This window comes from Cygnus olor, chromosome 1, assembly GCF_009769625.2.
Source record: "Cygnus olor isolate bCygOlo1 chromosome 1, bCygOlo1.pri.v2, whole genome shotgun sequence".
Lineage (NCBI taxonomy): Eukaryota > Metazoa > Chordata > Aves > Anseriformes > Anatidae > Cygnus > Cygnus olor.
This window is the reverse complement of record NC_049169.1, coordinates 165,451,082-165,523,170: the sequence shown is the minus strand read 5'-3', so window position 1 is coordinate 165,523,170 and position 72,089 is coordinate 165,451,082. Positions and strand designations below refer to the sequence as shown.

Genomic DNA, 72,089 nt, shown 5'->3' with positions numbered 1-72,089 from the left:
AGAACAAGGAAGATTAAGATCTTCAGCTGACTTGCATGGATACTGCCTCATGGATATTGCTTAAACAGAAACTGACTACAACTGAAATTTTGTCTTAATTTTGTTGTGAAATATAATGTGATAAGATTATATGTGATGGACACATAAAATCAAAGCTTTGCATGTAACAAGCTTAAAAGCACAAAAAGAGTCATTGGTTATAATTTTCTTTCTGTGCTGGTATATCTTCTCAAAACGTCTGATTGTTATACTCTCAAGGAATTGTCCTAGCTGCCTCTGACAAATCTGATGAACCTGAAAGGTCATATGTAACTGGTCGGATTGAAATCCCCAGCACTTACTAGAAGGAAATTTCTAAACCATAAAATGCTTCAGTCAATAATATAAAAATTCAGTGCACTAAAATATCTTTCAATACTGACTTTTTTGTGACTACCTTTGGTCTTTATTTATCTGGACTAAAATTTGTTCAAGTTCTAAACTGTAAGAGAGCTTTCTGATGCTGAATTCAGTCAGCATATATATTCAGTGTATATAACAGCGCATTTATATTTGTGTGTATACAAACTCAGAATTCCGTATTATTAATACCAAATGTATGGATAACATACATACATAGACAAAAAATATATATTGAATATATTGCTTATTTTTCAGTGCAGATATTAATATTCTTCTGTCAACAGTGTCAATATCTTTCAATTGCATCAATATTTTTTCTATTAGTGTTTCTGGTATTGTGTCATTCTCTATTACATGAGCCTTTTTTTTTTTTTTTTAGTTTCTGACTCAATGGTCATAATATTTTGTGCCTGTCCTCTTGTTAAACATTTTGGGAAGAACTGTGAAAGGAAGAAAGTTTAAAGGTGGCTAGAATGATAAATCTGGAAAAATAATTCCACCATTGTTACCATCACCGCTCTCTCTTACCTAATATCATCTCGTGTCCTTATGATCCCACACATTATAGGAATCGTTAGCATTACAATCTTCAGTGGAAAGCAAAAAATGTGGACTGTGCAACAGCAATGCTTTAATGCTACCAAATGACTTAAAAGGGTGAATCTTGAAGGGCATTTGAAGTAGAAGGAACAAAATCAGTCTTTGTGCAGTATTCACCTGAACTGGATAGTGGCTAATCATCCAGTGACACAGATGGGCTACAAGGTCAGCAAGCAAAAGCTACAGATTAAGGTGCAGTGGGGATTTACAGTGGGCGTCAGTTGCCTTGTAATAACATCCATTGAACATATTGCTACTTTTTGATTATTTTATTTTTCAGAGGAATTACTGACAGTTTTAACCAAAAGCATTGGTTAAAGCAGAAAGTGTAAAGACAGTACCATACCACAGGTTCACAGCCTCACCTTCAGTGTCTTGTGTGTGTCTGCTGCTTTACATTTCATTAACTAAATGGCACAGAGATCCCAACACCGCGTTTCCTGTTAACCCAGAAGACGGTTGTTCTTCCAATGACTTGTACCTCTTGCAACAAATATTTTCCATGGTGCTTTCTCCAGGTATGGTTGAAATACAAGCTAATTAAACTTTTATCACAGTGTTGATCTTCTGCATCCACATCCCTGAAGCCAAGCCAGCCTGCACCCACCCTCTCCAATGCCCTCCAACTCACATGATCTGCCCCTTCTTAAGATAGCCAGCAAGACCCCTTATTTATCTGCCCAGCCAAGAGTGACCTTGGCTGTGGAAAACACTAATTCTTGCACTGAGCTGCTTCTTATGACATTGCAAAGCCAAAGTTAGTATATGAGTAGCTTTAAATATTTGTGACATCTAAATATCCCATAAATGTGGATAGGAAAATAAATAGTATGTAAATATAGGAATTACCTGAGTTTTATTGGCTACCTACTCAGGCCAGTGATAGAAACCCTAAGGGCTGGGGTGTGGTGTTGCAGCAGGGGTGTGCAGGAGGGGCATGCTGGGGCTGCTCTTCTTGCTGCCAGGGCTGGTCACGTTCTGCATCCACACGAGGGCTGCTGGATGATCTTTTTGCTGCTCTGGGTGCTTTTACCTGGTGTAAACATCAGAGCCAAGATGAGGTCACTACTGCTACCTCCACAGCATGTTATTATCCCATTACTGTTGTGACAGTAATTATTGTTAATTTCATGGTTAATAAATTATTGTTACTATATAACATATTAGTATGTTATACATTAATATACAATTTATATAAATATAAGTTTTTGTCCAAAATAACCCCATATCATTTATAAATTGGGGGGAATGAGTAACCTCCAATTTTTCCATTAAAAAAAAAAAAAGGATTTACGGGTTAAGATAAAATTTCAAAACTGTATAAGGGTTTGGCTATTAAATTTTTTGTGGCAGGCTGCAAACCCTCCTTATTTCATTTTAATTTAGCCTATTTTATGATGGGATAAAATAATCTCAAGACAATAAATAAAAAAGACTGCGTTAATACCTGCATCCCTCCATGCTAAAAGAAATTTAACTTGAAGCTAGCCAGCCAGATATTCAACTATTTCAGAATCTCCCTGTAAAGTCATACTGAAGGCTTACATTTATGAACTCAGGAGATTTTTTTTTTTTAAAAGAATACTTTTAGGTTAGCATGGATCTGCTGCACCCATGCTCCATTATACCATTTGCAATATCTGAATGGCATGTCCTAACCGATGGACTTTACTGTATAGAAATCCTTCAACAGAGGATACTGAGCTCTCACAAAGTTTGTTTAAATATTTATCCTGTGACCTACACTGTGCTCTAGGTCACTAGCTGTAGTGTATCTCCTGCTGTAGTCTTTCCATCTTTCCCCTGAGAATGTCCTTTCCTGAATTGATTGATTGCATATATTACTTTATTGGAAGTAATTCATTCTTATGGATGTTGGGAAACTAATTTCTTCAATTATTTCTTTATCAGTGTCATTCTTTTCTTGTATAACCATCACTAACCAAAATAAAACCTCCTAATATTACTTATTATTAATGCCAAGTGGGGTGTACTTGATTGTCTCTCCAATTTAATGAAAATTATATTGGGTTCTGTTTGAATTAATTTTTTTCAGGTTTCTGTGAAACATTGTTTTGGATAATTCACTTGGGATTAATTTCTTCTTTTTTTTTTTTTTTGTTAGCCATCTTTTCTTTATTAGTTTGTTGCACTTAGATTTTTCATCACAAGTAAGTGTGCAATGAGTTGTACAATACCTACTAATTTAAATTAGGTAGTTTAAATTATATTTCTTAGTTTCCTTCTCTGTTCAAACAAGGGGTTTTCTTTCTTCAATTACCTGGGATGATCGTGTTTTTTCTTAGTGCAAAATTTCATCTGTACCCTTTCGGGAAAATAATTCTTTAGTTATGTCTTCAGAAACACATATAGACTCCTCTTGGAAACAATCTAGGTGTACGTAAAAACAGTAATTTGCTGTAGATGCAATGCTTTTCACTAACAGATAGATTTTTGCTCACAAATTATTTTATTTTCTAGACTCTGAAGATGACGAACATAGCTCTTATTTTCCCAAGAAAACATGCAGGTTTTTCCAAATTCCCTCCTGACAAAAACTGCACATTTTCTTCATTGAGAAAGGAAAGCTAAAGTTTAGTGTTTCCTGTGTGACAACCTGGTTTACTTTAGTTGTTCACTCGGTTTTGCTGGAAATTGCTTTTACTGGCTTGCCTAGCTACCTGCTTTACAAACATTATTTAATAACTGGAGACCAAGTCAGTCAAAGATTCCAAACAGCATTTCCTCTTTAACTTTTTGTGTAGTCAGAAGGCCATCTACAATGAGTTCATTCTTGCAAGTACAAAGCTCATTCTGTGCCAGATAATGACAATCTTAAGAGCACTCACAGCAGTCTGGGTTGCAGTGACCATGCCCTGGTTGAGTTTTCGATCTCAAAGAATACGGGCCAGGGAAAAATCAAAGTCAAGACCCTGAACTTCTGAAGGGTAAAATTCCAGCTGATTAAAGACCTAGTGAATGAGATCCCCTGGAACACTGTCCTTAGGGATAAAGGAACTGAACAGAGCTGGCAACTCTTTAAGGACACTTTTCTTACAGCACAAGAACTCTCCAACCCCCGGTGTAAGTAATCAAGCAGGGAAGGCAGGAAACTGGCATGGCTGAGCAAGGACCTGCTGGTCAAACTGAGGCACAAGAAGGAAATGCGCAGACAGTGGAAGCAGGGACATGTGGCCTGGGAACATTACAAGGATGATGTCCGGATGTGCAGGGATGGGATCAGGAAAGCCAAGGTACAGATGGAACTGAGCTTGGCAAGGGATGTAAATAACAAGAAGGGATTATCATATAGGTGCATTGGTCAGAAAGGAAAGATGAAGAAGAGTGTAACCCCTCTGATAAATGAGAAAAGACCACTGGTATTGACAGGAATGGAGAAGGCTCAGGTACTCAACAACTTCCTCACCTCAGTCTTTGCTGCCAGTCATGCTTCCCATGTTTCTTGAGTCCATGAACCTCTAGGAGAGGTCTTGAGGAGCAAAGCCCCTCCCACTGTAAGAGAAGGGCAGGTTCAAGACCATCTGATGAAACTGAACTAGAACAAGTCTGTGGGGCCCTATGACATGCATCCCAGGGTCCTGAGGGAACTGGCGGATGAAGTTGCCAAGCCTCTCTCCATCGTATTTGAAAAGTACTGGCAGTCAGGCAAAGTTCCTCATCGCTGGAAAAAGGGAAACATAACTCCCGTTTTTAAAAAGGGTAGAAAGGAGGACCCAGGGAAATACAGACCAGTGAGCCTAACCTCTGTGCCTGGGAAGATCTCATGGAACAGATCCTCCTGGAAACAAAGTTAAGGCACATGCAGGACAAGGAGGTGATTTGAGACAGCCAGCATGGCTTCACCAAGGGCAAATTGTGCCTGACCAATCTGGTGGCCTTCTATGATGGAGTGACTGCATCAGTAGAAGAGAGGAGACCGACCGATGTCACCTACCTGGACTTCTGTAAGGCTTTGACACAGTCCCACATGACAACCTGTTCTCCAAATTGGAGAGAGATGGATTTGAAGTGAGGACCACTCAGTGGATAAGGAATTGGCATGTAGGTCACACCCAGAGAGTGGCTCTATGTCCAGTTGGAGGCCAGTCATGAATGGTGTCCCTCATGCGTCCATCTTGGGATGGATGCTGTTTAAGATCACTAACATAGACAATGGGATCAAGCACACCCTCAGCAAGTTTGCAGATGACACCAAGCTGAGTGGTGCAGTAGATAGAGCAGAAGAAAGGGATGCCATCCAAAGGGACCTGGACAAGCTTGAGAAGCGGGCCCATGTGAGCCTAATGAGGGTCAACAAGTCCAAGTGCAAGGTGCTGCACGAGGGTCAGGTCAATCCCAGACATGAGGACAGACTAGAAGAAGAACTTATTAAGAGCAGCCCTGCTGAGAAGGACTTGGGGATTCTGATGGACAAAAAGCTTGACATGAGATAGCAGTGTGGGCTTACAGCCCAGAAGTCCAACTGCATCCTGGGCTGCATCAACAAAGGAGTGGCCAGAAGTTGGAGGGAGGTGATTGTCCCTGTCTGCTCTGCCCTTGTGAGGCTCCACTTGGAGTACTGCGTCCAGGTCTGGGGCCCACAGCACAAGAAAGATGTGGGGCTGTTAAAGTAGATCCAGAGGAGGGCCATGAAGATGTTCAGAGGGCTGGAGCACCTCTACTAGGAAGACAGGCTGAGAGCTGGTGATGTTCAGCCTGGAGAAGAGAAGGGTCTGGGGAGACTTCACTGAAGCATTTCAATATTTAATGGGGGCTTATTAAAAGATGGAGAGCAACTTTTTGCTTGGGCAGATAATGATAGGACAAGGGGGAATGTCTTTAAACTAAAAGAGGAAGATTTGGATTAGATGTTAGGAGGAAATTACTCAGAGGGTGGTGAGGCACAGGAACAGGTTGCCCAGAGAAGCTGTGGATGCCCCATCCCTGGAAGTGTTTAAGGCCAGGCTGGATGGGGCTTTGAGCAACCTGATCTAGTGTGAGGTGTCCCTGCCCATTGCAGGGGGGTTGGAACTAGATGATCTTTAAGGTCACTTCCAACTGAAGCCATTGATTCATATGATTCCGTGATTCTATGATTCTATAAGAATAGCCACGCCAGACATAATCATACGTCCTTGTAACCTGGTACACTGTCCCCAGAAGTGACCAATGGCAGAAGCCAAATCAGGCAACCACATCATGATCCTTACCTGATACGTTCCCTCAGATTCTAGAAGTATACTGACATCAGTCCATAACTCACAAATATTGTCTCCATGACCAATTGCAAACTAAGTTGTTTTTTTTTTTTTCTTGACCTCACCTCCTTGCTTTTTCAGCTTGTGCAAAATACCCTAGCACCCTGAGGATATGAGCTCACCAGTTTAATTCAGTATTTAAAGGAGGTGCATGAGGGGTTTCTTCACAAAGACACATCAGTAGCAACTGAGGAGTCATTCCCTCTTGGCTCGTTTAATTTATTTTTGCTTTTTGTTGTTGTTGTTACTATTTAGTAAAACATGAAGTTAAATAAACAAAACAATTCATTTTTAAGTACCCCCATTTTCAATTGTTAAGCCTTTTCAATAGTGAGAGTGGCTTACCTTTCAGCTGTACTGCTACAGTTGACTTATCTTCTAATTTGGCCTAGGTAACAATGGAGCATAGATGCCACATTCTTTCAAGTCTGGAACTGTATTTTCTGTTTTTCTCCATTTCTGCAGAAAATGTGATTCTGTCATTCTTTGCCAAGCTCTTTTGGAGCTTTGCAGGAATAACAGACTGGAACCGTTTCAAATTCTGGCTCCTGTTTGACCTGTTTCATTCGATCTGGATGGGGTTATTTAATGTCTAATTCATCATAGAACTCTTAAAAGGTGCGGGATTATCAGATGAGATAATAATTCCTGCTTCCAAAATTCTGTAGCCTTTTCATGTATGAAGTGCTTTTCACAAGAAGGAATTGGTATCTTAGAGCTGTATTTTTAAATATTTGCTTGCTTGCTTTCTGACTGTCTTACTCTGACAGTGCATTGTATGTGAGAAGTAACATGTTATTGGTCAACTCTTACATTGTAATTGCTTGAAATTGAAACTAACATTTAAGCTGTTATCAAAACTGGCCAGGTCTTCTATTATAAATAGTATTCATTGTATAGCTGCTTCATTCTTTGTTTACCTAATAGTTCTCAAGTAACACTGTATTTTGAGGTTGGCTTCATTATATATAAACGCTCAACCAACAGTTGCCGAAAAGACATTTTAGGCAGTAATTTGTTTCTTCTCCTTCCTCGTATGTGAGTATTTTCCAGTCATGTAATATGCTCAACTACTCAAGATGATGACTGAATTTTTAAACTGGTCTATAAGGTAATCCATTTCTTTGGTGGCTTTCTGAGCAAATAATCACAATCTAATAAAGTGAATGAAACTTTGGGAATCTGCAAACAGACATACTGGTGGATACATGGATGTCTCATTGTGATCCCTGAAAGTACTAATAGTCTCATGCCTTTTATTCACAATTTCATTTGACGTTATTATTCATGTTTGTGTATTAAAAACAAAAATTGTCTTAAATATGTCATGCAGATTACACCCCCTTTTCTTTCAATAGCATGTTTTTATCTTTTCCGTATCTTGTTTTGTATGTTGTTTGTAGTCTTGAGAAAGTCTCTTACAGCATCTGCAGAGCTTTGTATTGAGACTCGGAGATCTAATTTTGTCATTCGTTGCTTATATGACATTTTGAAAAATCATGTGCTCACTGAGTTTTTTCTTCTCCTTTCCATCCATTCTTGTCTTTGCCATCTCATACAATAGATCCCTGCAACCAGAGTTGGGTTTCTGTCTGTACCAAAACTACTGATAGATAGATAGAGCTGTTTTCCCTGATTTTCCCATCTCCTGTCAATGCCTAGTGGAGGCTAAAAACTTGTAGATTACTTGCAGAATAAAGGAACTATACTCTGAACAACAACAACAACAAAATGTTTACGGTGAGGATAATACACCAGATAAGCCCAGAAATGAAAGACATGCATAAGCTAAGTTTGGTCTGCAAATAGGCATGTTCAACACATAAGATAGTGTTTTGAAAATGTTCAGTTTTCAGCAGAAGTGGCTGATGATCAAGATTTCATCTTCACTGTGCTAGGCATTGTACTTTTGTCACCGATTTAAGAGGGAGAAAAGTGAAGTCATCAGCCTAGCTAATCTTGAGCAGCATGAGAAGAGCTTCTCAAGATTATTTTTGCAAGATATGAAGACACAAAATACTGATAAATAGAAGAGAGTTTGTTTATTTACACATTCTTCCAGAGTGCGCTGGGTTGCAACTTACAATTTTCCATCACTGACACATATTTCAATTACCAAAAGTTAGCAAGAAACAACGAAGAAGAGAAAAAAAATAATCATCCTCTTTTCCAAGGAAACATAAATATCATCATTATTGGTTTTGCATTTAGTTTTAGTTGTCTTGAATTCCTAGTGATAAATAATTTAATCCTATAAAGCTATCATTAGAGTTACTGACACCATAAATCACTGTTTTTACAATGGACATCTAAGCAAGCTGTTTTTACTGCCTCAATATTTTGAATTAACTGAATAAAAGTTAAAAGCATTTCCCCTAGAGATTTACAATAGAATTGGGTTTGGCCTTTGTAAACAAAAACAGATATTGTCATTAAAAAAATGTACTTCCAGCTGCTTTACAGAAATTACCCCACACATGAATCTCAGAGGATTTCTCTTAAAATGTGAACTTGTGGCCTTCCTAGCAAAGAAAGAATGAAACAAAGAGAATCAGGGCAATGGTGCTTGTCTTTTCCCAGGCATCACAAAGAAAACCTTTGGCAGGGGAGCAATGGAAAGAGAGATGAGTGACTAGCAAAGCAAAGATGTATGTTGCTTTACTACCTGTACAACAGCTTCTCAACATTTCCGTGGTGAAGGGAACCATAATGACTTACGCATATTTTTAATGGCAACTTACAATTGTAAAATAGAAATCACAAAAATTCACTGTATGCAGTGCCAGAATCTTCAGGCCCAGAAATCTTTGATAAAGATCAAGTAAACAATTGCGCTCATTACGCATTCACAGCAGTGTACAAACATAAGCCAATTATTCCTTGTTACTCCTGAGAGGTTGCTGGGAGCTGGTATGTCATTTTATTCTCAGTTTAAGGAGGGAAAACCCGAGGCAGACAAGAAAGCACCCTTTTGCAAAAATGTACTTACTCCTCCAGACCACTGTGCCCTTTTGTGGGGGATAGTACCCCTTCAGCACAATGAAAGCAGGAAGAATCTGGATTCCAGGGGGTCAGGGCTGGGATTGTTTTCCACAACCAGAATGAAGACAGCTGAAGAGACTCCCTGTTCTACACTGAAGCCTGAGGCAGTTCTGTGGTGTGATCCACTGACTTCAAGTGGATCACACCAAACGTTGCAACGTAGTACAATATCTTAGGACATCTTCAAAGTTAAATATAATAGTATGCCATTTTCCTTCTCTATATATCTTTTGTCTCCCTTAAAAACATGAGTAATACCTCCTACTGATAGCAAGCATGCTGCAGCTGGAACAGACATTTCTCAGAAAAAATGAGCATAAGATAAAATCCCTGGGAATACTAGGTATACCCATTAGAGAAGAATTTCTCCTGTGTGGAGCAGATTCCTGGAAGATTTCTTTTGCTTCCTTTATCTATTATGAAATCATAATACAGAACTCCTCTGTGCAAAATGACACTGTATATGCAGAATTCCTAGGTTATAATTGCATCATCTTGTCAAGATTGTAATCAATATTCAATATATAATCAAGATATTTCATGAGGCTCCTGCTAAAAACACATCAACCATTCAAGTTGAGTCAAAACTTTACTTAAATTCCATTCGCACATGCAGAAAGTTAAAACTCTTCAGACCAGGAAATCAGTTATAATATTGTCTTTACTGATATTTTGGAAACACCTTAAGTTAAATGATATCTACCAGTTATTATTTGCATGGAAGAAACTTCTCCAAGATGTCAATATTATTGGATTTACTAATAATTTTCAAAAACTTTCAGGTTTTGTACTCAGAAATATGCTATTCTGTGAAAAGTTAAGCTTGAAAGCCTCCTCATGGGGACAGAATTTGGCAGCAGACTGGTACATCATGAAGTGCCCTTTGACTTCAGGAAAATCTAGGTGGGAAACTTGGCAAGAAAGTGTACTTATTTTGTATTTCCTAAGTGTTTTTTTTTTTTTTTTTCCTGTCAGAAGTGCTGAATTATTCACGCTATGCTAATAAAGTCCATTTGAGTCATCTGAGCAGTCTCCTGAGTTTATTAATAAATTATTTAATAAAGGGGTGAATTTGGTCAAGTTGTCTCTAAATTAAACTGGCCAGCAATATACTGATAATCAGATAAGCAACAAAGATGAATTACAAGACAGGGAATGCAAACAGAATTGTGCTGGGAAATGAGACTGCTAGTATTCCAGCCTGAAAGAGCTTGGAGACATTCAGCTGGCAAAACCTGGAGAAAGCCTGAGGTGATTAAAGTGTGCTCACCACACGTTGGAAAAAGTGGTTCTGTGCAGGGAGTCAGAATATGGCAGATACAGGACATTCTGACAGTGACCTCATTGACATTCTCAGACATAAATCTCCAGAGCATCTACAGGACATCCATGCCAGAGCATGCATGGCAGGGGGCACGGATCTGCAACAAAAATAGATGCAGCCTATTTTAAACTGACTTTCTACAAATACATCCATTATTTTCCCTCTGCAAAGTAGGTACTTGTTTCCCATTATTGCAATACTGAGAAAATTGCATCAATCTTCCCTTTGTTCAGCCCTTCTCCATCTGTATAATTCTATCCAATTCACATTTTTATTCAAGATTAAGAAATACAGATAGTTATCTGTTCAGCCCATTCAAATTTTCCATCATTCAATCCACACAATTCTCTATAATTTCCCAAATGAAGTTGTATTTTTTCCCTGATATTCAAGTGTGGAGGTATGCCCAAGGAATTTCTTAGTCATACCTAAGTACATATCTACCTGAAAGACTGAATCTCTTGGCAGATCATACTACTATAGAAGCAAAGCAGTGGAGTTCCTTGGCTTAAGAATGGGTTCAGACGGCATAAAGGCGTGGTGTATTAATTCGGGAATCCTTTGCATATTCCATCTACTAATTAATCTATAAAGAATTGGAAAACTGCCCAATTCATTGTCCCAAATTTGTGGGGAGTAGTGAAAGGTGGCACAGAAAACAGAGAAGGGAGATCTATTTTTTCTTTTTCTTCGTGCCTTTGATGGTAGGTGAAAGACTGAAGGATGAAATCCCAGAAGCAATTGCTACTTTATCTGAGAAGGAATTTCGTAGCCTTGTTTTTCTGTTCCTTGCTTTAGCAAGCTGACCCTTGCAGCTGACAATTTCATCATGCCTGCAGAACTTAGCCATGAGGGAATGTTATGATCTCTTGAGAAGCAATGAACTTTTAGAAATTTTGGTCATGTGCCAGAAGATTACTATGTTGGAGTGAATGCAATGTTCCCTAGGGAAGCAGCATAAGAAGTCTTGGACAGACAGCAGTTAATTTGCCTTTGAGTAAGAAAGGCATCAGTCTTTCTGCTGATGTTTTCTTCTGTACCAAAGGGAAGTGCAAGAAAATATTCTCAATGTTAAGAAGAATTCTCATAAAAAGGGAGTCCATGTCTTTGATAACTGTTGAGAAGACAGCCCTGACCTATTGGAAAATCATGCATTAATCCCACAGGATCTTCAAAAAGATTCTTTCTGAGTCATATTCATTGTTCTTGGGCTGAAGAATAGATATCAGGTATTCAAGCAGATGGAAGAAATATAGGATTGCTATGGAGACAGTACACCAAAAGTTTCTGAGTAAGACTGGGACATGCTCTAGCAAATATTTTCTTGACACATCTATAACCGTGGTGAGAAAAAAGACAAGTTATTCTTGATTTGCCTCTAATACTTAGGCAGATGAAGGGACCTGACACACTTATGAGAAGTATTTTTTGGCAATATTTGTGAAGCATTATCCCAAGCTGTTGATTCTGAAGTGTGGTATAGTGTGAAGACAGTGTCCAGTTCACTTTTTGTTTGTACATTTGCTTAGATATGTGCAATATAATTAATGACTTTAACACTCCTGTGTTTTTGCAAAGTGCTTTGAAAAACCAACGTAAAAGGCATTAATAAATTAATTCTGTTAGTATTTCAACATTAATACTACAGATCCTGTGAACTAATATCAAGATTTAGGCAACAACTTGTGATAATTTAGATTCTTATTATTGTACAGTTTCTGTGTTAAAATAATTGCCTAATGATGTTCATCATGTTGAACTTAATATTAAATTTAATGAACAGATTATCATCACCTGTTTATTTTAATACTTGGCAAATAATCAGAATTTGACTGACAGCCTTCCTTTCTCTTATTTTACTCTTCAGTGTTGACAATTGCCAGCATTCACTGCCACCTGAATATCAATATTTATGGTGTTGGGGTGAGACTTGTACAGTTTATCACTTTACAGCAACTTCCAATGAGGCATAAAGAATCTCTTTGAACCTCAAGAGGAAAATTCTCTAAGTGGGCTGAAAATAGTTATACCAAGTAGAAGTCAACAAGTACAGTAAAACCACAGTCCTCAAGCACAGCAGTGCTCCCTGTCACTTACATGAGGAAAATAACTCAAGAGGCAGGAGAAGTAGCATGTGGTGAATCACCACAGTCATATTCTGCAAAGCCTCAGTTCACAGGCTCAAAAGATGTGATTTACAAACATTTGGAAACATCAAATATTATCTCTCCAACAGCTTGCTTACCTTATGTGATCAAAGCCCTAACAACCGGCTGCAACCCTTTGGCTGCAGGTCTTTGAGACTTTACATTTTGTTCAACGTATCCCTCAGCATGAACGTTTAATGGGAGGCAACATACCCAAGGATTGGTTCTCTAATTTGACCACTTTTACAGTTTAGACACAAGAAGAAGTCTCTGCCATGAGTCCAGAACAAGGCATAAATTTATATCTGTGACATACTTTAACTGGGCTGCCACTCCATATTCGCCAGTTCCACAATCTAGTATTAAAATATACCTTTATTATATGCAGATACAACCTCCAAGCCTCTAGCCCGTGCTGAAATATATTTACTATACATGGAGAATTTCAAAGCTTCTGAATACTCTAAATCAAGTTGTATAGAAAACACAACTCAGGATATGTTAAAAATATACATAATATTTAATTGAAATATATTCATATAAAAGCTTTCTCTCTCTCTCTCTCTCTCTCTCTTTTTTTTTTTTTCCCCTAACCATCTCCCTGCTAATCTAGCAGACACATCCCTTGAACCATTCCTCTTAAGGGTTATTTTATTATTTGTAATGCTTCAGATTAAAAATATATTACATGCTTAGGTCTCTTAATTATAATGTGTTTTTTTTCTTTTTTTTTTCACACAAACCATGTTACTACTAGGATCACAGTATGAAAAGTACTTTCAAAGTAGTGTTTGTATGTGGAATTCATAAACTAAAATATGTTTATGAAGTATACTTATTTGCACAAAGTAATTTGTAAAGGGTTTTGAACATGATTATTTAAAATCTGTAAAGGCAAAACATACCACTTCTTTTTGATTTGGATTTTTCTTTGTGAAACTATATCATAGAATCACAGAACGGCTTGGGTTGGAAGGTACCTTAAAGCTCATCTAGTTCCAGCCCCCTGCCATAGGCAGGGACACCACCAACCAGACCAGGTTGCCCAGGCCTTGTCCAACCTGGCCTTGAACACTTCCAGGGATGGGGCATCCGCAGCTTCTTGGGCAACCCATTCCAGTGCTTTACCACCCTCTGAGTGAAGAATTTCCTCTTAACCTCTAATCTAAATCTCCCCTCTTTTAGTTCATACCACTCCCCCTGTCTTAGATATTATTATCTACCTAAGCAAAAAGTTGTTTTTGGTCTTTTCATAAGCCCCCTTTAAGTACTGAAATGCTGCAATGCAATGCTATTATACACTGTCATTCACTTGTACATCTGAAGTGTATGAAAAATGAGGTGTTCAACATCCTCTGCCTTCTCTCTAGCACAGCCAATGTCCCATCTATTACCCAGACCAAAGTGATTACACTTTATCATGATGGACAGTTGCCTCCTTGCAATGCTAGCACACCACCTTCCTAGCACTCAGGAACAAGATGATAAAAACTAGGTACCAGTGCTGTACAGAGTGAGGCTGTATTAACTTTTATCCACTCCCTGTGAAGAGAAGAGAACTATAAAATGCTCTCAGCAGCAGCTTAAACAGAATAACATCCTGAGAAACAGTTTTTCTCAGGAAGCATCTTCCAGAAAATTTTCCAAATGAGCTGTGTCCATGCCAACTACAGAACCTGGTGAAGTAACAAAAATCAATCAGCTTACTAAAATGAAATATATATATACATATATATGTATATATATATACAAATCTTTAAGCTATTTTTCTCACTAATCTCAAAGGCTTCCTTCTTCATTGGCTTCTTTCTCGATTATATTTAAATTGAAAAATGGGGGTTAAACTGATCTCAGATGTATTGGAAAAAGTAGTCATTTTGCATGAGGTGTTTACACAAAAGTAAAGATATTAAGACAACTCAAACCAGATGAAACACAAGACAGACAACAGGTCTTAGACAAAATAAGTGCACAGCAGTGAAGGACCTTGCCAAGGTATATAGCACTCAGCTGCAGAGCGGGGGCTAGAACCCTGCTCTCCTGATACACAGTATAATCATACATTTCTCTACAGCAAAATTTGCAAATAAGATACTGCACGTATAAAAATTCTGTTTACGTATAGTATTTCCTTCGTGAGCAGGGGCAAATAAAGATCAATTATTTAAGAACTGCTTAATAAGGAGAGCATGTGTCACCATTACTGAGGCCAACTAGTGGGTGAAGGTCTTATAAACTATATGATATTTACTCATTGTACTGTGGAAGATGTTCTTGATTAGCCCTCTTGTGGTTTGTGTGCTATGCCTCTCCTATAATGAGAACGGTGAATGCACATGGTACTGATTGACACATGGTTCTTACATATAGTTCTTTAAGGTGGAGTTTCATTTCATTTCCATCAGGAAAAAAAATATATATTTCTCTTATTTGGGCGAATTTTAGAGGATGTTGTTTTAGATTAAAATTTTATATTGAAGTAATGAATTTAAGCAAATGATGTTTACATTTGTGTGACAATAAAAGCATATATATAAGGGGCCTAATGATGTCTAGTGTTCTTGTAGTTTTCATTTTTGCTCAGTTTAGATTTCAGTATTTATAAGCATTATGTGTTCATTCAGCTATGATATGTTTCAAAAGGGCAGTTATATTTATACACAGTGAGTACAGTTTTCACTTGGAAATGAATTACTTCTCAAAAATAACTGAAGAAATGTTATGGTGTTATTAACAGAGAGTTAGGGATTTTATCTTTAATCTTTAATTAAAGATTTTTATCTTTAATCTTAATTTTATCTTTTATCTTTTTATATTTTTGGAAAACGTTTCCATGTTTTCCAACAAATGTCTTTGACAAAAAGTGTTTATGTCATATACCTAACACCAAAACCTGGAAACAAGTATTACCCAAAAGCACAAGTAAGGTTTAGAGAACATTATTTGCCTGGTAACATCTATCCATTAGACTCATGTTCATTTAAGGTCATCTCAGCCATCTGTACAACACAGCTAAATGCTAGTATCATACTCAGATGAGATGTGTAGATGAGATGTTAAAAATTCTGTCTTAAATACATCCTCAATGAAAAAGAATAAAGCCAAAGGCCTACACGTGGATCTCTGAATGATAGGGAGAGTTACAGGCTCAAAACCCCAAAATGGCATTGGAAAACATAGACCCATGTAAGAAAGAAAATTGACAGCAGTGTTACACTGCTGGACAGGAAACCCTAGCCACAGCTTAACATAATTTAAATAATGTATTGGTTGAGGGGTGTGAGGTGGGTGTGAATCCTAAAGAAAATTTTTGTCCTAAAGAAAATCTCCTTAGGGCTGAAAAGTAGAACTCTGCAATTCCTTTAAGAATAAACACCAGACTGAAGAAAACTGAAATTATACTAAAGGTTTAAGTTAACTATATCCTATAGTTAAGGATTAAGGCACCTAAGGAGGACAACAAAATGACACACTTTCAAAGATTCTACTATGTCTGGTTAAATTTACTCATAAAATTTGAGGATGAAAATATTATCCATCTAAATTTAGTGGACTAATCCAAGCCAGTCTCCTTAGCTCTGTTGTCCATACAGAATAGGCACTTGTGGGAAGGCAATTCATCCCTTTATAACTAAGTGGCTTGGAGCACCCTTTTGAAGCTCTTTCTACTGAGTATAGCAGACATGTCAGTCTATTTTATATATTTATATATTTAAAGTCAGAGAAGTCTCCTCCAAAGAAAAGACTGATGTAAACAGCAGAAGCTCTAAAGTCATCCGAACTTTCTATGCATGCCTTAAGCAGGAAAGAGCAGTAGAAAATCCTTTGGTTTGCACTACAGTACAGCAAATAGAATGCTTTCTTGAATGTATGTAGTAGTGGTTTCCAAGAGACCTCAGTAAAATAAAGTGGTCTTTTATTCCAGATAGAACTGACTTGCAGGTGGGAGGTTTATAACCATGTGAAGGTTGAAGTCTATTACTCAATGTTAAATTTGGGTCAACTGTTGTTCTCTGTCAAGGGGTCTGGAAAAAAGTCTTGGTGTGTTTATTTCCAGCGTATTAAATTACACCACTTTTTGCTGAGTTTCAATATCCCATACCACAAGACACCATATCACATAAGAAATGTCAACAAGAGAAATGACAGAAGGGCAGTGTAAGAGACCTGCAATAAATGGAAGCAGTTCATGTCACCTGAGTCTATTTCCTCTTTCTTTAAAATAGAAGCCAGCAAAACACAGGACATTTCCTGGGGATTAATGGTAACAAGTAAGTGTTGATGGGGTGAGCCATAGCCAAGTATCATTAGATAACACTGGTCACTCACTTTTCAGGAAGGGAACTTCATAAGCATTAGTGATTGAAAAGGAACATGTTTTACCCTTTTGTGAGGTATGGGCAGTAGCATCTCATTTTTTCATTCAGTTTTCAAAATTACATTGGAAGTTGCAGAGTTTTTGTTGTTTGTTTGTTTGTTTTCAGTATCAGATTCATATTTCTTGCTTCCTCTCTCATTTTGCTGTGCAAAACTTATGCATAACCTAGAATTGTCACACAACTCCACAGTTCTAGGAATCAAAGCATCTTAGTATTTTTCTTCTTACTGTAGTTTTTACTTCTGACAGCCTCTGCCAAAATAAACTTTTAGAAAATGTTAACATGCTATGGAGACCAAACTGTTGATTTTTTGCATGCTATGAGAGTGTCACACAATGCTAACAATCTGGATAGTTTTTTATTTCCCTATTCTCACAAAAAGTTTGTACCAGCAACAGCAAATATGCCACTAGCATTCACTGAAAGTGTGGTGAGGTGCTAAAGATTTTTAGGATAGCTTGATCTTTGCAATTTCTTTTTTATATTTCTTCCAGATATTAAGTCTGCCACTGCACAGAAAAGGAAAAGGGAAGGGGAAACAGGAAGGCAAGGGAAAAGAATAAAAAGGGTGCTGTTATCTCAAATAACTACCATGCTTACCTGTCTACAGTAAAACGTTAGTGGAGATATATTCTGCTTCTTTTGCCATGAGTCAGCTACATATTGATGTCTTGACCTGTACTTGCTATTTTTTCTCAAAAAAAGCAAAGTAGTTTGTCTTGCTGCAATGTGATTTAGTTGTATGAATGTAAAAAACTTTTTTTTCTTTCTTTTTTTTTTCTTCCAGTTCAGCTGATCCAGACTTCCTATTGTACATTCAAGGTAGGTTTGTCTTGCCTAACTAGATACTTACTATGAAATTATCTAGGTCTGTCCCGACTACCCTAAGTTCTCCTTACTGCCAGTAAAGAGGAAAAAAAGCTTTTTTAGGCCGTGATTTATTTTGTCTTGGGCAACAACTGTTTGCTGTTTTCAGTCTTGCCTTTGAAATGTCCATTTCTTTCCACTGATTATAAGCAACTTACAATGACAATTTCAGTTGACCAGACGACTATTCTGTAGAGGCCTACATTCAGTCACATGCATACATCTCCCTAGGTAAAGGATTAAATTTTGCCCAGAACTTGAGTAGATCAAGTATTTCTGAAGAAATGAATGAGCTCAGAATCCCAAAATTTTTAAATGATCCATGTCATAGGCTGGGTCTTACACTCGTTGGCTGAGCCTACTATAATACAAGCCATCAAGAAAGAAATAACTTTGGAACATATGGATTTTATCAACTAGATCTTCTGTTTTCCATAAGTATTAGATACCCTTGACTCTATACATTATATCAAGCTAAATTATGTTGTATTTCATACTCAGTTTCTCTAGGGAGACTCCATTCTCTTCCTCCGAGGTTAGTCCCACCTCCTTGCTGGGTTGGCTACCTTCCAACAAAAGCAGAGAAAATTGACTCAGTCATGTATTCACCCATCTCTGGAATTTCAGAATATATTCCTTAAGCATCTTAATTAGGTTCATGTTCTGAGGTTTGTCTCTCTTCAAAGACGGTGTAAAAGAAAGGAAGGGTAAACCTTTAACTTGGGTGCTTAAATTTATGTTGAAAGTGAGCAATGTGAGAAAATTCAGTAGTTTACCAAACATTGTTTCTGTTTTCTTGAACAGATTTTCCAAGGACTTCCTCAGCATGTATTAACAGTGTACTAGTGAAGACACTGATGGGTTATTTAGTCTACAGAAAAAAGGCTCAGAGGAGACCACATCGCTCTCTACAGCTACCTGAAAGGAGATTATAGTAGGGTGGAGGCTGGTCTCCTTTCCCAAGCAACAAGTGATAGGAAAAGAGGAAATGACCTCAAGTTGTACCATGGGAGGTTTAGCTTGGATATTAGGGAAAATTTCTTCACTGAAAGGCTTGTGGGGCATTGAACAGGCTGCCAAAGGAAGTGGTTGAATCACTATCCCTGAAGGTCTTCAAAAGGTGTGTAGATGTGATGCTTAGGGACATGGTCGTGATAGGCTAACAGTTGGACTGGATGATCTTAGAGGTCTTTTCCAACTTAAATGATTCCATGATCCTTTGATTCTGTATTTAAAAGGCAAGGATCTGTAGGAATAAGAATAATTTGGGTATATTTAGGAATTTCAGAGGAGAAAGATGCAGCTATGGAGCTATGGCCTGACACTGGCTCAGTCCTGCATCATGGGGGACTGTGAGGTACAGCAGGCACAGCAGCAGCAGAAACACATCACCCAGTGGCAATCTAAACTTCATTTACTAAGCAGGTTAGGTATGGTGGGTGGCTGAGTGGGTGGGTACCAACTTATGCTCTAAGATTTCCATCCCATGGCACACGTGTGCGACTCACATAGCCAAGGCCCCATCCCCGTGGAGCAGGACACTGTTTCTGACTCATTGCTGTGCCTGGGTCCTGGATAGCAGTCCAGCCATCTACACAGCGCCAGACACCCCCAGATATGCCCCCCTTCCTCCCAAAGGGCTGGAGTTTTTATTTAATACTTTCTGTATCAGATGGTTGCCAAAACCAACCTTGCTAATCACATAGGCCCAGATTCCTTTATTTCCTCTGTATCTCAGGCCACTTAACTGTTGGTAATAGGGTTTCTATCACCTTCTGCTATCCCACCTCAAATTACATAACAAGGTTCATCTATCATCTATTGCTTCTATTGCTTCTTTTTTTTTTCTTTTTTTCTTTTTTTTTTTCTTTTTCATTTTTTCCCCTCATATCAAATTAATCAGTTGGGAAGATGTAGTCAATGTCTTGATTATCTGAGAGGTGATTTTAGAGAGGCTCTGCCCCATGACATCCTGTGATCCTGGATGCCATCCAGTTATAAACAACCTCTTGATGATAAAGAATCAAAGATTCCCCCACACCTTTTTCTGGATGACAAGGAAGAGAGAAATTATGCACATCAATATTGTAATTCTGCAGTCTCCAGTACTCAAGGGGATATTTCAGCCATGAGTTGTTGCATGATTTACTGACAAAATAATACAGATGTTTATATAGGTGTTGATAGAGAGCAACAGTTTATACTGAAAACTGTTCTCCATTCCAAATTTTCAGACAAAACATATTTGCCTTTACAACACTGCCTTCAAGTTCAATTGATTCTTAGACTTCTTTATTTTTCCTTACAAATATTTTTGACACAAAGTTTTTTACACTTTTAAGTAGTGTACATTTGCTAGAGGTTAAGTTACAAATTCTGTAAATTATTACTATTATTAGTCACAAATCCGAGTCCCCAAAGTGTAGTGCATCTGACCATTGAAGAAGTTTAGATCTGATCTACCTTGAAACAATGTTGCTTTGGGCTCTCTATAGGTATGGTCAGCTGTTGCAAATATTTGCGTTAACATGCTATAAGAAATTTTCCACATAAGTAAAACATGGTGATGTACTGTGCAAAAAAATTACAGTCCACTGCATTGCATCATGAAGCAGATTGCGAACATGCCAACACAAGAGCAATGTAACCTGTTTCTTGAGCTCTATTACCCTCATCATTAAGCTTACTTGCCAGAACTAGATCCACACCAGGATGAAATGATGGAAGGGCTAAATAATTCATTTGTAGTGGGCTGTGAAGATTCATAGAAAATAACAGCCAAACACCTGCAAGCTTTGCTATACTGATCAAAATACTTTGAAGGACTTCTGGACATTGTACAGGTTAAAGAATCTGGGACTGATTAGACTTCTCGACCCTGAACTGATATAGGAAATGTTGAATGATGGACACAGGCTTTGGGTAGACTCTCCATGGCCATGAGCAGAACAAGACTAGAAGAGGCCATATGCAGCTGCAAAGCCTGGGACTGATCTTTTCCTTTCTACCCTTCCAAGGAGAATCTTGGACGAAACGTCATCAAAGGAACATATCTCCATGTTCCTTCCTTAAGACTTGATCCAACCCTGTGCAAACAGTTATTTAGCTAAATCTCACTGCATGAGGTTTTGCACAGCTCAGGAATAACTTCCTTTAAATGTTGTGAACACCTTTGTAGTTGTTGTTTATAAATCAAACAGTAGGCAAAGCTTTCAGAAACCTCTTATTCAGCACAGAAATGGAGAGTTTTGTAGAATATTGGATTTTAGGTCACTGCCTGGGTGTCTCACTTGATGTAATCTGCTTTCTAGTGTTTTCATTTTTTTCTTGACACCACCCTTATTATGCACAACCTTGATGCACAAGCTTGATGCACAAGCTCTCCAGTCTGTAGAAGCTTTCCTTGTTTACTGCTTCCTGCTTCATTTTGCTTTTTCTTTGCTCACTGGTGCTAGCAGTTATCTAATAGCAATTTTAGAACAATCAATCAGCAGTGTGTGCAAGCAAATAACTTACCAAACACTTGAACCCTATAATTGTGTTCTGACCTTGGTTTTACTGGAGGTTAGAGTGACAGATTCTTTGCAGCAATGCCATACTTTGATGGACTGAAAGTGCAGTTTGCCTGTATAAGGTGAACTCTACTGCAGAGAATCAAGCACAGCCAAAGAAAACCTAGAAGTACATGGAGGAGTAAGTACAGGTGTAGGGAATGCTGACCAACAAGGCAATATTACATAAACCAAAGAAAAATTAAGGAGAAAACTGTCTAAGACAACTTGACAGGAGACTTGACTGTCCTTCTGCTGACACTGAAAGACTGAGAAAGGTTTTAAACATCTCATTTTCCTAACTCAGATTTTTGGAATATGAATTTAAGGAGATTATAAGGATTTGCAGTGAGATGGTTTGGCAATCCAAGTCCCTCTTCCACTCTGAACCTATGAATAAATATTGTCTTCCCCTGTAATTACATAAACCTGTAGAGTTGTTCATAGACTGGTATGTGAATCAGGTATAATTTCTACTAGGCAAATTACATTCAAAATATACAGATTTCCTACTACAATGTTATTAATACCAGCATTTACTATATATGTAGCCCTGTTAAGAAATATGCACATTCCTTGCTTTCCAGAAGTATTTTGAGACTGAAGACCAATTGGCTGGATCATATGCATGTTATTTAGCTGTTTAAAATGACATATTTCCCCCTTGCTAGGAAACATGATGGGATGACAAGTTTGAGTATTTCCAAAAGCTGTTCTAACAGCCTGAGAAGGTTTTGAATATTGTTTCTGAGAGGAATATTGCAGGCACCATGTGCGTGTGTGTGTGTGAGACCTGACATGCTCAGAAGAGAAAGTTGGTATTGGGCAACTAACAACTAGATGCAACCACCAAGCAGATGAAAAGGCAAGTGCCAGGACCTCATGCTCCTGTCCATACCTCTTATGGTGAGGGACTGCCCATCTACACCCTGCCCAGACACAGAAAGAAAAACTTTTTGCAGTGTACATGTCAAAACAGGGATCACACGTAAGTACAGGCAAATATCCGGGGGGAGTATAAGGGAACCAAGAGGGTAATACTGGTCTCTGTGTCATTGACAGAAATACTGGTGTGACTATGACTGAATTGTTGCCAAGCCACACAACAAAAAAAGAGAGTGTGTTTTCTAGAAATTCTCAGCCTCAGAGAACATGACAGAAAGCATGAAGGTGCTTCTTTAAAAGTATCAGAAGGGAGCAATGAAGTTTGATAAGTGGCACAACCAATACAGCAGCAACTTTCTCAGGAGAAGGGCAGTGAGACAGAACAAAACTGCGAGCATTTTAAAACCATGGTGCTAAACAAAAGCAAATAACCACTTCCCTAAATCTGCTGCCTAGAATATTCCAGCCTACTGTGCAATAGCCTTCATCATGGCAGTGGTGCACTCCTCACTCAAATCAATGTGACCAACAGAGACCTTAATGGCTATTCTTCTGACTAAGAGGTGTCTACTTTAGGGTTCATAGTCTCTAGATTCAGGCTTGTTTAATTAACTGTCTCCCATGGGGCCAGTTTCATATCAGCACTGTAAGAATTTTTCAAACAGTCTAGGAGATCTCTTGCAGTCCCAGTCACCAATAGTTTGAGAGGGAAAGCAGACTTCAGCACTGTTGAGTTTGCCCTGAAGGCAGTCAGAGAGAGAGGAACACCACAGGGCAACAGTAAGAACAACATTCAGTAGGCTGTAAAGTGAAAAAGGAGGGAGACGGTCTTTGATGGGATGTGGGACAAATATATTAGTTAAATTTCAATCCAATATAAAATTATGTTCAACCTATGAAGCTGAATTATTGAAGGCAAAAAGTATGGAGAGAGGACAAGAAGAACATATTGTGATAAAACTTAAATTACTAGCATACCAGTCTTCTCAGAAAACATGGCTGTTAGCAAAAATGAAGGTCTCTCTCCAGAACCAACTTGAACATCTAGCTCTGAAGATGTAACTGGTATGAGAAGTGTGGAAAGTCAGAAACACATATGAGAACATAGAGAAATGACAAAATGGAGCCATTAGAAACTCAGTGGGATGTGCCACCAAAACTTGTTTAATTTTGATGATGTCTGTGTAGCTACAGACTTCTTAACGATCTAAGAAGCAACAAAGCATAACGTGAGATCTCCACAGCACAGGAGCCCCATGCATTTTCTAAGACTGTTTTTCAGGGGGTGAAGTGATGGTGGTTTTCATCTGAAATGCTTCTTACTTGAGTTGAGTGACATGGGCTACAAACTCTTATGCAAACATGTTTCTCTGACAAAGCCCCTTTTCAGACATTCTCAGTTCTAATTGCCAGTGGAGATTTTACTTAATAGGCTGCAGTACCAAGTGAGATGAAGCATCTCATTTCCAGTGCTGCATGCTAGCAAAAAACAGAAGCAGTGTACTAAGTTATATCAGATAATTAGTGTGCACTAATAAAAGTTAATCAAAATCAATAAGCACAACGTAGGCAGCACAATGATCAAATGCAAACAGTTGAATTGAATTTTCACAGTAATGTAGTTTAAAATTATTAAATTCAATTAGTAATTCAGCATGATCATATTCCCCTCTCAGTGTAACATGGCTGATATTTGAACAAGATTTCATTCACATCTGGGAGCCTTGTTGATGTGAAATATCGTACAGGCTTATGCCAGATGTGAAACTATCCTTATTAGGTGTTTTTCTTTAACAATTGTGTTTACCACAGTGATTAGACCAGATGGAGCATAAATCTTTTCTTCCCTTTTCTTTTTCTCTCTTTTTTTTTTTTTCAAACCTACATCCTTTCAAAATCCAGTTACCATAACAACTTGATTTCACTGTTTTTGTTAAATCATCTTCTTTTATATCACACCTAGAACTTTTGTCTGGCTGACAAATGAACAAAACTGTTTTTTTTAGTTAATTATTTGCTGTCAAAAATCTGTCAACATAACTTTTTTTTTTTGGGGGGGGGGGGAGAAAAGGGGTAATGTTTTTGTTTGGTATGTTTAGTATCAGCATAAGTAGACAGAGTGGTAATAAAACCTTCTACAAAACAATAAAACAGAAGGACTCCAGCAGAAAGCTTGAGAATCTCAAACCATACTTACACAGACCTCTAATGATATTTTTAAAGGACATTTCTTTCCATGAAAATTAAATACTCTTGGTAATTTCACAACGTCAGAGCTTTCTGTATATTCCCTCTTTGTTTGAATGGGCCAATTCAAATCTTCTTTTATGATAACACATAAACCATATTGCAGTAAAATACCTTCCATTCTGTCTCCTTTTTTCTCTTGTAATATCTATTTGACTTTGTCAGGGAGAAAAGAGAGACAGTGGGAGGTGTGATAAGTTAATATCTAGGAATAAAAAGGCGCTACCTAGCAACATTTCTCTGGAAACTAAATCTCATTTGTCAAGCAACTCTAAAACAGGGCTACATTGCCAGGGGATTGATAATGGCATACAGAGCTTTTTGCTGCAAGTCACTAAAATATAAAACCAGCCCAGGTCAGTAGCAACTGAACGCTGTTACCATCTGACAGCTGTTTAGTGGCCTGTAGGAAATGCCTTCTTTGGCTCACCCTATTCCTAGCGTAAAGGTGGCTGCATCCCAATTAGCACTAATTGGCTCCCTCATTGTTAGCTGCAGCAAGGAGACTAAGCACCGTGAAGAATCATGGAGTGGAGAGCTGGAAGGAGCATGCAGTGATCCACCAGGACAGCTATGCCTGGTTCAGCTGGCCACTTTAACTGTTGGGAATGTTGATTCCAACAGACAATGTATAGACCATGTTTAAAGCCTGGAGTGAAGGAGCCTCAACAGCATTCCTTCAGTGTTTCAGATCTACTGTCCTTACAGCTTCTTTTTTCCTTTTCAAATCTTACCAAAATCATTTCCTTTGAAAACTTCAGGGATTCTTTTTATCCTTTTACAAGGAATCAATCCATTAAAAAAAGTTACCAGATTTCATAGTCTTTATCATTCTATATGATTTCCTTTGGACTCTCTCCAGTTTGCCTACATAACTCATAAAGTATAATGACCAAAAGCAGACATGATGCTCCATTTGAGGCCTTACTAATACTAACTACAGGATAATAATTATTTCCCTTGCCATACATTAATGCTTGTCCAGAAAAACTCAGATCAAGATATGGTTTTCTGCTGCAGAATCTCATGCTGACTCATGCTTTCAGATCTGTACAACACAGTGCCCCTTGAACCTGTGTTTCAGGTTCATAGAACCATAGAGTGGTTTGGGTTGGAAGGGACCTTAAGACCATCTAATTCAATCCACCCCCCCCCCCCCCCCCCCCCCCCCCCCCCCCCCCCCCCCCCCCCCCCCCCCCCACCACCCCCCCCCCCCCCCCCCCCCCCCCCCCCCCCCCCCCCCCCCCCCCCCCCCCCCCCCCCACCCACCCCCCCCCCCCCGAGACACCTCCCACCAGACTAGGTTGCTCAAAGCCCCACCTAGCCTGGCCTTAAACATTCATAGCAATGGGGCATCCATAGCTTTCTGGGCAACCTGGGCAAGTTGTTCAGAGATGTTTTTCAGAGGACAAGTTTTCTGGTGTTTCTGAATGCAAATCATTGGACTGACCTAAACACTCTTTAAGCTCTTCTTTACTTGCTCTGCTGGGTTCTCCTACCTCTATTAAAACATATTTTATTCATTACTACATCACATTTTTGTTTTGGAGTATGACTAAGGCAAAAAAGGCACTGAATGTTTCTGCAGCTCCTGTATGCATTTATAGAAGTTTTCTTATCATGTTCCTACTTCATTGAAGCAATCTTGTTTTTTACTATTCTGTACACTGTTTTTCTGCCCACTTGCCTGTGCTATTCACTTTATTTTTTCATTCATTTTGAATGTCTTTGAAGAGCTTTCTATATAGCCAGGAATAGACTATTGTTAAACTTCTCATGTCTTTTTTTTTTTTTTTTTTTCCTCTTCAGGAAGATAGCTTGCTGTTGCACACCTGATAAACTTACTTAAATAGCTCCCACCTCTCCCATTCTTCTTAATCTCTTATATCAGGAATAATCAACTAAATGTCTACAAATTAGGTGAGCTAAATGAGTGTTAGGAACTGAAAAACAATTCATTCACCAGAATATCTAGTCTAGTACCATTGAAATGGTTTAAGTAACCTTCCTGGTCTCCAGTCACTATTCCAGAAGGGCATGAGACATCTATAGATTTTGTGCAATATCTGCCAGTCCTGTGTGGGTGATTCTCAAATCCTAGGGAGTCTTGTACAGTACTAGAAACCTATGTTTAAGTATCAGTCAAGTCCAATGGCATCTATGGAGCTATTAACTTTTTTTCTAAAGCACGCATCTGTAGTTATCATCATAGCACTCTACACGTCATTCACTATTTAGAGCACAAAAGACTTCTTCATTCAATTATCTGGATGCAGGTATCTCATGCTGCTTGGGATGCCATAGCCCTAGCTGTCTTTTCAGAGGGTCACAGACATTCTGCGGGTCTTGTGTTGTACCTATCAACCCTATGCAGATGTCCCAGATACCTGAAAAAAAAATTAATGACACTACCTACCTATGTATGAATCATAGTGGAAAGATGGACCATACAGGATCAGTTTGGGACCATCTAGTGCTTAGATTTGGTTCAGTGTGGTTCTACCAGATTTGAAGTCAAGCAGTAACTGACTGTCTGAAGATGACAGAAGTCTTGAAAGCTGCTTGAGCCTCTCTAAATTTAACACTAATGAGAATTAGCCACTTTAGTTAAAATAAAATAAATTCATACACATATAAACTTACTGTTTGTACTTCACTTCTTGTAACACCAGTACAGGTTCAATTAATGTGATTTCTTTATAATTAATCGTTCCTCAGTGCACATTCAGAAATAACTCTCTATTCTTACTGGTTTCTTAAGCTGAGGTGCACAATTAAGTTTTGAGTTGCTTATTGGCACAGCTGTGTTAGGTTACGTGATAAATCTCACCTGCACCACCCACATGTAAGTTCAGAAAAACCATGGCAGGAGGGATGCAGCACATTATGGGATGCAGGGGAAGAGCGGTCTGTGATTGTACAGAATTTATTAAGTGATATTTAAGGGAAGAACCAATGGTGGGAAATTTGAGGGTTTTAAGTAATTTTGGGAGGAACTTTTCTTATTAAATTCCTTTCTAAGTCCTCCCTGGGTGAAGACTCTCTATTCTGTGCGCAGATGCAAGCATGGAGGTGTGAGTGCAGCAAGTGGAGCCAAACTGTGAGTCGGAGGATATGTGTGTCCATGGTGCAGCAACTGAAGGAAGTGCAAGTGTGGGATTGCCAACAAAGTTAAAGCTGGACAAGCCAGAGATTAGGTGAGGTGGCCTGGAAATCAGGGCATGAGTGGGTCTCTATAGTCCAGCTCTGGTTGTGAGAGAACCCATGCATCTTTAGGGGTGAGAGCATGGCAGGAGGACTAGGGGGTTCCTGGCCAGTTCTGTGTGGAGAAGGGTAACAGTCTTGGCAGTTCATTTGTTCAGTTCTTAGAATCATAGAATCATTAAGACTGAAAAAGGCCTCCAAGATCATCTGGTCCAACCATCACCCTGCTACCAATGCTACCCACTAAACCATGTCCCTAAGTGCCATGTCCAACCTTTCCTTGAACACCCCCAGGGACGGTGATGCCACCACCTCCCTGGGCAACCCATTCCAATGCCTGATGCTCCTTCTGAGAAGAAATGTCTCCTCATTTCTAACCTGAACCTCCCTGGTGCAACTTGAGGCCATTGCCTCTAGTCCTATCACTAGTTACCTGTGAGAAAAGGCCGACCCCCAGCTCCCCACACCTTCCTTTCAGGTAGTGGTTGAGAGCACTAAGGTCTCCCCTGAGCCCCCTCTTCTCCAGACTAAACACCCCCACTTTCCTCAGCCACTCCCCATAGGACTTGTGTTCCAGGCCTTTCACCAGCTTCATAGCCCTTCTCTGGAAATGCTCCAGGGCCTCGATGTCCTTCTTGTACTGAGCGGCCCAAAGCTGAACACAGTACTCAAGATGTGGCCTCACCAGAGCAGAGTACAGGGGGACAATCACTCCCTAGTCCTGCTGGCTGTACTATTCCTGATACAAGCCAGGATGCCACTGGCCTTCTTGGCCACCTGGGCACAGTGCCGGCTCATGTTCAGGTGAGCATTCACCAGCACCCCAGATCCTTTTCCTCTGCACAGCTCTTCAGATGTCAACACCTAGGATCCAGAGGACAGCTTCTGGGCTGACTGAGTGTCTGAGCCCAGCTGCTGGAGAGATCTGTCTTGCACATGTGTCTACATATACGTAATCTCACTAGTGGACTTCCATCCTGTCCAGACAGAGAGGTAGTAGTATGAGGACATTGGTGCTGTCTCTGTTCATGTGGATGCTCTGAGTATCTGTCTGTGGTCTGTGTGGTCAGCTATGCATATGCATATATGTGGTGTACGTGTGCTTTCTGTGTGTGCCTGCTGGAAGTATATCTTTGGCCTTGTTACTGCTAGGACTCAGGGACATGGAGCAGCAGTAGCCTTGCTTCTCTCAGGCTGTTGGATCCAGCATGATATATTTTCTTTTGACAAGCTGGTTTCCATGTGCTGTAATTTTAAGGCACCGGGAAGAATACCAGCATGACAAACTGACATAACCCCTGTGTGCACTCTTAGGTGCTCTGTCTTCTCATCTGTCATTAAATGTCCTGTATGAGAGCTTCAGATTAGCACCAGGTTTTTCTTGTGCTCTCCTCCTGTCAGGTGTGTTAGAACTCACATCACTAATCATCTGATGTGAGGAGGGGCTCACAGGGTGACAGACACCAAAAACCTTTTAAAAACTGACTTGTTACCAGTAAATCTTGCCTGAAGATGAATGATAAATAACTCTAAAATGAGACAAAATTGGTATTTGGTAGTGTTAGTCTTATAACCTTAAAGCCTTATTACAGCATTGTGTCTCTCTCAGTGATAGTTGCAAGGAGCTGATGGAAAATCCAGGCTGTTAAGTGCATTTGTAGAAGTTGGGAAAAATACCATACAATTCAGTACCAGAGCTTTTAGGGCTTTTATCCCATCATCATTGGCTTCTGTAAGACTGGTTTCTTCTAGATTTGCTGCAAAGACCAGCACAGTTGTACACTGCAGCCAATCGTATATTTTATGGCCAGCATGGATATGATGAAATATTCTTCAATCACAGCACACAGCACATTTACTTGAAATGAGCTTTTAACTTGGAAGAATGATACTCTTATCTTCTCACTCTGTGAGGTTCTTAAAAGGTTCAGGAAGCTCAAGCAAAGTGGTTTCAAAATCATTAGTCTTCACCCAGCACATGAAGCAGAGATGCATGCTCTGCACTGGAAGCTATCTATTTACTGGGCATAGAAAAATTCAGGCATATCACCCCCAGTTCCTAAAAGATCCCTTATAAAGGTCACATCGTGTTGGTTTGACGACCAAGTTTGGACTACGTGTGAAGCAGCAGATCTTCAGAGCTGTTCTCTTCATACAGGCTTCTAGGCAATTCAAGTGACTACTCTGCAGTTCCATCAGAGCTGTCATTACATCTTACTTCTTTCCAGACGGCATGAGAGCTGCTGTACCTTCCCATGCTATGTCACACAAACTGCAAGAAGGACACTCAGGCAATGTGTTGATCACAGGGCAAGCAATGAGCAAAGACAAGTGCTGTAAGCTCATAGTCTCTGTAATTTTATGTGGGAACACAGAATAACAGCTGTGTGTGGTGTGTGTACTGATCTTCATGAAAGTCAAGATGATTGGGCCGTTCATACTCATGTTATTTGATTTTAGATATCAAACTATTTTCCTTTCTGCTTCTGCCATTTAACTTCAGCTTCTTCACTATTACATCAGTCTGGCACGTAAGCTGAGAACAGCATGGAGTTTGCTGTCACTTTTCTCTGGGCTATTACTGTGGTGCAGGCAGGAGTCTCTACATTCCCTGAGGACAAGCCTTGGCTGTGGAAAGGATAAATGATAACAGCTTTTTTTGACTGCATGACATTTATTTCACATCCCTAATGCATGAAAATTTCATGCTGCTTACTAGATATCACATTAGACAGGTTTCCCAAATCCTCTATGTTTGCTAGCAGCACTGTCATTTTTTCACAAGCAGCAAAGCTCTTGGCAGTATCTTTCCTATTGCCCAGTGCTAATGTGCGTAGCTATCCTAGAGGCTGAACACCATTGGAATTGGCAGGAAGAGTGCACAATATTTGCAAAACGCATCATCTTGAGTCTTGGAATAAGCCAGGTGCTTTGTCTGAAATCAAAGATTCCCAAATCTTTTGTTAGGAAAGCAGAAAAACTGGCCTCAAGGAGCCATAAATTCTCCAAAGTCTCTAATTTCTGGTCACTGCTTTGTCTTTCATCCAACATTGTTCCTGTGATTGAGAGCACAGTAGGATCTGTGAGCTGATGCAGTTAGCTCTGGGTGGTTACTGCAGTGCTGGCCAAAGTCAGAGCTTTCTGCTCATTTCATTAACACTAGGAGATGTTTCCATAGCTGCCATGCCATTGCCTTCCACTTCTTACGACTACATGATCTTTTCCTGACACAGCTGAAAGTGAAACATTTTGGCCTTGTCAGACATGTTGAAATCATGTATTAAAGGGTGAAGTGGAAACTATATTGCTAGTCAGTTTGTACCTAACAAATGCTCTCAGAGCCACAGTTATCAGTCACTCATGCGGACACACACCGTACAAAGTGGATTGCCTGCTGTGACTTGGGAGGTAGCCAGAGCACATCCGAGCTCTCTTTAGTACGCTGTATCCAGTGTCACCATAGCTGTGGATGAATAAATGATATGTTTCACATATATAATCCCAAGAAAACGCTACCGCAGGGGTGTGGAGAGCTTAAATATCTGCCAAGCCAATGACAAAAAGACATTTATCCTCCTCACCCCACTGAAATGACTACTTGTAAAATAACTCTGTTTGACAGTAATTGATGATTTCCACTTTATTTAACTGGAAAGGTAACAGGATAATTTTTTACATGATTCCAACCCCATTCTGTTCCTCAGAATTACTTTAATACGGATATCGTATCTCTACCAATTAAAGAGAAACTTCCATTTGTCAGACTGCTGCGAGGGGGAGAGCATCATAAATGGGATGACAGATGGTAAACTTGTGGAAGGGTTCTTTAAACTGAGGATGACAGCCTCTTCTCTCTCTGTGTTCTCGTAGGGTTTCCTCTGGGACACCCTTCACATTTTTCTTGTTATATGTACTTTGCCTCTTCCTATTACTGTTCTTCCATAAAACACCTAATTTCTTTGCTTCCTGAGACTCCACCAAGGGACATATTTTGAAGTGGACTATGGAAGATATTTCAAATGACACAATTGCACCTGTCTGACTTCTCCTGACTTAACTAGTACAAAACCAAAATTATTCAGACTAGTTTTCTTTATACTGAGGTACATTATCCAAAATTCAGAGGGAGTGATCTTTGTCCTTCAGTACCCACTACAGAGACTTCTTCAAGTCTTAGAGGTGCCATTTTCATTTCCCAGACAGTAACAAAAATAGCAGTTATTAGGAAGGTTCATTTTTTCTTCCCCTTCTATCTCCTCTGCTCCAGTTACACTATTCTGACCATTTCTTCTCAATATCAGATATAATCTAGTCATACTAAGACTGACCTGTCACAGATTTTTAATGCTTTATCTACCTGCTAGACACTTGAAAAAATTGCTCACAAGCAAGTCTAGTGACATTTGAAAGAAATGCCATTCAGTCATCAGCAGATTCAAATTAAGATATGATACTTAACACAGAGACAGTATTTATTGTTTTAGATTTATGCACATCTTCCTAAGCCCATAAACCACATCTTGCTTTTAGCGGAAAAGCCTTTTCAAGCACTTAATAAAAATCACATTTAGAGATGCAGACCTGAATTACTAATAGAATTAATTCCTAAAAAAGTAAATCCCCAACTCTTTTAGATGTAAATTTCAATTGGTAAGCTATCTCTAAAAACTGTAGAAGAAAAAAAGTGTATGTATGTATGTGACTACTTACATGTTTGTATAAATGATACAGATGCTGTCATGACTATATTTGAAAAAATGTATCATGCTTCGTTTATGCACACCTGTTTTTATTAGCTATTCATATATCCCTGTAGTATGTTGACATTGCAGTTTCCTGCTTCATGGTAGACTGATAGCCTTCTGCTTTACAAATAAGTAAATGAATGTTTTATACATAATTGGGAAATTGCTTGATTATCACAGAATCGGAGGAAAGAAAGCATTCTAGTTTAGCTCCTTTATTTTCTCCTAGGGCAATGTTCTAAAATCTACATGCTACAGCTTTCACTAGCTTGATGTCTTCTGAAATAGAACTACCTGGGTTTAAACTAAAACAGAAGCTGTCTCATTAAGACTGATTAAGGGATGACAATGTTTTAGGGAGGGTTCTCAAATTCTGGGTAATGTTGCAAGACAAGGCTGAAGTGGTTGAAATGGGTGAGACAGTTTAGGGACCCTGCCTCCATATACTTATGAATTCTTCTTAATTTTCTGAACTTTACCTTTGACCAAAACCTTCAGTGTAGATTAAATTTTCAGTTTTATGTTCAAAAGCAGTCAGTGGCAGAGACTGAATAAGACCATTAACATTTGAATAACCTTGTCCTGCTAAAACAGGAGAGACTTAGTAGCCCCATCAACTGTTAATAACCTGCCAAAACTCTGGCAGAGGTTAGAGAGAAAAAAAAATGGAGGTGCACAGAGTATTAGAAACTGTTTTTTATGAAGAGAGGGCCTCTTTACATTTTGTTTAATAGCAGGAAGATTAGCAGGAGGCAAAGCAGCAGGCAGCCTGAATGCCTCAAGGTCCTTCGTATTTCACTAAGATCTGAAAGGCTTTCAGGGACAGAATGGATTTAGTCTGCAGTTTCCATATTTCTGTAACTTTTGAGGTTTTGCAACCATTAAGCATTAAAAGACATTAATTCCCTGGGTTTCCCAGTGCTTTTCTTCCTCCTCAGTCCTCAGCTGTAAACCAGTAAGGCCCAAAGTTATGCGTGAGCTATCAGTGAAATTCACTGGTGGTTGGCCGTGGTCATGGAGCAAACATCTGGGGCTCTAGGGAGGGAGCCTAACTCCCACAGAACTAGTCTAAGGATTTGGACAAGGTGATGATGGCCACTCTTTTTGTATTAGCAATGTACCAAAATAGGTGCTTAGCTGCCCTTTGAGTGCCTAAATTCCATACTAAAGCGCAACGAAGATCTTTAATCCCAGCATTCAAATATTGTCTCACCTGTCAATATTTGCCCAAGTCCCTATCTTGTGCTGGTGGACATGGAGCCCAGGTTCACGCTTCAGCTTTAGCTGTATTCTCAAAAGCAGACTAGAGATCCCTGATTCCTCACTGAAGAAAAGAGAAGGAAGTCTGCACACAGCTTGTTAGGACCCTCACATAGACTTTCATGCTCAAATTATATAAATATTTATACAAAGCAAATCTTCAACAAAAGGAGCTAAAGATAGTCCCACCAAATAGAACCCATAGACCAAATGTATGAGTTCCACCTAAATGGACATAAGAAAGAAGTCTTTAAATCTGTGGTCCAAATGCAGAAAGGTAAAATAGGGATTTGAAGTCAAGTCTCCAGACTTCAAGGAGAATCTTCCCCTAAGCATGAGTTACTACATATGTGGAGATGGAACTTTCCTTTCAAAAAGACCACCTTGAATTACAAAGCAAGAAAATAATTAAAGACCTAGCACAGTAAGTGAAGACTGATAATTTTCATCAGCCCAGGGTTCCGAGCCTATTCCTCAAAATTTCTTTGTAGCTATTTTACGTAGGTCCCTTAAATGTTCCTAAAATGTTTGTTTTGTTTTGTTATTTTTTATTTTTTTTGGACCTGTTGGGGACATTCCACTGATGCATAACAGGAACCTAAAGAGCTTCATTAGCAAGAGAAACCATTTCCACTGGTATTCAGACTACTAGATTGTGGTTCATATATCATCAGTTTAACAGAAGGGGTGCAGTTTCAGAGCAAGAGGATGAAACGAAAGCAGTGTAATAGTGATTGAAAATATCCCAAGATGATATAGCACTCCCATCATGAAAATCTGGGTGGGAGATATCAGTGCTTTCTTCCACTGTTGTGTGAAGAGAACATTTGTATTTGGGAAGCTCATATCTCAGTGGCATCCCATTAGTGCAGACATTAGTGTAATGCAAATAAAAGAAACTCCCCATGAGAAGTACTGACATAGAGAAAAACGGAATTAGATTTGTTCATTACCTGTTTTCAGAAAGCAATGCAATAACCCAGTTTTAGCACCTGCTTTAAGGGCATACGATTGAGGGAGAATGAAACCAGAACAAAACAGCAGAGTGCCAAAATGCAAAACATTTATTACTCAATAGTAGTTTGTAGGAAGCATGGCCACTAATAAAGAGTCCTAGCCAGAGACTATGAAGGATGTTTTGTAACTGATGGAGGTAAGTTTGTTCAAGCTTAAAGACAACACTGGGAAAAATCTTGAGGAAGTTTACAAAGGGACTGGAGAGTGAAATTTAACAGATGCAACATGGATGAAATGGAATTAGATATCAGATCCTGTAGAGTTAGGAAGGGGTCTTGCTTACTTTCCTATGACTAGGATTAGAAATACTGGAAGGCCACTTCCAGGTCTACGCTGAGTACAAATAATGTTGCAATCTAGAACTTGGTTTTCTAATTAGATCAAGAAAGGCAGTAGCAGATGGACAAATTGAAGAAAGAAAATAGAGAAATTGAGAGCATTTGAGGAAGGCAGTCTGCTACAAAAATAAATGTGCTTTCACATTACAGTATATAGCCTAACTGGAGTATTTATAAACAATTTTTGCATTGCATTTTGATAAGAATTCCCATTGGCTCCATTTAGAATATTTTAAAAGTATTTTTACTTGTTCCTTGGACATGTATATGTGATATTTCACACAAGCAGCTTGGAGAACACTTTTCTGCTCCCTTTGAAAAACAAATGAGGTGCTCATAAACTATATTTTCAAGATGAAATATCACTCCATAGTAATACAGCTAAAGGTGAGTGAATGATTCATAGTGAAAGATTTGGTTGAAACATTTACCCTTTTTTCCTCCATGTTGGAGAATAGATTGCATAACATGCCTCTGGTTTATTGTCATTCAAATTTACTTATGAATTTGTTTTGGGCCTCAGGGCCTTTGAATACCAGATTTTTTATATTTTTGACTCAATAGACAGGGAGAAGAAAGATTTTGCATATGTTTCAGTGAGGTAGAGCGAGGCATATGAAGCTTGTTTTTAGTTGTAGAGAGTCTTAAGCAATATTGCGAACATATTTTATTTTCCAAATGGGGCTTGGGAAAGAAAAACTTATAATTAGACGTGAAACAACAGCTGATGACTGGCACAGTCAGCCTGTCTTTTTTTATGAATGAGAAAGTCTTCATGCAAACACACCAGTTAGAGGAAGACTCAAAACAAGCAGGTTAAAATTATAGCAACAGATCTTGCAGTATCGAATGGAATTAAGACAGGGTAGAGCAGAAAATAATGGTGTGTAGAAATCTGGGTTACTGGGAAGGCAGCCCTGACTGTATCTTTACCAATGAATACAAGAAGATCAGAGGCCAATACTTGGGCTCAAAGCCAATGGCATCAGCTGGTTTGCATCCACCTTCCTTAAGCACATTTGTCTTATTGAAAACTAAATTAAGCAAAAGAAAAGAGAACAAGGGAGCGAGCTGTCAGGCTCTATGGATGATCTAATGTCCATTGCTTGAAAAGACTGTCTTGCCCTCTTATTTAGTGATAGAAGCATCCACTTCAGATCATAACTGGAAGATATAGGGCATAAAAAAGTTCTGATAAGGAAGAGCCAAAATGAAAATGATCATTTTCTTGTGTCTGACAGAGTAAAAAATAACTATAAGTGAACATCTTAAATGAGAACTTTGCTTCATTTTTAAACAGGAAGAAATTATGTAAAAATTCATTCATTATGTTGGGAACGGAATTGTGGTAGTTCTGCATTTCTGTGGCAGCTTCCACTGAAAACCTATCGTAGGTATCTGTAAGCAACCAGTTTTGGAAACAAAATACTCAGGGCAAGTGAGAAAACTGAAGGTGACTCAGTATGAACAATCCTAGGTGACAGCTAGCTGTTCAGAGCACTTTCTCACCTCTAAAGCCTATCATTCCAAGGTTTTGACTCTGCGTCTGTAAGTTACACTGTCTATAAGACTATCAGCTCTTTCCATTTCTTTCCATCTCTTTGCCCCTTCTATGTATAACACCTCTTTTATCAAGCTCTCTATTGAACGGAAGAATGACCAAAAACAAGGAAGAACCTGGACATCTGTTTCCACCATGCATTCTACAGCGTTCCATGCAGAACACAACAGGGAAATGCAGTTCCTCAGACAACACAGATAAATGAGGACAATTATTGCAAAGGAAACTATGAATTTGAAAATTCTTTAGATTGCCTCTCTGTATGGATTCCATTAATGACCAGAATACATGGCATGGCTTCACCCACTTTAAAATTGACACAACATTAAAAAAAGAAAAAAAATAGACTAAAATAGGATAGAATAGAAATGTCTTGATTGAGCTTTGAAGTAGTGTAAATCAGCTGATATAAGGTGTCCACATGGAGACTGATTATGAAATAGCTAGCAAGCTGGAAACTTGTGTGCTAACTTATTTTGTGTTATTTTTCTATGTAGACCATACCTTAGGTGAATATAGTCTCTCTGACAGAGCAGATTTGAACTGTAGCTGTTTAGAGTATTTACAATTCATATTATGTAGGCCAGTGCAAATTGTGAAGTACATCTTGTACAATCAAGCTGTAATCAAAATTCACTTTCACAGACAATCCAAGCATTTCAGCTAAGAATACACTTTTTGCAGTGTTCTTGATGGTAAATTCTAAGCAGTAAATTACCAAGCAAGCTCCTATAAAATGGTGTTGATTCTGTTTGAATCCTAATTTAATTAATATTCATAGGGAGTGTTTTTCACTATTTGCTTAGCTATGACATCCAATCGATTCACAATTCACATTTTACCTTGTATCTTATAAATTCACAAGGCTAGAAAGATTAAGTAGTCTATCTAACAAGGAGATAGGTGTTATCCTCACTTCTTTGTTATAGAAGCATTAAAAAAGTATTAATATAAACTGGCAAAAAGGTAGACACATTTGATTGTAATGCAATGTAAGAAATATTCCTAAAATGATATGATATTGTACTGACCACGAGAATAAAATGTTCTAATGAAGTAAATGACAAGACTCAAGCATGTTGCAATGCAAGATATCACATTGAAATGATTGTGTAAATAGGTATATTATGATTATACATCGCTAAATTAATTCTTATATTAATTTCAAACATATTTTCTCAGACTGAAGGAAAAAAAAAAGAAAGAAAAAAAAAATTATTCCTTTAGTGGTGTAGACTCAGACACGTACTGAAAGCAACAATTTCATGCCTTTATCATAAATTCTCAGTGTAACATGTTCACCGGGTTCTAACCAGCTTTATTTTGTATTTTAATGTTCAACACCAGTCATAACAGTTTGATTTGGTATTCAAACAGCAGCCACACATTCCCATTGGGATTCCAATGTTAGTTAATATTAATGTTCTCTTAAAATGAAGTAATACCCAACTGTCTTCACATTTATTCAATGTGAAAGCCTAGCCTTCCAAAAGATAGGTCATGCTGACGTGATGCTATATCTTTTTGTCCTTAGGGTTTGGAGGCGGAACCTTAGAACTGCCAGATGAATTTGGGAAATTTGATCTCACTGCCTAAGCCTGTGAGCTACAAGATGCTCATCATCTGAGCAGACAGGAATTCACCTACACAGGTCAGATGGTAGGAGCCCATGTGAATGAGAAAGCTGATCATTAGTGTCATCCCAGAGATGAGAGGGTCTTCCTTGCTGACAGATATGGATTCTAGTATCAAGCAGCATACCTTATTGAAGGCAGCACCAAGATCATACATACCTTATTGAAGGGAAAACTCTGATTTGTAGCATGTTATGGGGGCAGCGGGACAGGTTTAAATCAAATCCAGTGGTGTCTGACTATTTGATAAAATAACTACTGAAACAAAACACAAAATTTTCCTGCACTCTGGATGCCAAAATAAATTTCAAGAAAATCAGACTGATTCATCAGCTGCACATATTTAAAAATAAAATAAAATAAAATAAAATAAAATAAAATAAAATAAAAATCAAGTGAATAGTTTTTACCTAAAACAGCAATTTGTAAAAGTGATGGATGAATATGGCAAGAGCAAAGGAGATTTTATATCAGCTGATCCATTGATTGCATTATGACTGAAGTTTAAAGAACATTTTTCACTGATTGGATCAGGTCAAAGATCTACTTCTATATCACAGAAACTGAAAGAAATTGGAATCAGGGGTGATACAAATATACAGAACCTTTCTTCTGAAATAATTGTATGTGTTTTTCAGGTATATATAAGTACACTAAAAAGAAAAAGAGATAACAGATTTTGTTTTCTCTTCTGACATGCACAGTGCAAAGGAATTGTCCCATTGGCTAGTAATAAATAACTTCAGGGTGACCCAGAGGACACACTAGAACACACAGATGTCAGCATCCTCTCAGCCAACACTGGTTTAGCTGAGGAATCATTGCATAAATCCACTGAGGATTCAGTGGTATGCATTCACAGCATACTCCTCACAATCCAGCACTGTCCCCAGGAGTGTGACATATCCAAGGAAGAGAAACAATAAAGGTGGTTCATTAACAAACAGAGCATACCATCTTAGGTGTCTTCTGGCTAAGGTCACATGCACAATACCATTTTTAACACAAATTTTATGCCATTATTACTCCATGTATTTGTCTAATATAAAAGTAATGACTACAACAAAATTTAATTTCAGTTGCCCTACAGCTATAAACACAGAGGAATGCCAGCTGATTGCTTCTTAGTGTCATTTTTAAGTTCAGAAGAACTTAGATTAAAACTAAGATCACATATATGCAGATATTATAAATACTATATATTCCAGTGAAGTACATCTTAACAATAAAGGCCATGCCAAAAGATTCTGTGAGGCCTGAAGAAGGCATCACCATCTCAGTCAAACTTCTGCAGGAAGTACTTTGAGATGGCACCGAACAGAGGCCTAGTGAACACAAGTGTAAACAAGAATTTTAATATTGAGGACAGCACTCTGCCTTCTACCTACCAAGACAAGCATTTTCTCTGTTTTACATAGTGTGCTCTTTACAGAATAAGGATGAATTCCAAAACTTGAAATCTACTACCCAAAAGGCAGGTAGAAATTTTAGTTGTAGTCAGAGTTTAATGCTAGGCTTGTTCTTGAGAGCGTGTGTTCAGAACGTACATCAGAGCATTCAGTGGGGATCTGTGCCTTTAATAAAGCCATCTTCTCACAGACAGGTGAGTTGCAAATAGAAGACACATAGGCACCAATCCTAAACCCAACCGTCTTATTAAAAGACTCTGTTTGCCTGCCATGTGTGGTGTTAGAACAGTTTTATTTAGTAGGCAGTATATTATACATTGACCAGACCTGGCCACATGTTCAATTTGAGTTCCAGTAATAGTCATTTTGAAATGGAAATACCTAGTAGCAAAATGACCAGGAAAGCAGGTTGCTGAAGACGTATGAACATCTTTAAACTATAATTGTTCAGAAAACTCCAGGCTTTATTGGCCATTCACAGTACTATCTACCTTTGTCGGGTATTTTATGGCATCGTTTCTTTCTCCAAAATGACTTCTTCCAATTAAGTGCTGTGCTGCTGGTTTTTGTTTTTTGGTGGTGGTGTGGTGGTGCTTTTTTGTTTGTTTGTTTGTTTTGTTTTGTTTTGTTTTGTTTTCCTGGACCTCACTATTTCTGCAGTAAGTTTTTCATAGCAGTGGATATAAATTGCACTGCAGGAATATTACCAATACAAAAATTGGCCAGTATTCACTATTACCCTAACAGCATGAATATACACAACCAGATCTTGCCACATTCCCTCTGTAAAAGCAGGGATGAAAATCCATTCATGTTGTTTCACTTGCTTACATGACTTGCATTGAAGAAAATACCAGTATGAAGGTCTCAAATTCATTTTTTTTTTTTTTTTTTTTTCCACAGCAGTCTTGAATCCTTTCAAAGTGGTGGTGTAGTTTCTGACTCTCAAATTAATATTCATTATAGAGCAGTCTCACTTTTATTGCAATATCTTACAATATGTTTTGTTCTAAGTTGCTCTGAACAGCCCACAAAATAGGCATCTCATTCATCTTTTGTATTCTTTAGAGTTTCTATTTTGTAGTCTAAGAGTACAAAAGCAATTTCCATTGCTCAAGGGACACACACAAATTGTCTACATTAGAATTCCTGGTGTACTGAATGTGCTAAGCTACTAACGAGTTACCACTAGAGTTTCTTCCAAATAGTAACTTTTAAGGGGAAAAATGGGTGTTGCCTCTTGAAGTCGACAATGTTTTTGCTGTCTAGACTGGAATGACTGCCTCAAAGAGTAGAAGAAGGAACAGCTAAACCTCAGTATCCTCCCTTCTGGGCAATCTTACATGCCCTCTGTCCATATCATCAGAGCAATACCAAAAGTATCAGCAAATCTTTGTGCAGGTATCAGTCTGCTGAGTTCCTGACAAATCACCTAGTTCTCAGCATGTTTACCAAAGAGTGACATCCTCTTTTCTTCAGCCTCTTTTTTTGCTTTTTCCTCTGTGTGTGCACATATGCTGGCTTCGCCTCACAGACATCAACCCTCTGAATCAGAGGTGCCTCCTCAAAGTCAGGCTCCAGGCTGGCAGGCAGATGTGCCACCTAAATCATACTCAGTAGGAATCACACACTGCCTACAGCTTTCCAGTCACACAGAAAAATGAATGGTATTGCCCAGATCTTTCCTTAGACTGCATTAAGAGAACCACTTACATTTCACATTTAAAGGTTTAACAGCAAATGCAAGGCTGCACTGGGAAAGGAAGTAACTTGGGTGGAGAAATCGTTATGGTTTGGTTAGGAAGGGACCCACAATAGCTAATTCATTTTAATGTGGTTATATTGTTATTGAAACAAAGTATCAGCTTCACTTACTCCCATCTTTGTCGTATTTATTGCTCACACAGAAGTCACACAGAAAGCCAGTAGTAATAACCTCTAACAGTTATTTTGTACTGAATTTGTAAAATAATAATAATAATAATAATAACTCAGAAACAATACTGACTTGAGGATTTGAAACAAAAAAGCATTTACTCAAGCACTCTACAAAAGAGCTTGCTGATAGCATCAGCTGGTATGGCACAGCAATGACCACTAGCTTTTATGTCTGCTTTGCCAAATGGACTTTCTGATAACACAGTTCTCCTCCACGTAATTACTAGAAGAGGAAATGAGTGCTCCTTTTTTGCTATCTAGCCTTCTGAATAGAATAGTTGTCATAATACTAGAGACACTCCTAGTATAAAAATATGGATTTATATTTAGTAGGATGAGCACTTTAGTGTACAAAACTGATTTCTTACGTGAATATTAACCAAAAATCCTAATGACAGAAACTGTCTCCAAGGTGAATTCCTTCAGGAACCTGAATCAAGTTTCTTCAAATTCTCATTGCTGTTACTATTAGCAACACAGCAAACAATTTCAGTGGCATAACATATAATCAAAAACAGGCTAGAGGTGTAGGTGTAAGTGTATATTTATCTAGCCTGCTAAGTACCCATCCAAATGAAAAGGGGAATACAGCTGATAAGCTTTTATTCAGTTTAGTTAAATGAGACACTCTTGTATGGTATTTTTAGCACATCCTCCCCCCCTTTCCCTTCCTCTCCTCATCGAGAATTTTTAACCTGCACTGAGCTGCATTTCTTTACCAGTTTCCAATTCATTTGCCATATACCTCACAACATCAATTGTTCAGTTAGGACAGTGTTAATGGCATATAATGCAATATCATTAAACCATGCAAACTATTGCTGCTAAATAAAAGAGGACCAAATGGCCCCTGCCTGTCCATGCTACCTAACTACCAGGACATTCTGTAATTTACTGTTCTCTCTAGAACATGAATTTCTTATGGAAGAGGGTGGCACTTAGTGGCACGGTGCGGGCTAGTCCACGGCATCTGGATGCCAAGCCTGAGGTCAGCTCTTGGACTTCTTACTTAGTAGTAAAGGCACATTGGCTCAGAGCCACTTTAGCTTAGGTGAAAATGTATTTAACTGTGAAGGGCCTGGGCTTGGAAAATGGACCAGCACTGTTAAAATAATGCCTAAGTCTTGCCTAAGTCCACTAGGTAGGTGCTCTTAAGGACTTTCAGGTTTCAGTGCGATCAGTGACCTCAAGAAAAGAATGGAGAAATTACAAAGAGAAGTCATTTTGTCAAAGTGCTACGCTAGAAAAATTATCTTAGCAGTTGCTTTCTAGATGCCTATCAAAGGAAAGTTTATATTTCAGAGCACTGGGAAAAGTATCATTACACTGACAAGAGACAGAGTAAATCTGGATTTTAATATTAGCTGTGTGGATGGAATGACATTTTACTGCAAGTTTAATCCATACCCTGCTCTCATGTATATAGCAGCATGCAAGACAGTGATGTGTACCTGCTATTTCCTGCTATTTCAGCAGTGACATCCTTTTGGTGAAGGACTGAATGCCTTTTTCGTTGTGTTGAGCTTAAGCTGACAGAAAGACATTCACAAGAAGATGTCAGAAAGACATGATGTAGTCTGAGTTGAGACAAAGAAAGACAACTGAAATAGAATGAGATCTGTGAACCACTGAGATCAAAAGAGAAGTTGAGTTTGAGTGGATTCTGCTTGAAGATAAGACGAAGGTGAGCAAGCCAAAGAGAAAACACTGAAAACCACTGGCCAAAATCTGTGGGTTCAGGAAAGCCCATCAAAGAACAGAATTGCTTAAGAAACAAGTTGGACCCAGGAAACCATCCAAGAGAACAAACAGAGGAAGAAGATAGTGGAGGACAATGTTTTGAAAGAACCTTTCTGGTCTGCACTGCATCAAGGATAAAGGAATGTTAGGGTGGAAATGGAGCATTGCTTCTGTAATTAGGTGGAAAAAAAAAAGTTTTATGAAAATAAAAATGTCTGGGTTCTGAGTACACTAATAAGTCTTATCTTAATAGTCCTGACCATCTTCAACTGCTCTAAGGGCTAATCTCTGGCCTTGACCACCCTGACCCCAGCCTGTGGCCCAGACATGCCATGCCTGGGCACACAGACCTGCCGTGAGCTACATTGTAGGTTGGCCAGTCTCCAGCCATGTCTTCTGCTTTTGCTGACAGTTCCCAGGCCTGACTTGTTACCTTGCCTTGACTGACAGTTGCTGGCAGAACCTGCCATGACCACCAGCCGGGCCCAGTGTAAGCGCTGTGGGACAAAGCTCTGGTCTGTCAGGTCATAGCCTGCCCTGTGGTCACCCTCTTCTGCCAGCCCAGCCCTCCTCATGGGCATCCCAACTCTTGCTGCTCCCTGATGCTACCTCTTTGAAGCATGCAATAAGAGCCAAATTGGAGGCAGGCCAGCATGTCCTTGGAGAATAGCAACCACAAGCAGGGCATCAGCAAGTCCAGCAAGCTTAGCTATGGAAAGAGAGGGGAGGAGGAATAGTGGAGGAGAGCATGGGACCTGTAAGTGCCATTGTGGTAGCTCTGTGATCTACGTGCCTTCTGAAAATGGTCTTTCAGCTCCTGTGTCACTTAGGAACTTCTGAATTGTACTGACATTCATATAGAAGAGCAGCATACAGCTTGGCACATAAACCAAGCACATACACTAGACAACGACAAATGCTTTAAGGTTATCAAAAGATTTGGTTTGTAGAGAAATCATTTATACATATGCACACTTCTGCATGCACAAGTAATGTGAAGAGAAATGAAGATTTAAGCTGAAAAGCCCAATTAAAAAAGTTAGCAGTGTTGGTATTTGCTTTCCAAGCTTCTGCTTTTCTGGACTGAAGAAAGTGTATCTAGCGCTAACAATGAACAAAGGAATCATTCTACCTCCAGCCTGTGCAAAACCTTCTGACCAAAGAGCAACTCATCTCTTGCTCTCATTTGGCTTTTAGTTATAGCTAGCAAGGAGAGGATAATTCTGCATCTCTGTTGCAGGATGGAACAGGTATCCTGAATCTTCATTGCTTCAGGTGCAGTCAGCAGTCATCCAAAAACTGAACCCAGGTGCACCAGGTAAAAAAAATTATTTTTTCTTCCCCATATGATAGTTTTACCATGCTGCGCTGCTGAACTCCACCACAACCACTCTCATTCTCCCTCTGCAAAGAAAAAAGGAGAGAAAATACAACAGAAAGGGCTCAAGGGGTGAGATAAGCACAGGGAGATCACTCAACAATTATTGTCACAGGCAAAACAGATTCAGATAGGGAGATTAATAAAATTTATTGCCTATTGCTAGTGGACTAGAGCAGTGAGAACTAAAAGCACACTAAAAACACCTCCCCCTCACGACTTCCACCCCCTCTCTCTGAACAGCACACGGGAATGGGGAATGGGGGCTGCAGTCAGTCCCTGACGCTTCATCTCCGCCGCTCCTTCACGGTCACTCTCTGCCCCTGCTCCACGTGGGGTCCCTCCCACGGGATGCCGTCCTTCCCGAACTGAGCCTGCGGGGGCTGCCCACAGGCAGCAGCTCTTCAAGAACTGCTCCCACATGGCTCCGTACCACAGGGTCCATACCCCAGAAGCAAACTGCTCCAACACGGGTCCCCACGGGCGGCAGCTCCCCCCAGGCCCCCTGCTCCTGCGTGGGCTCCTCTCCATGGGCTGCAGCTCCGGCCTGGGGCCTGCTCCTGTGGGGGCTCTCCATGGGCCGCAGCCTCCTCCAGGCCACATTCACCTGCTCCACCAGGGGCTCCTCCACGGGCTGCAGCGTGGAGATCTGCTCCATGTGGGACCCATGGGCTGCAGGGGGACAGCCTGCTCCACCAGGGGCCTCTCCACAGGCCGCAGGGGAACTGCTGCTGCGTGCCTGGAGCACCTCCTGCCCTCCTTCTGCAATGACCCGGGTGTCTGCAGGGCTGGTTCTCACTCCCCTCTCCTAGCTGCTGTTGCACAGCAGGTTTTACCCCTTTCTTAAATCTGCTCTCCCAGAGGCCCAACCAGCCTTGCTCCCTGGCTCAGCTCTGGCCAGCAGCAGGTCCCTTTTGGAGCTGGCCGGAGCTGGCTCTGATCTGACAAGGGGCAGCTGCTGGGCTCTGGTCACAGAGGCCACCCCTGCGACCTGCCCCACTACCAAAACCTTGCCATGGAAACCCAATACAGCCCAAAATGATTGAAATATTTTACCAACGTTAAGCAATGTTAATGTTTAACCAATGGTTTTACTATATTTAATGATCTGGGCTATGAATAGAATATTTTTTGAAGATTCACTGAAAATTTCTGAAACTCTTGAGTTCCCATTCCTTTTCTTGAAACCACCTCGGCCTTACTATCAATTCTTTACAATAAACAGTGAAGTACAGTTAACAAGATACTGTCATAGATATTAATAGACTGTCTATGCTGTCAGTGGCAAAACCATCTGGGATGTTGTATCCTGACAAAAAAATCTTCACACTTTTCAGCACAAATGTGTACTGATCTCCATTATTCAATTGCTGCAAATGTGCTACAGATGAAGCATGAAATACTGAGTAAATATAAGGTGATCTTACCAACAAGTGAAATAGCAGAAGTCCTCTAGAGTTATGAATTTACCCTTTTTTAATTTAAGAGGAAAAAAAAAGTACTTGTTGGTAAAATAGATTTCTACATTAGAAAAGTAATAACAGATAGAAAAATAATTTCTAACTATTTTTATAGAGAAATAATTGTCAACAAATAGTGTATGCTTTAGGACAAAGTCTAAGAGCAAGATCCCTGGAACAGCAAATTTATATTGCCTATTCTTTTACCGCACTTATTACAATTTCATCTGAAAATATTATTTCATTTGTATCAGGTAGGAAATTTAAATATTACAGCTAAGCTTTCATCCACATTTTACAGTCAGTAAAGATACTTACCAGCTGTATTTTCACTGTAAACACTGAAAGTTACACCAACCAAACTGATTAATTCTAGTCACTAATTTTCCAGTTTAACATCACTAGAACAAGATTTTTAAAGCTGGTACCTAAGATTAGATGCATAAATCTGCACTTACGTGTCTTTCTGGCAGGGTTTTCAAAACTGGCCATTCCCAGTAGTCTGTGACACATTATGTAGCCAATCAAGAAACAGAGCCAGGAGTTAACAGCAAAATTAAGCTTTTTGGAAATATATATGTTTTTTGAGATAATCATCTAAGCTCCCTCTTTAAACAGTGGAGATAGATCAATATATTAATTAATTATACAGCTGGGCTCTTACTGTAGGGGGAAATGAACCACCTCTGACCACGTCCATCAAGAAACCTCTATACAGCTACATCTGAATATTCTGAATCTCATCTGTAATGTTCTCAAGTAAAATAAGGCTTTTTTTTTCTTTTTTTTCTTTTTTTTTTTTCTGAGCACAGCTTCTAGCAGGACCTAGTTCCAGTTCAAATTTACAGTTTCACAGATTTATTAGAATGTTGTTTTTCCTTTCCAGTAAGTAGTAGTATGGAACTGTGTAGGGCTAAAAAATATTGATTACTCAAACATCAAAAACTCAAATACTAAATGCCCAGGTTACCTACCTCACCAAAAGGCTTGCTAATATCATAATCCGTTCCAGCAACACTCACATGAGAAAGAAATTTAGGGTGAGGGGAAAGCTAAGTTACTATGTCATTACAAGTGACAATTTTAAATGTAAAGAAGATAAGAAGAAGAATGATACCCTAATGGATTGTACACAACTACAAAAAATTAAAATGGAAATCATATTGTGAATTCTGGAAGAATTAAATACTCAAAACTGATGCATTTTCAGCTGCACTGATCTTATGAATGGTCATGATAGTACAAGTGCAGAAAAAAGAACCCAAGTGACCATGCACTGTTGAGTAAGAAGGAACAAGTATCCCTGCTTTGTTATCAAAACGCAAGAAGGACACTGTGACATTTCTTTCAGAGGCAGGCATAGCTGTGTTGATGTTACACTCCTAAAACAAGTGCTCAGAGATTTACAACTTGAATACATATAGAAACTGAAGCTGGCTCAGAACTTATGAAGCTGACTGCAACTGAGAATACCCCGCCATAAATACTAACCCAGTGCTCCACAAGCTATACTATGTGTTTGTAAGCTTTCAGGTAAAGTTTAAGTTGTTAATTTTGACTAACAGAGCCATAAATTACTCTAGGGCCTCATAGGCTCTGTGTTCAACCAGCCCAGACAAATAAACTGCCAGCAGCCTGTTTGACAGGCAGTCCTTTAAATTAGCTTTATTTTCAAGCAGTCTAAGCAAAGAAAACATTAACCCTTGGCTGAGCCATCAAAGAGCAAAGTCTGCTGCTCCTGGTAGTCCTTGTAAGCTTTACTTCACACATTAGACTTCTCTGGGAAAACCAGAGTGCAGATAAGGGGCTACTTACATCTTTCAGCTGCAAATAATTTTAGCTGATCCCCAGCACCTTCACGCTTTTTTAAACAAACAGTGCAAAGGCAGCTGCTTATCTAGATACTCATATAGTTCTGTAAAAGTCCTCCACTCTCTTTAACACTGTTCTCCTGTCCATGAAAAAAAAGAACTCTTCAACAGCCATCAGTCTTGATTTCATGAGATAAGGCAGCAATTACCTGCATAGTCCAGGGGCAGAGACAGGCTGTAAATAAAGTACTGCAATCATTTTTAGCATGGCAGTATTAGTCAGAATAACCAGAGCAATCCCCAGCAGATTACGCTTAAGATTTTCAACCATCCAGGTGACAATGAAGCAGTCTTTTAATGTTTTGCTGTGTTTTTCCAGAAGCTCATGTCTCAGATGTTCAACTTTCATCCTCAAACTTACTGCCTTTGAAAACTGTTGTATGAAAACTTCGTTGGTAACGTCCACACCTTCAAGAATTAAAATGTTAAAATATACTCTTACTCCCATCAGATATGTCTATGTAGGCAGCTAAGCGTTGCTTGCTTTGAAGTGTTTTGCTACACAAAAAGTACACTTAATGTTGCTATGATGACTGCAGAAAACTTGGTCTTGGCACAGCCAACTGAGTAAGTAACAGAAGGTTGACAGATATCCTCTACTGTAACAGGTGTGAGGACCACTGCCACTGCACAGACTTTCCTCAAGTTGAGGTAGCATGTATCACAATGTCAGGCTTTTTTCATTTCCTTACCTGAAATAAACTTGACATATTTTGCCATAGTTTCCCAAACCAGAATGACAGTGGTACTGAAGGAGTTTGAAGTACAAGGAGGCAATGAAGGGACTGACAAAAAAAAAAAAAAAAAAAAAAAAAGAGGAGAGGGAAGTGGCAGTCTAGCAGCATCAGCTGAGATGAAGAATTGATCTTCAAACTCAGCAAATAATTCAAGACGTCAGCCTTAGCTCATTCTTGCTTTGGAGAACTGACAGACTTCCAGGAAGCCCAAAGAGTTGACTTTGCAGCCAATACAGACCAAGGAGCAAGCCACTCCCTCAGCTCCTAGGGCCCCAGAACCAGGGTAATCTGCTTTGGCATACCAGTATTTATTCAGCACATCACAGGCAGTTATATAATCTACTTTTTCCACCCTCTTTCAGCATTTTTCAGTCTGGTACACCAGGTTATATGTCAAACTGATATCATACTTAGCCTTGTAAATCACTGCAAAATCAAATGCACTGGCTGGATTTGGGATACAGTTCAGATAGGTTATGTATTTCATCACGTACTACTGAAGAAATTTACAACAGCACTTGCATGCCCAAGTAAAAATAAAAAAGATTTGGGAATAACTTTCTGTAGGTACTTCTCAATAACTTCTTACCCAGGCTGAGAGTGCTTATCTAGAAAAAAAATATAGTTGTCCCAGTGTGGTGGTTTTACTCAGGTGGGCGGCCGAGCTCCACCACAACCGCTCTCTCACTCCCCCTCCTCAAAGAGGAACGGGGAGAAAATATGATGAAAAGGGCTCAAGGGTTGAGATAAGGACAGAGAGATCGCACAGTAATTATCGTGACGGGCAAAACAGACTCAGCATAGGGAGATAGTAAGATTTATTGCCTATTACTAACAAGCTAGAGAAGCGAGAAACAACGGAAAGAAACCAAAAGCACCTTCCCCCCATCCACTCTCTTCCATCTCTTCCCCCCAAGCAGCGCAGGGGAACGGGGGAATGGGGGTTATGGTCAGTCTATAGCGCTTCTTTGCCACCACTCCTTCTCGGTCACTCTCGTCCCCTGTGCTGTGGGGTCCCTCCCACGGGATGCAGTCCTTGCTGAACTGTTCCGACGTGGGCTGCCCACAGGCAGCAGCTCTTCAAGAACTGCTCCAGATATGGGTCCGTACCACGGGGTCCATCCCTCAGGAGCGAACCGCTCCAGCCTGGATCCCCCCCATGGGCAGCAGCTCCTGCCAGGTCACCTGCTCCTGCGTGGGCTCCTCTCCACGGGCTACAGGTCTGGCCCGGAATCTGCTCCGGCAGGGGTCTTCCACAGGCCGCAGCCTCCATCGGTGCAGGTCCACCTGCTCCACCGTGGTCTCCTCCACGGGCTGCAGCGTGGAACCCTGCTCCACTGTGGTACTCCATGGGCTGCAGGGGGACAGCCTGCTTCACCATGGTCCTCACCACAGGCCGCAGGGGACTTCTGCTCCGGCACCTGGAGCACCTCTCCCCCTCCTTCTTCACTGACCTTGGCGCCTGCAAGGCTGTTCCTCACTCCTCTCACTCTCCCAGCTGCTGTGTGGTGCAGCGTTTTTTTTCCCCATCTTAAATATGCTCTCACAGAGGCGCAAAACAACATCACTTATTGGCTTGGCTCTGGTCAGCAGTGGGGCCCTTACCTTACATGGGGCATCTTCTAGATCCTTCTCACAGAAGCCACGCCTATGGCCTCAAGCTACCAAAACCTTGCCACATAAACCCACTACACCCAGATACCAGACAAAAAGCTCTTATGATCAAAATCTTTTATATTTGATTAGTCTTAAACAATTACTTTAAGACTACCTAATTCTTCAGCTGTCTTTATGATTCACATGTAACATATTGCACATGACTTCCTATTGAGAAAAGGAACTGTTTTAATGATCCACTCATCCATTAGAACATGCAAATCTCAAATAAACATTGAAGAAGACTTCTGGATCTCTTCAACCCCAGTTTTCCTGAAAGCTTCTCTTTTGCTAAGGGAACCCACCCTGCCTGCCTGCCTACCTGGAGCCCTGCATGCCATCCGTTAAAGGCAGAAGTGCTGCAGGTATTTCTTCTTTCCATTTAGAATTCCTATGCAGCAGGAGCAGTGAATTGGCAAACAACATTTTCTGGCTGATTTTGCTGCTCCTTCTCCTCTTCCCAGTCATTTTGTGAGGCCCACAGCCCTGATCTATATCTCCATCAATCTATAACCACCCTAAAATTTTTCACTACATCTAGGCTACTCTCCAATTCAAGCAAATAAACTACCACAGCTATTTACAATAGCTACAAGCAAATAACAATAAAAACCCTACTGGACCCTTAATTGCTAGTATGGATCCAACTAAATTCCCTCTTTTCTTTATTGTGAAGTAGCCTGAGCCTTTTCAGTCATTTGAGAGGGTTTCTTTCCCATAAATATTAGGAAAACATGATTATAACAGCCATTAACAGAATCAGAGTGGCATGTTTAGAAACATATTTTAACTACAACAGTGATGTCTTGAGAACCTATGCAGTTGCTCAATTTTGGAAATAAATAAGTCTCAATACATAATAAATAATAAACAGTACAGTCATACTTAAATATCCAAAATATTCTTTTGCACTTGAAATATTTTAATGAGATAACCATCTTTCCACCACTACCACTGCCCAAAAAAAAAGAAAAAAAAAAAAAAAGCTAAATACAGAAGACAACCCCCAGAAAAGTCTAGTTTACAAATGCAAGTGTAAAGACTGAGAGATTAGGATCTGGGACTGGTTAAACACCAATTCAGTGTTAATGAAGAAACTGAATATGAGTTATATGAGTTTTCTGATTCTCCTTTTTCTGTCCTAATTCCAAAAGTATTTTTTTTCTCTTTTCCCCTTCAAAGTCTACAATATTTGAAGTCATGCAAAGAACAGTTGGCATATACTATTAAAAAAATAAAAAATAAAATAAGTCAAAGAAGTCCTCCTTTAAAAAGGAAAGGAAAACTTGCACATAATACATTTCCTTAAAGTCCATCATTTCTCTACCTAAAAAGGTTAGGAATAAAGGAATTAGCTACCGACAGCTAGCCATAGCCACTGTGATCCAACAACAAGCGATTAGCTGGTAAAAGGCATAGATAAAAATTAGATCCTCCAAATTAAATGTTCAACATACTTAAAGAGGGATCAGCAAATATAAGGAATAAATGGCAGTATTCCAAAACAGGCAAGTTGCCAAATAGTGGTCGTAGCTAGCTTAAAAAGCAGAGGTTAAAAAGAAACTTGTGGAGTAGTCCTAGTGGCAGGAAATGCAAGTATAAACACAGAAAAAAATATTGAAGAACCACTTACCTTTAATTCAGTGCATCTAAGCAATAAATTAACTTTGTTTTAATCCTAACATCCCAAGACACAGTCCTTGGCTTCTGAAGGGTCTGAGGATCTCTGTCAACTCCCTAGGATATATAAATTGCCTTAAGGAAAATGGAGGGTTAGCAAGGCCTTTGGAGGAGAACTAGTAGTTGCAATAAAATACAGACTTCTTCCCATGAAGGCTCTGGGCTTAAAGTGAGAACACAAAGGGATCTTCCATCTTTGGCCCTACAGACCCTGAGAGAAATATCAGAGAAAAACACACAAAGTAGATCACAAGATAATTGTTATGGATAGAAGAGTCTCTAGACATAGCACATCCCAGACTCTGTAAGTAGTAGCCATCTACTGCAACAATAGATGCAAGAGGGCACCCTCAACAAGATTTAAGGTTCATAGATGTTATTCTGACAAACAAATCATTTTGTGGCTGACTTAAATGAAGACCTAGCAAGGTCCTTAATTACTCCAATACAGAGAAGGCATACACCTCAGTTCTTTTTCATATCAGCCAAATGATGGATTATTCCCAAAGGAGAGTTAATGATTTTTGTCAATATTTCTATAGTTTCTGCTTAAATAATAAGTTGCCTTTCAAGAACATTTAGGCACTGTGTTCCTAGTCTTGTTCTTCTTTAATGTTCTTGGTGGCTTTTGAATAATTGTTCTCTTTGTGAAAAAAAAAATATATATTTGTCATAAGAGGTGCTATATTCCGTAATTGAGAACATCTCCCAACAGAGAAAAGAAAAGGAAGCAAAGCAACTCTACTGTGTGAATAAAAAGTCTTTGTTCACAATACTACAAAATGTAGTCTTTCTCCTACCCCATAGTCAAGTAGGAAATAACAATGAATTACCAGTTTTTCTAAGATGTAACATCTGTTTTGTATATATAATCCATAAAAGGCTTCCAAGTGTCCTTAAATGAGTCTTCAATCTTCTGCAAATTTGAGTTCTCCACAAATCCTCTGTTTCTTAATCTATATGCAATCTTCTTATAATGGACTGATCACAGCAATAATTTCCATTCTTCTTAGGCTTGGGGCTGGAGGAGATAAAAGAAAGATGGGGGACAGGGGAAGTTACAGAATAGAAAGAGAAGTAAATTAACTTGGATTTATATGTTCTCCATTAAAAAAAAAAAAAAAGGTGGATGCATAATGACTTTTAATGAATTTATATGGTTTTCCCAAGAGATTCAACCATTGTCCTACTATTTTATGCTAAAATATCTCTCCATACTAGAAGATACTAACCAAAAGGACAACCTGCCCTGATGGCTCATACCATCTGAAGCAACTACTACTATAATGGTGGATCCCGATCACTATTTCTTCTGGTTTTGCAGCCTCATTCCTGCATTACGCTTTAATGAGTCATTTAATTCCATGAGAAGTGAATGTAAACTACTACCTCTTTTGAATGGTGGAATTTCACATCAAATTATCAAAAGAAAGGAAGTAGGATATAGGAAAATATTTCAAGATCAGATTCTATTTCTTTATCTCTGAACTCTCCGTGCTTTCAAGCAAGTTGCCTTTTCCTTTCCAAATAAGGCTAAACAGTATGCTATTGTGAAAAAACAGGGAGAAACATGTTTCCAAACTCCAAACTTTCCAAACTTGAATTGAAAATAAATTAGTTTTCATCTGTTGATTTATATTAGTGGTTCCATGACTGTCCTCACAAATATATTGCTAACTAAGTGGTTTTCAAACACTGAACACTATTCAGACTAGGGGGGAAGAGTTCACTCATGCATAGGTCTGCTTCCTGTGTGTAACCAGAGTTTGGGTAATAACATGTGGAGTATCTTTTGGGAAGAAAGGCAGCTAGTAAAGAAAAATCAGTAACTGCAAGAATTTTTCAAGTGGTATCATTTGATTACTAGTAATATAAGATTTTTTTAAAATATACATATATTCTAAATCTCCTTTTGTCTACTGACCAAGTAAACTGCATAATAAGCAGGTCTTCAGAGACTAGCAACCAGAGCAAATGCATCAAGCAGCAGAGCACTGACTTGAATCTCTGGTTTCGCTTTCAGCTTCATTTTCCATCATTTCCATGGGAGAAGTGACTAATGGATACATGCTGTGGAGCATTCCTCAACTCTGTCCCTTTCAATACTTGATGCAGAGTACAAGAAAAAAAAAAAAAAAAAAAAAAAAACACTTGTAGATATTGGCACTGTACTATGGAAACAGCTTTCCCTAAGAGAGAGAGCATTCATCTCTAACAGAAGGCCTCTCTAGATATGTTGCTAGAGGGATGGCAACATTTGCCTTTATGGAAGATGCCTGTAATGAGAGGCAATTATATCTTCTAAATAAGAAAAGTGAACTTGAGGTCTTTCCATTGTCTTTGCAGTTTTAGATATCCATTCAGTCCATCCCCCTGGCTATTAAATAATAGTAGCTAAAACCATTTCTGTTAAAATAACCGGATGGAAAATTTTGAATTTGAGCACAACTCATCTACATTGTAACAAGCAATAAAGAATAGCTACATGAAATGAAAGTGCAGGTATTTCTTAGATTTTCCTTTACTCTAGTGCAATTACACAAACAGTATAAAATCACACCAACACTTTGGAAAGCTGTATATTTCATTCATGAGAACATGCTGGTCAGTTTTGTCTAAATGTGTAGCAATTTTAGTTCTCTAAATGTGTAGCTGAATTTCCAGGAGTGCTGTTTTAGCATTATTTCTCTGAACAAACTTTGCTGTAATGGCTGATTGTCTCTATTCAGGGGATGCACGGCGAGAGTGTTATGTAGCTTGCTTTCACCTTAGGTTTTTCGCCAAATGGTAGAGACCACATAGCAAGAAATCTATGGGAAGTCCTTAGTGTCAATGTGGATTGTCTCTCACATTGCAGTTTTGCATCTTGATGGAAGATACATGAAGCAATCACAATTTTCTCTAAGTTTTTTAGACATTATGGGTTGAAGCCATGTAGTTTTTGTGAATTTCAAAGTAAGCCTTGAAAAATGGGTAATGCTTGCATGTTGGCATCACACCCTACCCATTCTTTTCAGACAAAAAACTCTTCCTCTGTCTAGTTTTTTCTCTCTATCTAAATAGTCTATTATTGTTAAGGTCATAGGAATTACATTATAGTAAGAGTATATTTCAAGTTGATTGATCAGAAAATAGGAACAAATTTTGTGGGTTTGACAGAAAAAGTTCTCTTTGAATCATGAAAAAGCAGCCTTATAAAAGCTCGCACAGAAAGTCATTTTGGAGCTTTTGAAATTTTCTGTTCACATATTATTATTTTTTTCCAATAAACTGTAGCTGTTTCAGAACCAAACCTTTCTGTGTAAAACTATGCTAAATCAAAAGATATATATTTTTTTAATTTTAATTTGCACCTTTACACTAACAAAACGGAATATTCTAGCATTTTGAAAGCAATATTTCTTCATTAAGAAGTTAACCAGTTCAAATTCATCTGATTAAAACACTCTAGAGAGTCTTTGACTTGATTCTTTACAATGCAATAGCTGCAATATCTTTTAAGTTAAGTGTACCTTACAAACCACTCAGCTGTGAGTGGTAGAAGTCCAAGATCAAGACAAAAGTGCCTTTCTGCAAAGTTCATTGATTCAGGCTCAGCACCAGTCTAACTAGTAGTCCATGGCTTCCAGTTCAGAGGTGATTTGGGCTTCTGTTTCTTGGCGCATGGCCTGAATTTTTTTGCCTTCACCTGCAAAAAGCCATGTAAATTCATTTTGGAGAGTCTTCTGCAGTGCTCTAGGAAGTTGCACCAATGCATTCCTGATCTCTCAGAAAACATGGGGTGGTAACGAGGGGAGTCTCAATGTGTAAAATGAAATCTAGGGAAATGGAAAACATTTTGTTAAGTTCACTATGCACAACATCTCCTGTATTAATGTCACTTCAGCTGTTCAGTTCTTCCATACAGACCCCCGAGTAGTCCATCAAGGTGGCTGGCACTTATTTGCCTCCTAGCACTTCAACATGACTTGTTCTTCTCATTGTGTATTTTTTGATATAGGAAAGCCCAAGTCCTGTAGATGGTAGCAAATGCTCTGCCCACATAAGAGCTACAGGGCCTTGGGCTGCCCAGCAGTGTCTTGTTCACACGTCAGTAGCTGAGGCTGACATTCACCAAGCAGCCTGTGTAACGCTCCCAGGCTCTGCGGCTCCCACTCATTCCATTTTCTTGCAGGAAGGAGTGCCAGAAATAATGTTTCAGCAAGCAAAAAAAAAAAAATTCAACTTGAAGATGTACAAAATCGAAGTGCTTCAGGACTGCTTTCTTTATTTTCTGCTTCACTGCAGGTATTTCAGAATGTTCAAACTGACGAACTGATTCTTCTTCCCCAGAAGAGATCATAGCCCACGTCAAGTCCAATGGCACTGTGAACTTCTCAACCACTTAATTTTATTTAACTCAATATGTTATTTGATCAGCCTGCTTAGTTTAAATCAAAAACTCTCTTATAAAGCAATCTTAAAGTTGGAATAAATTCTGTGCAAATTCAGATGTTTTGTGATTTCTAAGGCAAACCTGCTCTTGTTCCAAGAAGTCTCTCTAGTCTTTGCAGGCAATCCCAGTAACAACTGTGATCTTTGGGTATGGGGAGCTGCAGGGAGTGCTGCAAAGGCAGACATATGACTTCATCTGGCTTTTTACCCCACTGGCCAGGAGAAGGGGGCAGGCTGCCAGAGAAATGATTCCTTCTGCAAAAAACAAGGGCTCCTTATATCATCTCTTCTGCTATGACTTCATGCTGGACATAGCACAATTAGGGAAATGGTAATGGCCCTGGTATCTTTTCCAAGAAAGAAAGGAATAAAAATAATGCGTCATGTGTCCTTTTCCCCACATCTATCTGTATGATAAAGCCAATTGTCAGTAATTCTTGGAATATTGGGAAAGTTCCAGATGTCTGAAAGGAAAAATTATGCTGTGGCAATATCTTAAAAGGATTAATGAGACTTGGGTCCACAATAAGGCTGTCAGAAGGGCTGTAGTCCATGGTAAAATGAAAGAGGAAAAGAGAGAGAACTTGATTAATACAGCATTAAAGGAGAATAATGCAATTAATGCCAATCACCCTGGATGTATGGAAAATAGACTTTGTCAGAGAACATTTCCTATCGCTTTTGATGAGGTTACAAAACTGATTGATAAAAGTAATAGTGATAATGTAATATACTTAGATTCCTGTAAGGCATTTGACTTAGTACCAGACAATATTTTGATTAGGAAACTCAAATGATGTAAAATCAATATAGCAAACATGGCATTGAATGAATTAAGAGCTGGCTAACTGATAGGTTTAAAAATGTAACTGTAAACAGGGACTCAGTACTATATGAGAGTATTGTTGATGGAGTCCTGCACAGATTGTGTTTTGGACACGGGAACCTGATAGGGAAAAAAAAAAAGAGAGGAAAAAAAAAAAAGAAAATTAAAAAAAAAAGGAAAGAAGAAAGAAAGAAAAAAAAAAAGGACCAACCAAAAATCATTGCTGATCATATTAGCAGATGACACAAAAATTGGTGGACTGAAAAATAATGAAGAGGAAAGGTCAGAAACACAGAGTAATCTGAATCTCCTGGCAAACTGGATGAAAGGAAAGGATATACACTCTAATACAGCATAACCATAATGATCTAGAAACAAGGACAATAAGCTCTATAGACATGCTATTTTCACAGTGTTCGTTTCAAAGTGTTAGATTTTACTGTTTTTTTTTTTTTCTTCTCTTTTTTTTTTCTTTTTCTTTTTTCTTTTTAAATTGGATGATCTAAGCCACATCCTGGTCATACATAAGTGAGAGGCACACGTTGTGGGGGCAGAAGTGAACACTAATATTCTTTTCATGATTTAATGTTATTTTAACATAATTTGACCTTTATGTAAATTTGTTTAACTTCTAACTGCCTGGAGCAGGGGGAAGAGGAAGAGACAAAACCCTTCCCATGTAGAGACCTTGTTTTTCTAGAAGTAGGTATCAGCCTTCCAATTAAACTTCATGATGGACCTGTCAACTCTGAGACTATACAGTAGAAGAAAACAATGTTACTGGTTGATACAGTTCTTAGCCAGCTGTGGGTTATGCTTTTATGAAAAAAAAAAAAAAAGGATTCGGGTAAAAAATTTCCCATAAGCTTCATTAGTATTGTGCATTGGGATAGAAATAAGATTCTAGAACTAAAACATTTGAAGATTATTTACAATAAACTTTCAGGAATCTGGTAGAAAAAGATTAAGCCAATTAAGAAACAACTCTAAGAAAAAATAAGGGGTCAAGACATATGAGTTAATAAGAATGCTATACTGCTTTCTGGCAAAACCAGACCATTAGCAACAGAAAATGACTTTGAGATGGTGCAATTTTATTATTATTTTTTTTTTCATCTCTGACTGCTGCCAGATACACAGAACTAATTATTGGAGGTGATCAGAAATGCCCCAGGGGCCTCCTCCAGAGAGGCACTCCCCTTCCCTAGGCTCTGGCAGGCCTGGAAAGGGCTGGGAGAGACCTGCCAGCCCTGTCACCTCCTGCTTTCCACCCCATGTTTGTCCTTCCTTTCCCACTGAGGAAGAGCCAAGGTGCTGGGAGCTTGGGCAGCAATGGTGCTGAAACTCTTTAATTTATTTAAATCCACCTGCAGAACATCATTTTGAAATTATCTGGACAGGATGGGTTTTTTACTCTCATTTCTCTCTCAAACAAAAATGTTTCATAAAGAAACTGAAAATTGGAATTTTCAACACCAAAGTTAAACAAAACACAATTTTGTGATTCCAGTGTCCACATTGGAGCGGACATATGGCTTTTTGTAGTATAATCATATCCCCTTCCTTAGTTTCTAATTTTACCCAAAGCCTTTTGTCTTTATTCATGTGACTTATCCCACAATCATCACATAATAGTAGTGAATGCACTCATTATACATCACAGATAAAGCATAAAATATATTTTATTTTATTTTTTTATTTTATTTTATTTATTTCATTTCGTTTCATTTCATTTCATTTCATTTACACTGAGAGTTACTCATCCTCTGCAGGAGAACTCTTTTAAAAACAGGTCCAACGACCTGCTACCAGAGATCATCCACGTACATTTTTCCATGATTATTACCAGGAGAAGAAGAAATTTTCAGCTCTTACCTAGTCGGCCATTTTCCTGTGCTAGCAGAGTGTGGGGCAGGGTAGAGAACAAGAAGATGAGGATCTTGGCAGCTGAGTGCATTCAAGCTGAGATTTGCTGGAAACTGACAAGTTACAGATATATATTTGGATTCTAGGAGACATACATTAACTGCATATTTCTGCAAGAGTCAGTGCATTGGTATTTCAGTAGTTTCCAGGGTTTCTCAGTCCAGCCTTTCTTAATTCTCGAAAACAACGTTACATGAGTTTACACCCAGCTCATATTTTTTAAAAGCTGTCCACAAGTGTTAGAAACAGAAGCATATTATTTTTTTAAAAGGGAGGGAGAGATTTTTGAGTGCAGCTGGACAGTGCAGATTTAATGAGTACTGTGTGCAGTTTTGGGCACCACAGTACAAAAAGGACATGAAACTGAGTGTCCAGAGGAGGGCTACTAAGATGGTGAAGGGCCTAGAGGGGAAGACATATGAGGAGTGGCTGAGGTCACTCAGTTTGTTCAGCCTGGAAAAGAGGAGGCTGAGGGGAGGCCTCATCACAGTCTACAGCTTCCTCACAAGGGGGAGTGAAGGGGCAGGTGCAGATCTCTTCTCTTTAGTGACCAGTGATAGGGCCCAAGGGAAGGGAGTCAAGCTGCGACAGGGGAGCTTCAGGCTCGATATCAGGAAGAGGTTCTTCACTGAGAGGGTTGTTGTGCACTGGAACAGGCTTCCCAGGGACGTAGTCACAGCACCAAGCCTGTCAGAGTTTAAGAAGCATTTGGACTGTGCACTTAGTCACACGGTTGGAATTTTTGGGTAGATCTGTGTGGTACCAGGAGTTGGACTCGATGATTCTTGTGGGTCCCTTCCAACTCAAGGTATTCTATAATTCTATGATTCTAATTCTGCGAATGAAGAATGTGTATGCAATTGGTTAGGATATAGCTGAATGACAGTCCTACTATAGCTTGGAAATGCACCTTTCCAGACCTAAACATTTGTGATTTCTGCATTCTTCTAATCTGAAAGAGTGTTCAATTCAGAATGGGACAAAGTGATTAATAGCTGTCATGTCACTGAAACATAAATGTTCAGACAGATTTGCTGTTTTTGTCCACTGGGCTTTTCTGGCAAGTTTGGAAAAGTATTTTCTTTTGAGATCATCTATTACTATTTTGATTAATAGATACTTCCACACATAATTCAGTACTAACCTCTCCTTGGTCCTAAAATGAGTATACTCCTTGTAAATATGCAGTTTAAATTGTTTATGAAATTTCCAACAGTCTCATTACAGATGTTTTATTTGCCTGAGGGTACTGTTTAAAGTTGCTGTTCTGCTGGAGAAAATATGCATGTAACTACACCCTTACAAACTATAGAATAATATTTTAAAGAAACTAGAAATATATGTATTTTAAAGCCAAATTCCAGAGACTCTCAGACTCTCACACTCAAGTTAATAGCAAGGAACTTCTCAATTTCTCTTCTCATATAAAAAGAAAACAGAAATCAAGCCCAAAAGAATGTAACTGTTGAATAGTCATGGAGAAGATGGAGACTCTCAATAGACCAAGGGACAAGACCTAATCATGCACCCTCTGTTGAAAGTTTAGATAGTCTGCTGGGAACTCAGCCTTTGCATATGTAGCTCTTGCAAGCCTCTGGAGCCTAAGCTTTTTCTAGAACCCCCTGAATCCCTGTGGCATATTTCCAAAGTGCACATACTCTGTTTTACAAATCACCTGAGAACAAGAACTCAAAATGTAGTTTTGTATCCCAAGGCAAAGTACCAGCTTCTCAGACTCCTCTCACATGACAGAAACAGTAGCATTCCATCTTTACACATTTGCCCATCAGTAGTGGTGTGTGCATGTACACAGAAGCTTTGCACAGATTTGAAACACAGCACCTTTTACTTAAAGGACAAATTCTAAGGTTTTTATAACAGAAAAATGTTAATCTGCCAAGGGTTGGATCCACACAGCATGCAACACCTCACACAGATGTGATCTTTCCATAGAAATCTCCACAAGCAACTGCCTCCCCCAATGACTGGAGAGGGATCTACAGCACCTACTACAGGGCTGTTTCAATAGGTGCCAGAAGGTTAAGTAACTAAGTTAGGTGAGCTGAATCCAGCCCTAATAACTGAATACTGTGCCCTTCATCTTACCTCATTTTTCCCTCCAGGTCTGTTTGTACCCTTCTACCCTGCTGAGGGTGGATCATTACCCTTTTTATAACTTTGTGGTTCCTCTGCCAGGTGACAGGCTATCTGGAAAAAGTAACCCCCATGTAGGTGACTTTGTTGCTTAAAGACGTGCCGTCTATTGTACCAAATGGGAGTAACAGGAGCTAGCTCATTGCTTACAGCAATTATGCTTCAGTGATCCATGAATCACATCCATTCCTCTGTTGTCTGTACCTCCATGATGTGGAGAATCAGGTCAACATGCAAAGACAGCTGAAAAGATGAAAAGCAACCTAAACAAAACAAAACAGAGCTGGCAGCCTTCTAGTGACGTAGGCACGACACTCACAACTTGTCTCCCACCTTCTATAGCCTCCTTCTAAAAACAAACAAACAAACAAACAAACAAACAAAAAACCACTAAAAATGCCCCATAAGGACAACCCATTTGGATTTATTTAAACACAGGGAAAATGTAGAGCTCCACTCTACTCTCCTTTTCTCTCCACTCTGTAGATATTTTATGAGTTTAGTAAAGGCTAATGGTACTCTAATCTTCATACAGCATCCAAGTGCTGGCACAGCTCCACTCAAGCCCCATCCCTCCTGCCAACATCCTTGCAGCAGAAGCAAGGGATAGCCAAGGGCCTTCAAAAAAGTTCCCCACAACTTTTTCACAGCCTCTGTAGACTCTTGTGAATGCATCTGAAAAGGTACAAATTAACAGAAAACACTTCCAAGTATCTACTGGAAGGATCAAGATACTAGTGTCCCTGGCTGTGTGTGAATAACCCACCACTCACCTAACCTGCACATCTTTAACACTGCTGTTCTTTACCCTGAAAGAGGGCTGTACATGGATCAAGTTACAAGGGGAAATAATAATATAATTAAAAAAAGAAAAAAGGTGTAATAAATGTACAAGTAAAATCTTATTGAGACACTGCTTTGATAAGATAGTCACAGTATACAGAGGGTGATTAGAGTGCCGTTACATAAATTACTTGCATTTGCTCATTTCCAAACACAGCTTGCTATTTTCAATTACACTTTCAACACAATGTCGATGTAGAGGTTTTCTAGCGCCAAGTCTCTGCAAAGTTATTTTTATAGTCTGGTTAGAAACTTCTAAAAATAGACCATTTCTAATACAATACCACTGGCTAAACTTTAATAACTGTTATAGTGAGCCAGTATGGTCTCACTAAATTACATACTGTGGTGACTTAAATGTGAAAAGTAAGAAAGAGGAGAACCAGGAGCTTAATAGACCCAAGTGTGATGCAAGTAGGGGTCCCCACTCAACATTCCTCAGGACCGTTTATGTACACGGTGGAATACTCCAAACTTTCATTTATCATGTTTTTCTGCAGTATCAGCTTTCTCTCTGCACAATGCTAATCTGGGCCAGTTAAGAAAAAGCTTGGCCTTTGCTGCTCAGATCATTATAAAATCCCTTGCTTTTGTTCACCACAGCCAACCTTTCAGAAATATAAATAACGCAGATCATCCTGCAATCAGAAATAAGAACTCCTCTAACAGCTAATGGATCAAAGCTGGGATTGTGCTGTTATAACTGGCATTTTTCAGACAAGCTGGAAGTTAATCAACTGAATCAAGTACCATTTGCAAGGCTTTTCTTTAAGATTTTTTTTTCTTTAATGAAACTTCTGTAATGAAATACAGATTTCCCTTTTACAGACCACTAACCAAACCGTTTATGACTTACACAGTTTCCATCAGTATTTCTAATGACAGTAGAAATATTTCTGGAACAAGATAGGTTTCCCAAAGGATTTGCATCATCAGATGAGTAGCTTTTCCTAATCAAAAAAAAAAAAAAAAAAAAAAGAAAGAAAAAAAAAGGTAAATAAATGTCTTTTTAAAATATTATTTTTTCCCATTAGGAAAAATTTGAGACCAACATTTGAAAACTGTTCAGCGCTAGGTGAACTTCCAAGCCCGTGTTGTTAACATGAGCATAAATACATATAATGACCCTTGTGAAACACAGGGTAAGAAGGAATAGGACTAAGATTGAGTGCGTATGAGTTGCTTGTATTTGTATTTGTTGTATCACCACTGACGTAAGAATCAGGACTGTGTTAAGAAAACCAGAAACATAAAGCCTCAAAGATTATTAGAAGGATAAATAACGCTCTGCTTCTAATAAGCTATTATCATTTTCTCCCTCAAACCATGAATCTTGAATTATTTGACTGAAGACATGAAATTATCCCCAGGGTGCCGTGGAAAAAAATATAATAAATCTCAGTTCTGTTTTAATTGCTTGTTAAATATCAGTCCTTTACATGACATTGTCTGAAAACAAAACTCCTACAAGTGATTATCTTATGAAGACTCCAAGATGTTCCAAATCAGGTTTTATAGTATTTGGTTTACTATAGCACCAAATAGTTTTGAGCCAAGTCAGAGAAGATGGTTATGTGACTTTTCAGCCACAACAGAAAGAAAGAAGACTATATCTGTAAATTATGGTGTGCTCAATGAAACAACACAGAGAGAGTAAGAATATTCTCATCCTAAATCCAAAACACAGCACCATACCAGCTACTATGAGGAAAATTAACTCTATCCAAGCTGAAACCAGGACAGAAGTTTTTATGAACTTAAGCGCACTTCTACTTACATCACTAAACCAGTCTAATACATCAAAATGATAAAGGTAATAAATGAAACAAGCATTTTTTTTCAAAAATATTTTACATCTCTTTTCCTCAGATACATTAAGTACTGTTTTTTGTTTTTTTTTTTTGTCCTCTAGAGTTTGCAGGAAACGACTGAAAACAAAGTAAGGGTCAGTTTTACATATGGAAATAAACAGAAAATGCAGAAAATTGGTAACAGTTTCACAACATATAACACTGAAATTCATGTGTTCACAAATAGGACTTCAACATGTAAGTGATCTCAAAAAGGGGTGGAGAGCAAGATGATGGAATTGACTGCATGCTGTTCCCATCTAACATATGCTACAGATGGTGATATACCCAAGCACATTGTCAGCTTTGTCTTCTCATATTTTCCAGGGTGCTTTCTTTCTGCAACCACATCCTGAGAAATTTAGCTGTATAGCTGAAGGCCAACTAAAATCCCTCTCCAAGTGTAACACTTAGGATATGCTGAGGCTGGAGCGACAAGAGACCAAAGGATGCCCTGCCAAATCGGAAGGAGCTCAACGGGAGATGGAGTGGGAAAGGAAAGTGGAGGCAAGCCAAAGGAGGACGAGAGGATAGGCTGCATGGATATTACACACACATATTCATGGCCATGACACATCACACACTTGGCAAAAAGGAGCTGGTGGAACAAATGCTAGAGCTAAAACACTAATGCACAGAAGGGGACTGCTCTATGCCTCCTCTTCTTGGTCTCATGCTCAGAGGGCACCTAAGCTGCATCTACAGTCTGTGTGGATCTTCCCTACATTGAGCACACTTCAGCTTTGATGAAGGTGAAATGAATTTTCAGCTTTCATTTTTTGTTTTTTGTCCAGAATGAAAAGCTCAGTTTGAGAATAAAACTGTAAGCTGGAGTTCTTCCACACTTCCGATTGCATCCTGGTCTCAATTCCAAACCTGACAGCATGTCTTTAATCACACATATCATTTTAGAAACACTGTATTTCATGGTGAAACTGGTGTAGGCAGGTTAGCAATCAAGCTTTTCAGTAGACCAGGCAATGCTCTCCACTGTTCTAAAATACTTTTTTAACAAAGCAAGTATATTACATTTTTAGGCTTAAATCAATTGAAACTGTGGAGATTAAAGCTTTATGTTTAGTATTTGCCAAGTTCTCAGTACTGTTGGATTTGGTTGAATCTCTTCTATCTGCTAATGGAGACTTGATAGTACTTACCTTTAACTAACATTAAACTGAGTGAATGCCTCTGAGACTAGCCCAGCCTATAATGCTAAGGCAGTTTCAATAGTCAGATCCTTTCCTATAATTGACTTAGGGCGAATGAGTATTCTGAAGATTTTCCTATCCCTTCAGGGAGTTTCAGTAAATCTTTTATTCAAGTTAGATGGAATAGTAGATTCTTCTGTGAACCAGCATGTCACACAGTTTGAATTTTTCACACATCTACTCTTCCGAGAACAATCCTAACTTGGCTGTAGAATTAAACATAGACCCAAACATTTAATTCCACAGACTTCCCTAGGCAGAAAAGATGATATAGATATAGAAGAAAAAAAAAAATCCACACACACACACCCCTATATGGTTTCCTATATGGTTAGGAAGCTTTTTCACATGATACAAAGTTGTATCAGATCCCCAAACAAACTCTGTTTTATTATAACAATTGCTTACATATTTTCTTTTTGTTTTGACCTGGATTTGGACCTTCCCCCTCCACAAGCCCCATGTGACAGATCTACCTCCAGTTTAGCCCCTTGCTGCAAAAGCTGCCCTCTCATATGATAGGCCAGTAAAGGCAGCAACCATTCACCTTCTGGTAGAGTCAGTGCAGCTGATTTCTTCATTGAGAACACTATTTCTTATGTTCTTTTTGGTTCCTATGTTTGTTAAAGCCAAGTCTTTCCTGTATGCAATATCACGGGCTGACTGCACAAAAAAGAAATCTGTCTGAAATCATTTTCATGAGAAATAATACTGGGTCTGAACACCAGCAGCTGCTGTGACTTCTTATACATGTAAATCAGTACACATTCGTCTCCGGCTTCTCTTTAGATATTTTTAGGTAAGGTTTATGCTACTGTATAGGTTCCACTCACAAGGGAACACTATAACAGGCACATTTCAAACAAGGAGTTGCAGGATTTTAAAACTTCCCCAGAAAATGTTTAATACATTAGGGGAAATATTTGCAACACATCATTATACCATTTAAAATGTGTTGAGTGCTCAAAGGAAGACAAGAAGAAGACAGAAAATTATCTGGAGGATATTGTCCACAACTGCAAAAAGGAGAGGTTACAGGGGGAGATCTGATTTTGGATGAGGCTATCAAAGGACCCGTTTTCAGAAATCTGTCTGGCCTACATTTTTGACTTTTAACAAATTTACATTGTAAATTTGGTTCATTGCACAAAATAGATGGGATATTCTGGTGTATGTGTAGTTTACCCGTCTTGGGACAACAGAAACCCAATCAAGAGTACACTTCACAAATAGATTACCTGATTGAAGATCCATAGAAGCAAATGTATTTTCTTTGACCTCACTAGGTGATGGATCAGACCTATTAGCATGACTAATTCCAGAATGAAAGTTAATTGCATTTAAGACTTTTTCTGAACTGGTATTTCTTTCCTCACTGACTTCAATGTCAAACCTTTTCTGTTTATTATTTATTCACACTAAGGCAATGTGATAGTTCGTTATGTCCACTAGCAAGCTTAGATTTTTCATGGAAAGTTAAGAGGACTCCAGCATTCCCCAGTGGTCCTTGTTGGTGTGTGTAGGACCCTGCCTCTGATATGTCTGTGTTCCTGCAGCTGTGAAGCTGCCCCAGGAAGATTGGTATTGGAGCCACCATTATTCTGATATGTGTGTTTTGTAATCTGAAACAGCTCCTCGTTGCATATTTTATGAGTTTCCTCATGTAAACACTGGAGGTGTTTCAGATTAAATCCAAACAGCGTGGTCCCAAACATCACACAAATAATATTTCCTACACACTCCAGAGAATTCAGGATACCCTGTGCTCATGACACATTCCTCACCAACTCTCCTTCCATCAGCCAACAGACAAACTCCCACCAAGAAACCCCAATCTTCCTTCTTAAAGGGAAGCAGATCAGCAATTTGTTCACCACAATTTCCACATTCTCTGTTACACTTCATCACTCCCTCTGCATTTGGCTGCATAAATACCTTTTGCACATGACTTGAGAGCATGACAGCTGATCAGATTTACCACCTTCATATGAACCAGATGAAAAAGTCTTTCCTAAACCACAACTATTAAAAAGGTGCAAATAAGTACTGCAAAGTAAGAATAATCCTCAAAATTCAGTGCTATAAACCTCCAAACAGGTAACTACAGTCAAACAAGACAGTGAAATGTATCTAAATGGCAAACCTTCTCTCAAACTACTAGTGTGTTAAAGCAAGAATAATGTGTGAGCCCTAGACATTCAATAAGAATATCGTGAGTGTGGGCATCCTTATAGGATGATGCAACTTACAGTTTATAGGTAAATTCTGTCATCTCTATGGACATGCATACATTTTGTGGGAGAGGATTCCTATAAAATAACCATAGTAAACAGTAAGTTACCAGAACCCCTTTGTGATAGCTTCAGAAATCTCCATACAATAGCCCATATTTCTCTGTTGTTCCATCTACATAATTTAAGTCCAAGCTTGACAATGTCTGCTACTTTCTATTGTACGTGGTAAAAGAAACCTAGAAAATTATAGGTAATGCACAAATATACTCAGAGAAATAGGTGTTTCTAATAGTATCACCTTTCAAAAATGGTAGAACAATTCTTTCCAAGTCTACAAAGGAAATCATTAGGTAAACCTTAATAATTCTTTTAAGAATGGCACTTGGTACAAGCTCCAAGTCTTTCAGCTTAGCTACGATATTAAGGCATGTAGATTTAAAGTGCCACTCAAGAGCTAATGGAATAGTACACTCAGATGCAAAAAGTTGAAGTGGTTTGCTGTTAAAATACTGACTGGATGAATGTAGGATAAATTAGCATTATCCCACTTAATTTCGTTCCTCTCCGAGAAAAACTGTTAAAATTTTAACCTTGAACATTAAAAAATAAATAAATAAAAGAACTTGGTCTATTAACTGCAAGTCCCTCCACACACAGAAAATAATGTAGAACACTTAAATTACTTCAACAGAATCAGTGATGAGCATAAATCTTTACCCAGTGTAAGTAAAAAGACCTTGTAATACTTCCAGAAGTACTGGCTCCTTTTCAGAGCAAGTCATTGCAGCAGTATGATCTGCAAAACTAAGCCAGAAATTAGACACCACTTTTGTTCCAGTCCTGTCCTTTCCTTTATGTGCAGAAAAATTTCCTAGGAGCAATTAGCTCTAGTGCCATTACTAGTTTCTTACCTTGTTTATACCATGGTTTCATCAACAGAAGCAACATGTCAGGGAAGATATTGGAAAAAGATGGCAAGATCATAATTAATTGCACTCATCAGAAACATTCCCTCAGTTTCAAAGAAAAAATGAAAGTTGGAAGAAAGTGGTGAGAACATCAATTACCTCGCTTGTGAATAATAGAGGGAGCTGATGTGAATATTTGAAAGGAAAAAGTGAAACTGAGAGGATGCAATCCACTGAACGTAATGTTGTGTGTACACATTCATTACTAGGTATAAATATTTGTTTCCTTTTTCTTATTATACTGGCAAGAACAAACCCTCTTCAGAGGTAGGTAGTTGTTTTTTGTAATATTTTGTCTTTGAAGGCAGACTGGAAACAAAAAAAAATATATCCTTGGCAGTTCTCTAAAACTTTAAAATAAGTTAACACTTAGGTGTTTTTTTTATTTTCCTTCCAATGTTATTAGATGTTAATCTCCAGACGCTTCCAAGCAGAACAGTTTTTCTTTTTTTTATAAGTTGTCCACAGTGATGTCCAATCCTTCTTGAAGTAAAAAACACTGAAAAAAAAAAAAAAAAAGCAAGTATTGTATGCTAGTTTATCTTGTGCCAGAATATTAAAGGGAGATTGTGATGTGAAAGGATAAAAGGATGTTATAATCTTAATATAGAGAAAATGAGAAGCCTACGAGTAGAAAATAAACGGATCTGATTTTTTTCACTTTCACTTGTTTTTATCTGTGTTCATTAGCAAACAAACTCTCTCTCCCCTCAGCTCTCTTCTCTGCATATAGTTGAGCACTGTAATCAAATTGCATTTTCAGGTTAGTGCTTTCTAACAGAAAAAAAAAAAAAAAGGACTCTGCTGAGATTAAACAGCAAATTGACTTTTTTTATGTAAAATAGTTTTAAAAAGAAAACCAAACATTTTCCCGGTTTGTTGTTTTATATCAGGAAACTAAAAAAAAAAAAGACTTTTCAAAATTTAGATAAAATCTAGACATATTTTTTAATTACCATAAAAAAAAATAAACTAGAAACTTATTTTTGACCAGCTTGAGTAATATTATACCCCTCTGAATGGAAAACTTTCTAGAATCCTTTTATGATTAGGCTGTAATAGCTCAAAGAATTACAAAAGGATCACCAAATGATAAGAAAGGATCATAATATTAATGTAATTCGTTAATTACTAAAATTCTCTGCTTAATTCTGTAGCCCCAGAGAGATTACTTTCTTCAGTAATCAATCTTATAAAGCATATTTAGACACAATGATCCTGAGCCTGATCTCAAAAAGGCAATGGTAAATTAACTGCAACTCTCCTGATAACTGGAATCAGTAGGGGTTTCATGATGTTAAGAGATTTTTCATGAACACTGCACTGGACCCTCACAATGATGCTTATACCTGGGTTTAGTAATATGATCCTCCTGCTAGAAGCAGGAAAGGTTGCAGTGTCCACAGTGTCCACCTAGTGCTGGAAATACCTCATGCATGTACAAGCCCATAATAAAGATATAGAGGGCAGGCAAAAAGTTTGTAAGGGGGGATATCTCTAGGCTTTTCACTCTTCTCAAAAAAAAGAAAAAAAAAAAAGAGAGAGAGAGAGAGAGAGAAAGGCAAGGCAAGGCAAGGCAAAAAGAGAAATACTGGTATAGATACAGACATGCTTACCAGACTTTGGTGACTGGAGAGATTTTATTTGCTTATAACTAGTATTATGAGTAGAATTAGAAACTAATTCTGGCAGATATTTTTAAAACATTGTTGACACAAAAGAGTTCTCAGCTTTTATGGTTCTATATTTGAACTCTTTCTCATTCCCCTGCTGGAGGAATATCAGTTGATAGATTTACATTTATGCTAATTTTTTTTGTTAATTAATTCTTATTTTGCTTCTTGTCACTTCTGTTGGACACAAACAATATTTAGATACATAAAGATAATGAGATAAAACTCGAGAGACAAGAAATAGGGAGGGTAAGAAGGAGAGAATCTTCTCTCCTGCTTTTTTTGTAGCATGAGAGATGCAGCTTTCATTTCTGGTCCTACTGCTTCCTGTCTGTTCTCTTGGGATTTGTGCACCAATGGAGAGAATATAAGTTTTCCATTGTTACTTGACAATGGCTGCCCCATACTGTGAGTTTAAAAATTCATGAATCTGTAATGCATGAAAGGGACACCTTTTCCCTACTCTATAACTTGAGCACTGCACAAAGGTCATGACACAAAAAGCCTGGTGGAATTAAATGGATTTTTTTTTCAGTTAAAAACATGGAAGCAATGTCTATATTGAGAAACAATTAAAGATGTTATTTCTAACAAAGCCAACAGCACAGCCCACCTGAGAAGGATTCACTTACAAACAGTTCAGCTCTCCCTGAGGAGAACTGCACTGATAGAGGAAATAAGAGACGTATTTATGAGGGGCTTTCTGCCCTTTCACCTAAGGCTTTCATCTCTCCTTTATTCTTTCTCTCAAAAACTGCTTATCACGCTATGTTCCTCCTTGAGGGTGTGCTAAATAAGCTTTTGGTTGTACTATTTAAGATAGACTATACATGAATACTAAGGTAACACTATTTAAGAAGAAACAATAGCAAGAATTGATACGGAGCAATGCTGGTCCACAGTTGTCTGCTTATGAATCCTGAACCATGACTCTCACCACTGGGGTTTAGCCTGTTGCATTAGCTGGGCAACCTGGAAGGTAAGAGACGTGTTTAATCTCTCACATTCTGTCTCTGGCACTGCAACTAGCCTTCCAAGAAGTGGAAGGACAAACCCAATCAACGGCTACAGTTCCTTGGACCCTTACAGTACTCACTTTAAATTCATCTCACCAAGATTTAGGAGGTCATTTGTGGTGCTTTTCTTTTAGGGTCTATGCAAGTTGATTGGTGAGAGACTTGTTACCTCCAGAGAATAATTCAGCACATCTAAGCTATCAACAGTTCTATGTATGTTGTCTGTATTAAAAAACAAATAGGTCAAGAACTCTCCTATATTAGATGCCCATAATAGCCTTCCCAAAGGTGCAAAAAATCTGATAGAATGACATTAGGCTTCCATCACCTTATTTGACTGCCTGGCCATGCCTGGAACCATGAAGTCTGGTCTTATTTTTTTTTTTACTTTTTTTGGTCATGATGTTTTTGTGTTTCCCGCTTGCCAATGAGATGAGCAGGTAAACTATGGCCCTTGAGCCTTAAACAAGCAATTTAGCTCTGTTAGCATATGTTGGGGAATGGGCTGAAGCCTGTTTTGACATGCAGCCTCATTGGGCTAACTGAGTCTTTTGGTTGTGTGAGAAAGCAAACTAGAAAGAAAGCAAATTCAGACATCATTAGGTCTTTTCAATTGTAGCTATATTC

The 72,089-nt window shown here is 38.8% G+C and overlaps 1 long non-coding RNA gene across 1 annotated transcript; it reads right to left on the bottom strand.

The window, feature by feature from the left end:
• Nucleotides 1-43,085: 43,085 nt before the first annotated feature.
• LOC121061462 lies at nt 43,086-56,462 on the bottom strand. Its single transcript, XR_005815096.1, has 4 exons — nt 55,843-56,462; nt 53,164-53,351; nt 52,284-52,387; nt 43,086-44,952 (listed from the first exon to the last, which is right to left on the bottom strand). It is a non-coding gene; the product is annotated as an uncharacterized LOC121061462 (long non-coding RNA).
• Nucleotides 56,463-72,089: the final 15,627 nt, after the last annotated feature.